The 72,089-nt window shown below is 37.7% G+C and overlaps 2 protein-coding genes and 1 non-coding gene across 3 annotated transcripts in view; all 3 read right to left on the minus strand.

The window, feature by feature from the left end:
- The window catches only part of MAGEL2 (MAGE family member L2), a 3,579-nt gene extending 3,511 nt beyond the window's left edge, over positions 1-68 (minus strand). The window contains exon 1 of the mRNA XM_060170346.1: positions 1-68. This exon is cut by the window's left edge and continues 3,511 nt beyond it. Coding sequence (XP_060026329.1) covers positions 1-68 — 68 coding nt within the window.
- Positions 69-24,270: 24,202 nt separating this feature from the next.
- On the minus strand, positions 24,271-24,343 carry TRNAK-UUU (transfer RNA lysine (anticodon UUU)). The gene has a single exon. It is a non-coding gene; the product is annotated as a tRNA-Lys (tRNA).
- Positions 24,344-38,179: 13,836 nt separating this feature from the next.
- NDN (necdin, MAGE family member) lies at positions 38,180-39,828 on the minus strand. Its single transcript, XM_060170361.1, has one exon. The coding sequence runs from the start codon at positions 39,730-39,732 to the stop codon at positions 38,755-38,757; it is 978 nt and encodes a 325-aa protein (XP_060026344.1). The 5' UTR covers positions 39,733-39,828; the 3' UTR covers positions 38,180-38,754.
- Between the last annotated feature and the right edge of the window lie 32,261 nt (positions 39,829-72,089).

Genomic DNA, 72,089 nt, shown 5'->3' on the forward strand with positions numbered 1-72,089 from the left:
TAGACCGGAGGCTTAGGGGCCTCCGCCGGGGGACTCGAATCACCCAAATTCTTACTTAGCTGCGACATGTCCTTTTGCTCTGACAGCTGGTGAGCCTTTTCCTCCGACAGCTGCTGGGCCTTTTCCTCCAGAGAGAAGAGAATGCCTACGTGGCTGCTGAGAGGATTCCTCCCTGCTGACTGGTGAATAGGAAGTGAGTGCCCTTAGCTCTGCAGCTTTCCGCAGTAAGGAGGAGGGGGGAAGGGGGCTCAATCCCGCCCCTTCTCCGCCCCCGACCACCACAAGTGGATAGTGCATAGGGGCGTCTACCAGAAATCCTGGCTGACACAAGATCCCTCCTCACTCCGTCCAGTCCCCAAATGCAGCCTCGTCAGACTCCCCATGGATGAGTTTTCACAGGGGAGTGACAGGAACAGATTTATGTTTTAGAAATCACTCTACTGCATTATAGAGTTGGGAACAGACCACTGGGAACATGGAAGGTATCCATGAAGGGGGAGATGGTGTGGTCTGAGCTCAGATACAGCAAAACTGGAGCCGGAGGAAGGGAAATATATATATATATATATATATATATATACACACACACACACATATATATATATACATATATATATTTCAAGAGTGATAGTAGGCAGCTATTATAATTTAATGTAAGTGTGAAAGAGACGTGTGTCCTGAGAAAGTGGGAAATTGCTGGTGTAGATGATTCTCTTAGGGACACAGTGGAAGCTGGTAGGAAGAGAGATTGATGGTTATTGGATGGGACACGGGCATTTACAGTGCTGTGGACCTGCCAAAGAGAGATACCCTGCAGACACTCCTGTATAATGGCTTGGGATTCAGAAGATAAGTGAGCTGGGAGTCCAGATACTCTTCATGGAAATAGAGCTGTTGCAGGGATTGTGGATGCAGAAGAAGAGTGTTTAGGGTGAAACTCCTATGAAAGGTCTTTCTTGGAGGATACAGGCATTTTCAGACCCAGGAAGAGAAAAAAGATGGCAAAGAATAGAGAAGGAAAGAGATCCTGGAAATTGAGATGTTCCAGACATCCATGAGAGGAAGCATTTTTAGTATGGGGGATAATTCCCATGAATAACTGGGATGAAAGGACCAGGTATGTTTCCTGTTACTTGTTTATCAGTTGCAGAGCAAGAAAGAAATGGTAACAGCGACAACCAAAAAAAATGCACTAGAAAGTAATAAAATGGGTGAATGAATAGATCCATGGTTCATATACAGGAAAAACAGATGAAGAGTAACACACAGAATTGGGGGGACATCTACTCAGCCAAATCAGTTTAAAAATTAGACAAACAATGTATTAACAGATAAAGCAGAAGACATCAAATGTATTGAGTAACACTATACTACTTCATGATGAAAGGAAATGACAGTCTCAGCTCTAGTTGGGTAGTTTTCTGGAAATGTACAACATACTAAATATCAAAGATGTTTAGTTTAGAAGAGGCTATTTGCAGCCTAGGGCAAGAGTCTGGAGTGACAAAAAAAAAACCATGAAAGATGCCACAAGGGGGCAGACGAGAATGATGAAGGCTACACCCCACTCCTCCTCAAATTTGATAATTTATGAATCCCAGTGAAGGCATATACACACTCCCAAGTTTACTATTGCCTTAAATAATGAAATAATAATTTGGGAGTGAGGTTTCAGTAGTTTTTCTGGCAATTGAAGGGATGAGAAATGAGTTGTTATCCCCCAGGAACATCTTCTTTTCAGAGACCAGCAGCTCTTCCCTGGTGGCTGATGGTGTGTCATGCCCATATAACCCCAGAAAGATGCTTATACAGAATGGATATTCCATGTCTCATGGTTTCAGATCCCTCCTGTAGGTTAATAATAGTCAATCCATATAAGAGTTCTCAGTTTGATGGGGTTTAGAGCTAACGACTTCATGGGCGCCAACTCTGGACCCATAACCCTCATGTTCCCCTATTACCAACCTTGTCACATAACAGTTGCTGGCTGTGGATGGCTTTGGGAAAAATCAGTTTATTTTTCAGCCTATGACATTTCTACCCTCAATAAAACACTTTTTCCTCCTCTAATTCCAATATATAAATTCATCAGAGATCAAGTTCTCCCACTAACCATTTTTTTTTTCAGGATTATGGCGGATTTAGCTTTTGGTCCACCATGCTGTGGATCATCCCACACAGTAAATGGTTACCAGCAGGGCTCAATTGTTCTCACGGAGGTTGGAGCTTAATGAATAGCACTGCCTCACAACGTCAACCCCCACCAAATCCATTATGTCAAAGGAGGCCCAGTTTATACCCACGGATGATACAGAAGCCAAAAGCAAATTATCAGGAATTATGAAGGGGTGGGCAATGTAGGTGTCATTATAAATGGAAGGTAGTCAAGGTAGCACCTTTGCAACTCTTTGGTTAATGTTATTGAACTATCTGAGAAAAATTGGGGTATGAGAATCCAGTGGTTCTGCTGGGTACAGTAATGGTGGGTGAATCGGGTTTATTCTTCCCTGGAAAATACATCTGCCTGTTTTGGACAATCAGTGCTCTCAGACCCAGGCCACTTGATGATCTAGCTACTGACAAATTTCCTATTCCCAATGTCAGTAACACCTGAGGAATCGAGTGACATATAGCCCCTTTGTGAAGGTCGACTGTTTTAATATTGATAAAAGCAAAACCCAATAATGTCCTGAGTCTAGTGGGTTTGAACTACAAGCTTTAAATAGGTCTCCAAAAACCCCTCTTCTCCTTGTGGAATGTTCTAGCTTCCTGAGGGTCCCACCACCCTTTTGTGCATATGCTCTCCCATCTCCATACCTCTGATCCAAGTGTTGTCAAATTCCCTTCCCTTCCTTCTCCATGAAACAGCTTAAAAATCCAAGGTGCATAAAAAATAAAAGACACACACACACACACACATATATATATATATGTATATACAAAACATCCATGGAATGTAGGTGTCTGTCTTCTAATTAGAAAGGAGTTTTCAGTATTTGCATAAGTATATAACAAAAGGATAACACAAGTAATGGAAAAGATTGGGGGAAGGAGAAATGAGGCGAGACAAACAGGAATAGGAAAATCACTGAGCCAGATGTATGAAGAATTTGTCCATTTCTTTATTGTCTGCAACATGGAAAGAATAGAGACTGGAGCCTTGTTTTGCTTACTCTTCTATCCCCAGATCATTCTGAGTGTTCAGTAAGGAGCTAGTGAATGAAAGTGTAAGATTAGCACTAGAAGCGCCCATCTTTCACTCCTCGATAGCTGTTAGACTTGGTGTAAATATTGATAAGTGAGTAAAATAGTTACGATTTTCACAAAGTCTAAAATTATTTACTTATGAAATGCCTTTTATTAAGGATTTAGTATGTGCCTGACATGGTGCTATGTACAGAGAAAAATCTGACATTGGATCTTATAGACACAGAGGGATACGAATATGCTATTTTTAGTGCAATAAAGTATTGTTGTTTGCATTGTTTAAAATTCATATTGGTCATAGTTGATGCAAATAACTGAGTACTTACTTCTGCTTGGAGTGTGGGGGTAGGGGTGTGATGCTGGCAACAGCAATGAAAAGAAAAACAAATCCAAAGGTGTGGGAGATTCATGAGTGAACAAATAGAGCACTAAAAGAAAAAAGAAAAACAAAAACAGGATATGTCAGAAGTACAAGGCATTTGAAAGAAGAATTGTGAGAGATTCATTAAAATTGTGTAACTACTATTTATTGAATGGTGATTATTTGACCAAATACCACCCTAAAAGCTGTCAAACACTGTACATTCCTCACAAAATCCACAAGTGTTTGGCCCCATTTTACACATCAAGAAATTGAGGCTCAGGATGGTAATTAACTTGTCACAAATCTGGAAATCTATAGCAGATTCTGGAATTGAAGCCAAATCTATTTGTTGCCAAAGGGAGCTTTCTTGGCCATTACACCAGCGTTGCCAAAACTTTTTAAAAAAATTTAAGACATAATTAACATACAGTTAAATGCATAGATATACAGCATTCTGTTAAATGAACTTTGTCACTAAGTAACCATCTGTCAAAACAAGATGAAGAGCACTTTCTTTACCAAATAAATGTCCATGTGCCCTTTTCCAGTCAATTCCTTCACCTCCAAAGGCAACTGCTATTTTTCAATATTATTTTCCATTATCAGTTATTATAAGATATTGAATATGGTTCCCTGTGCTAAACAATAAATCCTTGTTGCTTATCTATTTTATATAGAGTAGTTTGTATCTGTTAACCCCATACTCCTGATTTATCCCTTCCCCACCACCCTCTCCCCTTTGGTAGCTGTAAGTTTGATTTTTATGTCTGTGAGTCCGTTTCTGTTTTGTATATAGATTCATTTGTATTACTTTTTTAGATTCCACATATAAGTGATATCATATGATATTTATCTTTGATTTACTTCACTTCATATGATAATCTCTAGGTCCATCCATGTTGCTGCAAATTTGATTATTTTTTATGACTGAGTAATATTCCATTGTGTGTGTATCTGTATATATGTGTGTGTGTGTGTGTGTGTGTGTGTATATATATATATATATATATGCACACACACATATACACACAACCAAACTTCTTTATCCGTTCATCTGTCGATGGGCACAAGGGTTGTTTCCATGTCCTGGCTCTTGTAAATAGTGCTGCTGTGAACACTGGGGTGCATGTATCTTTTCGAATTAGAGTTTTCTCCAGATAGATGCCCAGGTGTGGGATTGCTGGATCAAATGGAAACTCTATTTTTAGTTTTTTAAGAAACCTCCATACTGTTTTCCATAGTGCCTGCACCAACCCAACGACAGTGTAGGAGGGTTCCCTTTTCTCCACACCCTCTCCAACATTTGTTATTTGTAGACTTTTTGATGATGGTTATTCTGACTGGTGTGAGGTGAGACCTCATTGTAATTTTGATTTGCATTTCTCTAATAGAGATGTTGAGCATCTTTTCATGTGCAAAGGGAGCTGCTTTCTGATTTCTTTCACCATATATCAGTTTTACCTGTTCTTGAATTTCATATAAATCTGATCAGTATAGTGTATACTCTTTTTGTGTCTGGATTCAACTTTTTTTTTTTAGATTTAAACATATTGCATGTATCAGAAGTTTGCTACTTACTGATGCCAACTAGAACTCCAACTTTATATACTGCACAGTTTGTTTATCTATTACCTGTTGACATCGAGACATTTACAATTTGGGGCTAGTATAAAAAAAGACTGCTTTGAAAATTCTTCTAAATTTCTTCTTTTTAAAGTACATGTTCATGTATCTTGTGTAAATGTCAGACTGGATGACTGGTTCATAAAGTAGATACGTGTGTATTTATAAGGAACTGCAACAGTTCTCCACCATTGGGTTAGAATGTTTTACATACACTCTTCCAGAACTTATGAGAATTCCAGATGCTTGACAGCCTTACAAGATTTTGTATTGTCAGTCATTTTTATTTTGGTCATCCTAGCAGATGTGAAATTGTGATTGTACCATTTTGTACTCCTCTTAGCAATGTATGAGAGTTCTATTTGCTCCAAATCCTTGCCAAAATTGATGTAATTGGCCATTTTGATTTTAAGCTTTCTAGTGGGTGAGAAATGGTTGTATCGTATTTTTGTTTGTCTGTATGCTTGTTTATTAATATAATTTTTTTTTTCTTTTTTTGTGATACGCGGGCCTCTCACTGCTGTGGCCTCTCCCGTTGTGGAGCACAGGCTCCGGACGCGCAGGCTCAGCGGCTATGGCTCACAGGCCCAGCTGCTCTGTGGCATGTGGGATCATCCCGGAACGGGGCACGAACCTGGGTCCCCTGCATCGGCAGGCGGACTCTCAACCACTGTGCCACCAGGGAAGCCCTATTAATAGATAAGTTTTGAGCAGCTGTAGGCTTCCAAAAAATTGAGGGCAAAATTGAGAATTCTCATATAATCTTTGCCCGTCCCACACTCATACACAACTTCTCACAATATCAACATCCTGCACCAGAGGGTCATGAGTTATAATCCATGAACCTACAGACACATCATTATCATACAAAGTCTGTAGTTTATATTAAGTTTCCCTCTAGGGGTTATACATTCTGTGGGTTTTGACAAATGTATAATGACATGTATCCACCTTCATGACATACAGAATAATTTCAATACCCTAAAAATCCTCTGTGCTCTGCTATTCACCCTACCTCCGTCCTAACCCCCGGCAAACCCCCAGGCAAACCCTACATCCCCCCAAACCCCCTTTTTAAGATCTCCATAGTTTTGCCTTTTCCAGAATGTCATATACTTGGAATCACACAATATGTAAACTTTTCAGATTGGCTTTTTTTCCCCTACTAATATGCAATTAAGATTTCTCCAAGCTATCATGACTTGATAGCTTACTTCATTTTTAGCACTGAATAATATTCCATTGTCTGGATGTACCACAGTTTATCCATTCACCTATGAAAGGACACCTCTGTTGCTTCCAAATTTTGGCAAATATGAATAGAGCTTCCATAAACATCCGTGGATAGGTGATTCATTTCTTTTTATCTTGGCATAACATTCTACTGTGTGGAGGTGCCATAGTTTATTAGCACTCACCTATTGTAGGACATGTTGGTAGCATCCAAGTTTGGACACATATGAATAAAGCTGTTATAAACATTTGCATGAAGATTTCTTTGCCGACATACATTTTCAACTCATTTGCATGAATACCAGGGAGCAAAATTGCTGGATTGTATGATAAGAGTATATTTAGTTTTGTAAGAAGCTACCAAAACTGACTTCCAAAGTGGCTGTATTTTGAGACCATTTGTGTATCATCTTTGTGCATTTCATTCTCTTTCCCATTTATTAATTGGGTTGCCTTTTTTGGGGGGGGGTACGCGGGCCTCTCACTGTTGTGGCCTCTCCCGTTGCGGAGCACAGGCTCCAGATGCACAGGCTCAGCAGTCATGGCCCACGAGCCCAGCCGCTCCGCGGCATGTGGGATCTGCCCGGACTGGGGCACGAACCCGTGTCCCCTGCATCAGCAGGCAGGCTCTCAACCACTGTGCCACCAGCGAAGCCCTGTCTTTTTTTTTAATTTAAGAATTTTGTTTATTTTTTTATACAGCAGGGTCTTAGCAGTTATCCATTTTACACATATTAGTGTATATATGTCAATCCCAATCTCCCAATTCATCACAGTACCACTCCCCCACCACTTCCCCCCTTGGCGTCAATACGTTTGTTCTCTACATCTCTGTCTCAATTTCTGCCCTGCAAACCGGTTCATTTGTACTTTTCTAGGTTCCACATATATGTGTTAATATACGATATTTGTTTTTCTCTTTCTGACTTACTTCATTCTGTATGACAGTCTCTAGATCCATCCACATCTATACAAATGACCCAATTTCGTTCCTTTTTATAGCTGAGTAATATTCCATTGTATATATGTACTACTTCTTTATTCATTTGTCTGTCGATGGGCATTTAGGTTGCTTCCATGACCTGGCTATGGTAAATAGTGTTGCAGTGAAGATCGGCAGGCATGTGTCTTTTTGAATTATGGATTTCTCTGGGTATATGCCCAGTAGTGGGATTGCTGGGTCATATGGTAGTTCTATTTTTAGTTTTTTAGGGAAACTCCATATTGTTCTCCATAGTGGCTGTATCAATTTACATTCCCACCAACAGTGCAAGAGAGTTCCCTTTTCTCCACACCCTCTCCAGCATTTGTTGTTTTTAGATTTTTCTGATGATGCCCATTCTAACAGTTGTGAGGTGATACCTCATTCTAGTTTTGATTTGCATTTCTCTAATAATTAGTGATGTTGAGCAGCTTTTCATGTGCTTCTTGGCCATCTGTATATCTTCTTTGGAGAAATGTCTATTAGGTCTTCTGCACATTTTTGGATTCGGTTGTTTGTTTATTTAATATTGAGTAGCAGGAGTTGTTTTTTATTTTGGAGATTAATCCTTTGTCCGTTGATTCATTTGCAAATATTTTCTTCCATTCTGAGGGTTGTCTTTATGTCTTGTTTGTAGTTTCCTTTGCTGTGCAAAAGCTTTTAAGTTTCATTATGTCCAATTTGTTTATTTTTGTTTTTATTTCCATTACTCTAGGAGGTGGATCAAAAAAGATCTTGCTGTGATTTATGTCAAAGAGTGTTCTTTCAATGTTTTCTTCTAAGAGTTTTATAGTGTCCGGTGTTACATTTAGGTCATTAATCCATTTTGAGTTTATTTTTGTGTATGGTGTTAGGAAGTGTTCTAATTTCATTCTTTTACATGTAGCTGTCCAGTTTTCTGAACACCAGTTATTGAAGAGACTCTCTTCTCCATTTTATATCCTTGTCTCCTTTGTCAAAGATTAGTTGACCCTAGGTGCGTGGGTTTATCTTTGGGCTTTCAATCCTGTTCCATTGATCTATAATTCTGTTTTTGTGCTTGTAACTGATTTTTACTCTCATAGTGTTGTGGTCAGAAAAGATGCTTGATATTACTTCAATTTTCTTAAACTTACTGAGGCTTGATTTGTGACCCAAGATGTGATCTATCCTGGAGAATGTTCCATGTGCATGTTCCATGATCCATTTGAGAAGAAAGTGTAATCTGCTGTTTTTGGATGAAATGTCCTATAAATATCAATTAAATCTATCTGGTCTATTGTGTCATTTAAAGCTAATCTCCAAAATTTATAAGCAGCTCATGCAGCTTAATAACCAAAAAACAAACAACCCAATCCAAAAATGGGCAGAAGACCTAAATAGATATTTCTCCAAAGAAGATATACAGACTGCCAACAAACACATGAAAGAATGCTCAACATCACTAATCATTAGAGAAATGAAAATCAAAACTACAATGAGACATCATCTCACACCCGTCAGAATGGGCATCATCAAAAAATCTGGAAACAATAAATGCTGGAGAGGGTGTGGAGAAAAGGGTACCCTCTTGCACTGTTGGTGGGAATGTAAATTGATACAGCCACTGTGTAGAACAGTATGGAGATTCCTTAAAAAACTACAAATAGAACTACCATATGACCCAGCAATCCCACTACTGGGCATATACCCTGAGAAAACCATAATTCAAAAAGAGTCATGTACCAAAATGTTCATTGCAGCTCTATTTACAATAGCCCGGAGATGGAAACAACCTAAGTGTCCATCATTGGATGAATGGATAAAGAAATTGTGGTACATATATACAATGGAATATTACTCAGCCATAAAAGAAACAAAATTGAGCAATTTGTAATGAGGTGGATAGACCTAGAGTCTGTCATACAGATTGAAGTAAGTCAGAAAGAGAGAGACAAATACCGTATGCTAACGCATATATACGGAATTTAAGAAAAAAAATGTCATGAAGAATCTAGGCGTAAGACAGGAATAAAGACACAGACCTACTAGAAATTGGACTTGAAGATATGGGGAGGGGGAAGGGTAAGCTGTGACAAAGTGAGAGAGAGGCATGGACATATATACACTACCAAACGTAAGGTAGATAGCTAGTGGGAAGCAGCCGCATAGCACAGGGAGATCAGCTCTGTGCTTTGTGATTGCCTGGAGGGGTGGGATAGGGAGGGTGGGAGGGAGGGAGACACAAGAGGGAAGAGATATGGGAACATATGTATATATATAACTGATTCATTTTGTTGTAAAGCAGAAACTAACACACCATTGTAAAGCAATTATACTCCAATAAAGATGTTAAAATATAAAGCTTGTTTTTCCTTATTACTTTTCTATTTGGATGATCTGTCCATTGGTGTAAGTGAGGAGTTAAAGTCCCTCGCTATTATTGTGTTACTGTCAATTTCTTCTTTTATAGCTGTTAGCAGTTGCCTTATGTATTGAGGTGCTCCTATGTTGGGTGCATATATATTTATAATTGTTATATCTTCTTCTTGGTTTGATCCCTTGATCATTATGTCGTGTCCTTCAGTGTCTCTTGTAACATTCTTTATTTTAAAGTCTATTTTATCTGCTATGAGTATTGCTACTCCAGCTCTCTTTTGATTTCCATTTGCATGGAATACCTTTCCATCCCCTCACTTTCAGTCTGTACATGTCCCTAGGTCTGAAGTCGGTCTCTTGTAGACAGCATATATATGGGTCTTGTTTTTGTATTCATTCAGCAAGCCTGTGTCTTTTGGTTGGAGCTTTTAATCCATTCATGTTTAAGGTAATTATCATTATGTATGTTCCTATTACCATTTTCTTAATTGTTTGGGTTTGTTTTTGTAGGTTCTTTTCTTGTCTTGTGTTTCCCATTTAGAGAAGTTCCTTTAGCATTTATTTTAAAGCTGGTTTGATGGTGCTAAGTTCTCTTAGCTTTTCCTTGTCTGTAAAACTTTTGATTCCTCTGTCGAATCTGAATGAGCTCCTTGCTGGGTAGAGTAATCTTGGTTGTAGGTTCTTCCATTTCATCACTTTAAGTATATCATGCCACTCCCTTCTGGCTTGGAGAGTTTCTGCTGAGGAGTCAGCTGTTAACCTTATGGAATTTCCCTTGTATGTTATTTATCACTTTTCTCTTGTTGCTTTCAATAATTTTTCTTTGTCTTTAATTTTTGTCAATTTGATTACTATGTTTCTCAGCATTTTTCTCCTTGGGTTTATCCTGCCTGGGACTCTCTGCATTTCCTGGACTTGGGTGGCTGTCCTTTCCCGTGTTAGGGAAGTTTTTGACTATAATCTCTTGACATATTTTCTCAGATCCTTTCTCTCTCTTCTTCTTCTGGTAACCATATAATGCAAATCTTGTTGAGTTTAATGTTGTCCCAGAAGTCTCTTAGACTGTCTTCATTTCTTTTCATTCTTTTTTCTTTATTCTGTTTTGCAGCTGTGAATTCCACTATTCTGTCTTCCAGGTCATTTATCCGTTTTTTCTGTCTCAGTTATTCTGCTGTTGATTGCTTCTACTGTATTTTTCATTTCAGTTATTTTATTGTTCATCTCTGTTTGTTTGTTCTTTAATTCTTCTAGGTCTTTGTTAAACATTTCTTGCATCTTGTTGATCTTTGCCTCCATTCTTTTCCCGAGGTCCTGGATCATCTTCACTATCATTATTCTGAATTCTTTTCCTGGAAGTTTTCATATCTCCACTTCATTTAGTTGTTTTTCTGAGGTTTTATCTTGTTCCTTCATCTGGTACATAGCCCTTTGCCTTTTCATCTTGTCTATCTTTCTGTGAGTGTGTTTTTTGTTCCATAGGCTGCAGAACTGCAGCTTCTGCTGTCTGCCCTCTTGTGGATGAGGCTATCTAAGAGGCTTGTGCAAGTTTCCTGATGGGAAGAACTGGTGATGAGTAGAGCTGGTTGTTGCTTTGTTGAGCAGAGCTCAGTAAAACTTTAGTCCGCTTTTCTGATGATGGCTGGGGCTGGGTTCCCTCCTTGTTGGTTGATTGGCCTGAGGCGACCAAACACTGAAGACTACCTGGCTCTTTGTTGGGGCTAATGGCAGACTCTGGGAGGGCTCACGCCAAGGAATACTTCCCAGAACTTCTGCTGCCAGTGTCCTTGTCCTCATGGTGAGCCACAGCCACCTCCCACCTCTGCAGGAGACCCTTCAATACTAGCAGGTAGGTCAGGTTCAGTCTCCTATGGGGTCACTGCTCATTCCCCTGGGTCCCGATGCACACACTATTTTGTGTGTGCCCTCCAAGAGTGGAGTTTCTGTTTCCCCCAGTCCTGTCAAAGTCCTACAATCACGTCCCACTAGCCTTCAAAGTTTGATTCTCTAGGAATTCCCCCTCCGGTTGCCAGACCCCCAGGTTGGGTAGCCTGACATGGGGCTCAGAACCTTCACTCCAGTTGGGGTTTCTGTGGTATAAGTTGTTCGCCATCTTGTGTCACCCCCCCAGCAGTTATGGAATTTGATTTTATTGTGATTGCACCCCTCCTACTCTCTCCTTGTGGCTTCTCCTTTTTATTTGGATGTGGGGTATTTATTTTAGTGAGTTCCAGTGTCTTCCTGTTGATGATTGTTCAGCAGTTAGTTGCAATTCCGTGCTCTCGCAAGAGGGAGTGAGCACACGTCCTTCTACTCTGCCATCTTCAACCAATCTCCAACTGGGTTGTCTTTTTCTTGTTGATTTTAATAGAAATCACATTGTTCAGATTTTCTGTTTTCTCATTTGCCAGTTTGGGTAATGTTTGTTTTTAAGGATTTTTCCATTTCATCTAAGTTGTCAACTTACAGTTATCAATCTACCTTTATTAACAGTTAACAATCTGCTATTTGTTAAATGGTTTTAAGTTAACGATTTCTTTTTATTAAATGGAGATTAACAAAATATTCCTTTAATATCCTTTTCATGTCTGTATAATATGTAGTATTGTCTCTCTTTTATTCCTGACATGAGTAATTTGTTCTTTCTCTTTTGTTTTCTTTCTTCTTTAATTAGTATTTCTAGGGGTTACCCATTTTTATACTCTTTTCAAACAATAAACAATTGACTTGTGTAATCGTCACCATTGTTGGTCTGTTTTCTATTTCATTTATTTCAGGTCTTATTTCTATTCTATTCATTCTTCTACTTTAATTTTGATTTATTCTTTTTCTATATTTGTTAACATGCAAGTTTAGGTAATTTATTTTAAATATATCCTCTTTTGTAGTATAGGTAATTAAATCTACAAATTTATCTTTCAGCCTTACTGTAGAAACAATGTTTTTATTATAATTTTTATCATTCATTTCAAAATATTTTATACTTTTCTTTGAATTTTTTGTTCGATTTATGGGTTATTTGGAAATATGATGTTTAATTTCCAAACATTTGGATATCTTATACATATTTTCATAGGATTAATTATTAATTTAATTCCACTGTTATCTGTGATCAAAGAATATAGCCAATATTATTTCAGTTATTTTAAATGTATTAAGACTTGCATGTAGTTTCCAACATAGGGTATATATATATATATATATATATATATTTTTTTTTTTTTTTTTTTTTTTTTTTTTTGCGGTACACGGGCCTCTCTCACCATTGTGGCCTCTCCCATTGCAGATCACAGGCTCCGGACACACAGGCTCAGCAGCCATGGCTCATGGGCCTAGCTGCTCTATGGCATGTGGGATCTTCCCGGTTCGGTGCATGAACTCGTGTCCCCTGCATTGGCAGGTGAACTCTCAACCACTGCACCACCTGGGAAGCCTGAACATAGGGTATATTTTGAAAAATATTCGATGTACCCTTGAGAAGAAAGTGTGTTCTGCCATTCTTTGATATATGTAATTGTCACTTAGGTCAATTAGATTATGTTCACATCTTCTGTATTCTTACTTTGTTTTTAATCTGTTCTATCAATTAATCAGGAAAGTGTTAGAAAGTTAGTATGTCTAAATTTGGTTGTGGATTTGTCTATTTCTCCCCTTAGTTAAGGAATTTAATCTAATATATTATAAGAACTTTTATTGGAACACACATTATGTGTATGGTTATGTATTTTTGATAAACTGGCACTTTTATCCTTGTGAAATGTCCCCCTTAGCTCTATAAATACCCCTTCTCTTGAAGTCTACTCTGTCTGATATTAACAGAGTCACATTAGCTTTTATGCTTAGTAAATTGGAAATCCTATTTATATGCATCTTTTAAACTTTTAACCCAGTTCATCATATTTAAGGTGTGTTTTGATAAATAAGATATACTAAGTATATTAGGGTTCTCCAGAGAAACAGTCTTAACCACTGGACCACCAGGGAAGTCCATATATTTTATTTAATTTATAGATTAATTATAAAGAATTGTCTCATGTGATTATGGAGGCTGGCAAGTCCCAAGATCTGCAGGGTCAGTCGTCAGGCAGGAGACCCAGAAGAGCAAATGGTTTAATTCCAGTATGAGTTTGAAGGGCTGAGAACCAGCAGAGCTAATGGTGTAATTCCAATCTGAAAGCCAGCAGGCTTGAAACCTAGTCAGAGCTGTTGTTTCAGTTCAAGTCCAAAGGGAGGCAAAAAACCAATGTCCCAGTTCAAAGGCCATTAGGCAGAAATAATTCACTTTTACTTGGGGGGAGGATCAGTCTTTTTGCTCTATTCAGTCATTCAACTGATTAGGTGAGGCCCATCCACATTATGGATGATAATATGCCTTAGTCTACTGATTTAAATGCTAATCTTATCTAAAACAGCTTCACAGAAACACCCAGAATAATGTTTGACCAAGTCTGGCCACCATGTGCCCCAGTCAAGTTCACACATAAAATTAACAATCACAGTTAAGTGGTGATTTATTAATCATTTCTGCTAATTTCTTCCTTTTTCATGAAATAGTTAACATTTAATGTAATTAATGATAGACTAGGATATAAGGTGACTGTACTGATATTTGTTTTCTATGTATGCCACCTATTTTTTTGTTTTCCAGTTAGGATTAATCAAATATTTTAGTATTAAATTTTATCTTCTGTATTTTTTTTTTCACTGTACATGGGCCTCTCACTGTTGTGGCATCTCCCGTTGCAGAGCACAGGCTCCAGACATGCAGGCTCAGCGGCTATGGCTCACGGGCCTAGCCACTCTGTGGCATGTGGGATCTTCCTGGACCAGGGCACAAACCCATGTCCCCTGCATCGGCAGGTGGACTCTCAACAACTGTGCCACCAGGGGAGCCCTTCTGTATGGTTTTTAATTTATACCTCCTTAATTTTATTATGGCTGCTCTACAGATTACAATATGCATCTTTAATTTAGCAACATTTACGTGGAATATCCTACCTACTTCATGAATAATATAAGAGCTTTTCAACAATGTAATTCCATTTAGACTCCTCACACTGTCTGTGCTATTGTTGCCATTTATTTTACCTCTCTATATACTACAAACCCTACAACATGTGACTATTTATTTTTCTTTTAATGGCCGGTTGTCTTTTTAAAATAATATATCATATATACAGAAAACAGGTTGGTGGTTGCCAGAGGTTGGGGTGAGGGATGGACAAAATGGATGAAGGTGGTCAAAAAATACATATATTATATATTTTATATATATTACAGTTCTTACTATGCATAAAACCATATTATCTGAATCCTGTGCACATTGGAAAAGTGTACTCACTTTACACAGGTGTCTGGTAACTGAAGTTCTGTGCAAACTGGGAACATTGTTCTGATACACACAAGTTTCAGTCAAGGCAGTACTGTGCAAATTGAGGACTGCCTATACTATATATCTGTGTGTACAATTTTAAATATATGAATATTTGTGTGTATTATATTATTATATTTTATATTAAATGCTATATATTAAACTATTGTAAACATTATTGTACATATAATGTATATTACAATAGTTTTCAAAGTCCTTTTATGTTGTACATATGTGTGTATATGCATATATATATATACACGCATATATATACACACATATATATATATATATATATATATATATACATTCTAGTTCCCTTTATTCCTTCCTGCATATCAAGATTTTTTTCTAGTATTAATTCCCTTCAGCCTGAGAAAGTTTCCTTATTACTTATAGTAAATATTTGCAAGAAACAGATTTTCTCAGCTGTTGTCTATCTGAAAATGACTTTATTTTACCTTCATTGCCTTTATTTATCTTTGTCCACCTCTTACCCAACCTCTGGCAACACCAGTCTGTTTTCTGTGTCTATGAGCTTGGTTTCTTTTAGATTCCACATATAAGAGAGATCATACAATATTTGTCTTTCTCTGTCCAACTTACCTCATTTAGCATAATGCCCTCAAGGTCCATCTGTGTTGCCACAAATGGCAGGATTTTCTTTTTTTTTTGCCCCTGGCTGAATAATATTCCATTATTCACACACACACACACACACACACACACGTGCGCACACCTCGTTTTCTCTATACATTCATCTGTCCATGAATACTTAGTTTGTTTCATGTCTTGTCTACTGTAAACAATGCTGCAATGAACATGGAGGCACATATATATTTTCCAGAAAGTGATTGCGTCTTCTTTGAACATTTACCCAGAAACGGAATTTCTGGATCATATAGTAATTCTATTTTTAATTTTTTTAGGAAACTTCATACTGTTTTCCATATTGGCTGAATAAATTTACATTCTTACTAATAGTTCATAAAGGGTTCTTTTTTCCTCCACATTATTGCCAACACTTCTTATCTCTTGTATTTTTTTTTTTTCAGTACGCGGGCCTCTCACTGTTGTGGTCTCTCCCGTTGTGGAGCACAGGCTCCAGACGCGCAGGCTCAGCGGCCATGGCTCACTGGTCCAGCCGCTCTGCGGCATGTGGGATCTTCCCGGACTGGGGCACAAACCCGTGTCCCCTGCATCGGCAGGCGGACTCTCAACCACTGCACCACCTGGGAAGCCTGAACATAGGGTATATTTTGAAAAATATTCGATGTACCCTTGAGAAGAAAGTATGTTCTGCCATTCTTTGATATATGTAATTGTCACTTAGGTCAATTAGATTATGTTCACATCTTCTGTATTCTTACTTTGTTTTTAATCTGTTCTATCAATTAATCAAGAAAGTGTTAGAAAGTTAGTATGTCTAAATTTGGTTGTGGGAAGCCCCTCTCTTGTACTTTTAATGGGGGTTCCCACCAGGGAAGCCCCTCTCTTGTACTTTTAATGATGGCCATTCTAACAGGTGTGAGGTGATATCTCATTGTGGTTTTGACTTGCATTTCCTTGATGATTAGTGATGTTGATCACCTTTTCATGTACCTGCTGGCCATTTGTATGTCTTCTTTGGAAAAATGTCCATTTAGTTCCTCTGACCATTTTTTTTAACATCTTTATTGGAGTATAATTGCTTTACAATGGTGTGTTAGTTTCTGCTTTACAACAAAGTGAATCAGTTTTACATATATATATGTTCTCTTATCTCTTCCCTCTTGCATATCCGTCCCTCCCACCCTCCCTATTCCACCCACTAGGTGGTCAGACACCACCTAGCTGATCTCCCTGTGCTATGTGGCTGCTTCCCACTAGCTATCTATTTTACATTTGGTAGTATATATATGTCCATGCCACTCTCTCACTTTGTCACAGCTTACCCTTCCCCCTCCCCATATCCTCAAGTCCATGCTCTAGTAGGTCTGTGTCTTTATTCCCATCTTACCCCTAGGTACTTCATGACCATTTTTTTTTCTTAGATTCCATATATATGTGTTAGCATATGGTATTTGTTTTTCTCTTTCTGACTTACTTCACTCTGTATGACAGACTCTAGGTCTGTGGCACATATATACAATGGAATATTACTCAGCCATAGAAAGAAATGAAATTTAGTTATTTGTAGTGACCATTTTTAATTGGATTTTTTGTTTTGCTATTGAATTGTATGCATTCTGTATATATTCTGGATGCTAACCCTTTATTAGATATACAATTTGCAAATATCTTCTCCCATTCCACAGGTATCCTTTTTATTATGTTGATGGTTTCCTTAGCTGTGCAGAAGCTTTTTAGTTTCATGTAGTTCCACTTGTTTATTTTTGCTTTTGCGTCCTTTGCTTTTGGTGTCAAATCTACCCACCCCCCCGCCACCAAAAAAATTGCCAAGATCAATGTCAAGGTGCTTTATTTCTCTGTTTGCTTCTAGTATTTTTATGGTTTCAGGTCTTACATTCAATTCTTTAATATTTTTTTAGTTGATTTTTGTGTATGGTGTAAAACTGTTTAATTGTTTTGCATGAGCTGTCCAGTTTTCCTGACACCATTTATTGAAAAGATTATCTTTTCTTCATTATATATTCTTCTCTGTCAAATTCATTCTTGAAAAATTTTTTTGCTGGATAGAGAATTATAGACAGACAATTCTCTTTTTCCTTTCAGCACTTTAAAGATGTTATTCCTCTGTCTTTTGGCAATAAGGCATTCTTATCATTGTTTTCCTGCAAGTAATATTCTTGCCAACTAAGCACTTTTAAGATTTTCTCTCTATCTTTAGTTTTCCGCAGTTTCATGATAATAGGCATAAGTGTGGATTTCTTTTGTTTATCCTGATTCGGGTTTCACTGAGCTTACTGTATATGTAGGTTAATACATTTCAGCATTTTTAGAAAATTCTCAGCCATTATGTCTTTTTTTTTTTGCTTCCTTCTACTCCTCATTTTATTTATTTATTTATTTTTTACATCTTTATTAGAGTATAATTGCTTTACAATGTTGTGTTAGTTTCTGCTGTATGACAAAGTTAATCATCTATATGTATACATATATCTGCATATCTCCTCCCTCTTGAGCCTCCCTTCCACCTTCCCTATCCCACCCCTCTGGGTGGTCACAAAGCACTGAGCTGATCTCCCTCTGCTATGCAGCTTCTTCTCACTAGCTATCTATTTTACATTTGGTATTGTATATATGTCAATGCCATTATGTTTTTAAATAATGCTCTGTCTTATTCTCTCTCCTGTCATTCTGGGATTCCAATTACACATAGGTTAAATTTATTTTTACATTAGTCTGTGGTTCTTGAATGATCTTTCTCTTTCTCTACTTCAGTTTGGATACTTGTCATTAGTCTACCTTCATGTCCACTGACCCTTTCTTCTTCTGCTGTATTCAGTCTGATATTAAGCCCATTGAATGAATTACTTGTTTTGATATTGTATTTTTCTCATAACATTTCCACTTTTTCAAATAGTTTATCTTCTTGCTGAAATCTCTCATTTGTTAATCTCTTGTTTGTTCATGTATGTTATCTACCTTTTTTATTATATACTTTAACATGTTTTTTCATAGTTATTTAAAGTCTTTCTTTACCAAGTCAAACATGTAGATTATCTGAGTCTCTTCTCTTGTGTTTGTTTCCTTTCTTGTCCATGGGTCACAGTTCTCTGTTTCTTCTCATGTTTCTTAATTTTTTATCGTATGTGAAACAACATTGTGTAAGAAAATTAAAGACTGAAGTAAATATGCTTTCTCCCAGAGAAAGCATAATCATTCCTCTGTCTGACCAGTAGTATGTGAGATTTAAATATGCAGTTGAATTGAATATGGGTGCTTTTCGCAACTATACTTAGATTCAGTTCCCCGATAATGGCTTCATATATTTTGAGGGTTAGATTAAGATATTCCTTTTAGCAGAGATTCAAATCTAAGACCAGTGAGACTTCAAATATCTATGTATTACACCTAGTTGCTTGTTGTAAGAATATAGGAAATAAATCTCTCTTTCACTTTCTAACCACCCCCCTGCCGTCTCCCTCTCCCACTGGCTGCACCCAAGTCTCCCTCTTCTTCTGACTCTCTTACAACTTTTTGGTTCACTAAGGAGTTTTCTTTACACTCTAGCTCTGATCCTGCATCTTCAAGCCTCAGGAGGTCCTTCTAATCCTTAATTCCCTGCCTCAGTCTTTATTAGGCCACTGTAGTATACTCAATGAAGATTTTGTGTGCACCTTGGGAGTAAGAGCTGTCAGTTCTCTTTCTCTGCCCATAGCCTCCTGCAGGCTACTGCCTTGCGCTCATGAAAGATCCGTGCACCTTGGAAGGCCTTAGTTCTCCTGTTCCACTTCAGCATCCTCCTCCTGGTCATTATCTTGCACTCAGGGAAGGGTTCACGAGTCTGTCTCATCTCCCCTGCCCTGCTCTCAGCCATTCGTGTGATACTCACACACAGCCAGCCAGAGCATTGAAGGAGATTTGGCAGGTGGATGTAGAGTGCTTTTAGACTCCTCAGAATTTGAATCTGTCACATCAGACATATGTAGTCAATACTAATTTGTTAATAGTTTGGTTTCTCTTCTCAGCCATCCTTGGGGAGTTGTTCCTACTTCTGCATTACCTACAGAGATGAAAGCACCAAATGACCCCTTGCCATTTCTGGAATTTAATTCATTCGGGTGTCTCTGTGTCTTCAGTGTCCTGATGTGTTTTATAATTTATCCATGTTGCTCTCATGACTAGGGTGGAACTTTCTGTTTCCAACCCAGAAGTGGAAGTGCTTTTCAAAACTTTTAGCCAAAGCATATCTATAAAGCATTTAAGATTCATCATTGTGTGATGGAACTGAAGATGCTATTATTACGGCACTGCTTGAACCTGAAATTTATTTGAAATTTCATGATTTATATTAAAAATTTCACCCAAAGTGTACATTCATCTTCATATTATGACAGGATCAAAGAATAAAGGTGCCAATGACTTGACAAAAAGTCATTAAAATTCCATGTTTGTTTCAGTCTAAAATGGCACTTTGAATAACTTTACCATGCTTTGCAATCAGCCCTGGAATTAATATTTGTGGCCTAAGTTGTGACACACTTAGCACAGCACAGAATGGGAAGTTTTTGATAAATAACACTGCCAACACAAGGATGTACTAAGGATATTCGGGACATGTGTCTGTGAAGCAGAGAGGGAGAGCTTGAAAATACACCACGGTAAGCTGAAGGAGAATTGCTATCTCATAGGAGATGGGATGCGGTGGTAGGAAAGTCATATTTATAATTACTAAAAGAGAGGCTGGATCTAGGCATCCATCTTGAACAGGACAAGGGCCAAGTATTGAAGGAGCTCTTGAACTACAGCCTAGATTTCTTCACCACTAGGAGGACAGAGTGGGCTTGAGCAGAGTGAAGCTAGGTGGTAGGGTCTCCTTATTTGGAAAGGGAGCGGGAGTTGCCTATGGACAGGCAAGTACATCTCCTGACAGCAGGAGATTCAGTATCAGGTGAGCATGTAGAGAAAGGAGATATTGGATTCACTGGAGCTTGAGTATGTCATACAGAAGAGATAGAGAATTAAACTGAGTTCCAAGGAAGAGAATTTCACAAGAGCTACCTGCCATTCAATCCCTTCGTTCTTCGTTCCCACATCTAACCTTGATTCTCTGCTTTTCCTACTTCGCATGCATCCATAAAATACATGATTTCCATGGCCTTTTCTTTCACAGTCTACTGTCCATTTCATTACCAAGTATAATCTTTGATTTAGGCTTAGCTCTGTGTTGAAAAATCCTTTGTGGATTCTGGTCCCCATGTCCTTTGATCCTGTCAAGAGCTTCTCCTGAAAATTGAAGTTCTACTCATGGAGTTTCTAGAGAAGCATCCATCTAATGAGAAGGGAGAAATGGAATCAGTCACAAGGTGGCAGAAGAGTTCAGCCCCACCCTTTATGAAGCATCTTGAGAGGCCTCTATTTCTTCTTGAACTGGTGGGAGGGTTGAAGTTCTATCTGATCTTCTGGGACTTCTGAGAATGGGACCTCAGGAATGACCCCAGCTCCACTGAACCCCTCAAGGCCAGGCTCAGAGGAAGACCCAGTGGAGGTGTCTATGAGGACACATCTTTCACACATGTCTGAGGGAACTTCCCATTGAAAGTTGGGAAAGGAGTGAACAGAGCATTTCACTTCCACATCGTCTTCTGTTTGGATTAGTAAATACTACCTACTTTCTGCTTATGTGGATGGAAAAATATTTTAAAACCAATTATTTAATGGTAAACTCATGGTATTAAAAACTGCTGTTTTTGAGAAGAATTTATAATAAATAATCTTCTTATTAAAAACAAAACAAACAAGCAATAAAAGGAAATGAAAATGTAAAGTGGTGGCTACGTAAAGAGATTTTCTGAATAAGCTGTGCAATCTGGGCAGTGGGACAGGATCCTGGCCAGATCTCTCCCACATTCCATCTCCCTTGCCCAATTCCATCCACATGGGCCTCCCTGGAGACCTTGGATCCAGTCCCAGCACCCAGGCCTTTGCAAGTGCCATGCCCTCTGCCCAGAATGTTCTACTGCTTCTCCAAGAAGTTCCTGTGGCTCACTCCCTCATTTCCCTGAAAACTCCCTGCTGTCTTAATCCTTTATTCTACTTTAGGACTTATCACCTGAAATTTTCTTATACTTTTTTCATTTGTATTTTCTGTCCCCCCATTAGACTAGGTGGTCCATGTAGGCAGGGATGTTGTTAGTTTCTTTTCTGTAGCCCATGTTCCCAGAACAAGGATTGACACATCTTACATGTTCAGCTAATATTTTAATTATTGATGAATCAAAAAATGAATAAGTTAAAGGAGGAATATCAAAAAGAGAATACATCAAAATGTTGACAGTAGGTATTTTCATCTATTGAGATTATGTTCTTTTTATCTTTCAGAATTTCAGAATATATTACACATTTTTCTATATTCTGTACAGATTCTAAGACCAGACCACCTTGCGTGAAAGTCCCACTGTGGTCTTTAACTAGCTCTGTGGTCAAGGGTATATGAATTAATATCTATGTGTCTCAGTTTCCTCATCTGTAAAATGGTGGTAAAGAAATACATACTCTCAGCTTGTTCTAAGAATTGTATATTAAGTGCTTTGTAAATACTAGTCATTATGTTAACATCATCATTACTATGTTACCATACCATGTGAACTTTGATAATTGTACAGTCTTTTTAGAAATGTCATACTTTATCCTTTTATCCTTCTAATCTGATTTTTGTAAAAATGTTGGATTTTCATTTTCTCACATTATGAGGCACACTGGGTAGTCAAAAGGATGGATACCACACTTAAGCAGTTCTAAAAACTGTTCTGTCTCTGTACTACTATTAACATTCATTTATTTTAACTCTTCATTTTTAAATAATTTTAGGCTCATATAGAAGTTGCAAAAATAGTATGGAAAATTATAGTATCCCTTTCATCCATCTTCTCCCAATGATATCAACTTATACAACCAAGGTAGAATGATCAAAACTAGGAAATTAACATTGGTACAATACTATTAAATAAACTACAAACCTTATTTGAGTTTCATCAGTTTGGGAATACATTCATTTTTTGAGAGTGTGTATGTATAGTTCTGTGAAATTTTATTACAGATATGGATTTGTGTAGCCATCAACATAATCAGGATACAGAACTCTTTTATCACCACAAATAAATTCTCTCATGTTAGCCCTTTATAGTCACACCTTTCCACTAACCCTGATGACCACTTATCTGTTATTCATCACTATAATTTTGTCATTTTTAAAATGTTATAAAATTGGAGTCATACAGTATGTAACCTTTTGAGATTAGCTTTTTGCACTTAGTATAACACCCTTAGGGTCCATCCAAGTTGGTGTGTGTAACAATATTCAGTTCCTTTTTATTGTTGAGTAGTGTTTATTTGTATACATATACCACGATTTATGTATTCACTGTTGAAAGGCATGTGGATTGTTTCCAGTTGTGCACTATTGCAAAATCAAGCTGGTATAAGCATTAGTGTACCAGCTTTTTAAGCATCTATGCAGTCATTTCTGTAGAGTAATTAACCAGGAGTGGGAAAATTAGGTCTTATGGTGAGTGTGTGTTTAATTTCATAAGATACTGCCAAAACATTTTGCAGAATGGCTGTATAAATTTACATTTCCACCAGCCATGTGAGAAGTCGGTGTTTTCAACAGCCTCCCTTGGATACTGACAGTATATTTTCCTTCAGTCATTCTAATTTGTGTGCAGTGGTATCTCATTGTGGCTTTAATTTACATTTCCCTAATGGTTAATGGTATTGACCATCTCCTTATATGCTAATTTGCCATCCAGATATCCATTTTGTTTAAGTGTCTGTTTCTATCTCTGACGATTTTCTAATCAGATTGTTTTCATAATGTTGAGTTTAGAGAGTTCTCTATATTTCCTGGATACGAATCCTTTTTTGGTTATGTGGTTCACAAATAATTTTTCCCAGTCTGTGGCTTTTTGTTTTCATTCTTTTAACAGTGTCTTTCAAAGAACAGTAGTTTTTGATCTTTATGAGCTCTAGTTTATCAGTCCTTTCTTTTGTGGATCATGCTTTCAGTGTCCTCCTCTATAACAAGGGTCATGAAGATTTCCTGCCTATGTTTTCTTCTAAAAGTTTTAGAGATTTACATTTTACATTTAGATCTTTAATTCGTTTTTTGAGTTAATCTTTGTATAAGGTGTGAGGTTTATGTTAAGGTTCATGGGGTTTTTTTGTTTGTTTTTTCATGTGGTGCCTAAGTGCTCCAACGTTATTTGTTGAAAAGGCAACGAATCCTTCTTCCACTGAATTGCTTTTGCACCTTGTGAGAAATCAGTTGGCTGTACTGGTGGTGAGTCTATTTCTGAGTTCTCTATTCTGCTCCAGTGATCCATGTGTCTATCTCTCTGCCAAATACCACACTGATGGCAGAGTTGTACACTAAGTCTTGAAATTGGCTAGAGCAATTTCTTCAATTTTATTCACCTTTCACAAAATTGCTTTAGTTATTCTAGTCCCTTTACTTATCAATATAAATTTTATTATTTTTTTTTCTTTTGGCACCTGGACAGGGACTTGAACCCTGGGCACTCAGATTAAAACTCTGTTGCTCTACCAATTGAGCTACCCAGGCACTCTCAATATGAATTTTAGAATCAGTTTGTCTATATCTTAGGTGACAAGTCTTTTAGAGAGTCAACCTGGGAATTGTCATACTAGACAAAATAAATTATAATAACATAATATGTAATAAATAATTATACACAAGCAGTTTTTTACTTTAATATAATATATAAAATCAGGGTTTATATGTATATTAAAATTGTATATTATTTTTTATTATTTTGGAATTGTAATTATTTGCTTCATTTACTTTTATATTACCTAACTGACATTTTTTAAACAAAATAAAAAATAGGACTACTTAATAGTGGAAGTTAGTAGTAACTAATTGTTGAACTGATAAGTAATACTTGTGAGAAAATATAACAAGATTTTATGTTTCTGCCCTCTGATACAGCAATTTATTTTAACTCTTGATTTCATATTTGAATATTGTAGGCTATAATTTAGTTTTTCTTAAGATGCATACATGTAAGAAATTTAGAGGAATATAAATTCAAAAGGGTATAGGATATTAATACATTTAACTTTAAAATAACAATGACATAATTCTTTCTGTCCCATGATACATGGGCTATTTTTTCTCCTTCTGTTTCCTTTTCCAATAACATTTCTCTACAAAGCCTGTAGCGTTTGTGATAAGTCGTGTTTTTCATGCAATGATAAGAGGAGCACAAACATATGGTTTCCTTTGACTTGCAGCTCTGCCCTCAGCCAATCCACCTACACTGATTCCTTGCGTAAGTCCAATGTGATGACATGAAACTAAATGTTTTCTCAGCAAACACTTCTTAGCCTAGGGTACTTAGAATTTTACTTATCAGCAACAGTAGATTTTTAGATTTATAGGAATTAGTTTCCAGCTTTCCAAAATGTCCATTTTCAAAACAAATGTTTGAAACACAATGTACTTTGAATCTACAGCCTTATTTTGATAGACTAGCTGTGTGTCACCCATTTTTTAAATCTTATTTTTATTGGAGTATAATTGCTTTACAATGTTGTGTTAGTTTCTGCTGTACAACGAAGTGAATCAGCTATATGTATACATATATCTCCTCCCTCTTGGAACTCCCTCCAACACAACCCCTCATCCCACCTATCTGGGTCATCACAGAGCACCGAGCTGAGCTCCCTGTGCTATATGGCAGGTTCCCACTAGCTATCTCTTTTACACATGGTAGTGTGTCTGTCAATCCTAATCTCCCATTTCCTCCCACTCTCCCCTTCCCCCTTACCATGTCTACTCTTCTGTTCTCTACATCTGCGTCTCTATTCCTGCCCTGCAAATAGGTTCATCTGTACCATTTTTCTAGATTCCACACGTATGTGTTAATATATGATATTTGTTTTTCCCTTTCTAACTTACTTCAGTCTTTATGACAGTCTTTATGACAGACTCTACATCCACCCACATCACTACAAATGACCAATTTTGTTCCTTTTCATGGCTAATATTCCACTGTATGTATGTACCACATCTTCTTTATCCATTCATCTGCTGATGGACACTTAGGTTGCTTCCATGTCCTGGCTATTGTGAACAGTGCTGCAGTGAACATTGGGGTACATGTGTCTTTTTGAATTATGGTTTTCTCAGGGTATATGCCCAGTAGTGGGATTGCTGGATCATATGGTAATTCGATTTTTAGATTTTTAAGGAACCTCCATACTGTTCTCCATAGTGGCGGTATCAATTTACATTCCCACCAACAGTGCAAGAGGGTTCCCTTTTCTGCATACCCTCTCCAGCATTTATTGTTTATAGATTTTTTGATGATAGCAATTCTGACCAGTGTGATACCTCATTGTAGTTTTATGGGTTTTTTAAAAGTATTTTATTGAACTATAGTTGATTTACAATGCTGTGTTAATCTCTGCTGTAGAGCAAATCAACTCAGCCATGCATACACATACATTCTTTTTCATACTCTTCTCTATTATGGTTTATCACAGTTTATCATGCTATACAGTAGGAGCCCATTGTTTATCCATCTTATACAAAATAGTTTGCATCTTCCAATCCCGAACTCCCAATCCATCCCTCCTACTCCTTTTCCCCACTGACAACCACAAGTGTGTTCTCTACGTCTGTGAGTCTGTTTCTGCCTCACAGATAAGTTCATTTGTGTCATATTTTATATTCCACATATAAGCAATATGCTATGGTGTTTGTCTTTCTCTTTCTGACTTACTTCACTTAGTCTGATAATCTCTAGTTTCATCCATGTTGCTACAAATGACATTATTTCATTCTTTTTTTATGGTGTGTAGTATCCCATTGTATATATATATACCACATCTTCTTTATCTGTTTATCTGTTTATGGACTTTTACATTGTTTCCATGTCTTGGCTATTGTGAATAGTGCTGCTCTGAACTTAGGGTTGCATGTATCGTTTTGAATTGTAGTTTTGTCCGGATATATGTTCAGGAGTGAGATTGCTGAATCATATGGTAACTCTATTTTTAGTTTTTTGAGGAAACTGCATATTGTTTTCTATAGTGGATACACCAAATTACATTCCTGGTGGACCCTTTAAAAAGGGAAATGCGGATACTCATCAGCACTGCCTTGACCTCTAAAACTACCCTTTAAGGGGGGCGGCAGGGATGGTCAACCCCAGACCACAGATGAGGAAACTGAAGCTCAGCAAAGATCAGGAATCCTTAAGAGGCCGCCAGCCGGAGGGAAACTGGGCCTTCCTGGCCAAGCCAGTGCTCTGCTGTGATATATCTGGATGATCTCACACCAGAGTACCTTTTGTCTTCAACATTTTTTACAATTATTTTTTATTGGAGTATAGTTGCTTTACAATGTTAGTTTCTACTGTACAGTAAAGTGAATCAGCTTTATATATATATATATATATATATATATATATATATATATATATATATATATATATATATATATATGTCCCCTCTTTCTTTTTGGATTTCCTTCCCATTTAGTTCACCACAGAGCACTGAGTAGAGTTCCCTGAGCTATACAGTAGGTTCTCATTAGTTATTTGTTTAATACATAGTATCAATAGTGTATATATGTCAATCCCAGTCTCCCAATTCAATCCACCCTCTCTTTCCCCCCCTTGGTGTCCGTATGTTTGTTCTCTACATCTGTGTCTCTATTTCTGCTTTGCAAATAGGATCATCTATAACATTTTCTAGATTCCACATATATGCATTAATATACAATGTTTTTTTTTCTCTTTCTGACTTACTTCACTCTGTATGACAGTCTCTAGGTCAATCCATGTCTCTACAAATGACCCAATTTCATTCCTTTTTGTGGCGGAGTAATATTCCACTCTCTCTATATGCCACATCTTCTTTATCCACTCCTCTGTTGAGGGACATTTAGGTTGCTTCCATGTCCTGGCTATTGTAAATAGTGCTGCAATGAACATGGGGTACATGTATCTTTTGGAATTATGGTTTTCTCTGGATATATGCCCAGTAGTGGGATTGCTGTGTCATATGGTAGTTCTATTTTTAGTTTTTTAAGGAACCTCCAACTGTTCTCCATAGTGGCTGTATCAATTTACATTCCCACCAACAGTGCAAGAGGGTTCCCTTTTCTCCACACCTTCTCCAGCATTTGTTGTTTGTACATTTTCTGATGATGCCCATTCTAACTGGTGTGAGCTGATACCTCATTGTAGCTTTGATTTGCATTTCTCTAATCATTACTGATGTTGAGCATCTTTTCATGTGATTTTCGGCCATCTGTATGTCTGCTTTGCAGAAAGGTTTATTTAGGTCTTCCCCCATTTTTGATTCGGTTGTTATTTTTTTTTTAAAAAATATTGAGCTGCATGAGTTGTTTGTATATTTTGGGGATTAATCCTTTGTCAGTTGCTTCATTTGCAAATATTTTCTCCCATTCTGAGGGTTGTCTTTTCATCTTGTTTATGGTTTCCTTTGCTGTGCAAAAGCTTTTTAAGTCTAATTAGGCCCCATTTATTTTTGTTTTTATTTTCATTACTCTAGGATGTGGGTCATAAAAGATCTTGTTGTGATTTATGTAAAAGAGTGTTCTGTCTATGCTTTCCTCTAAGAGTTTTATAGTGTCTGGACTTCCATTTAGGTCTTTAATCCATTTTGAGTTTATTTTTGTGTATGGTGTTAGGGAGTGTTCTAATTTCATTCTTTTACATATAGCTGTAGAGTTTTCCCAGCACCAGTTATTGAAGAGACTGTCTGTTCTCCATTGTATATTCTTGTCTTCTTTGTCATACATTAGGTGACCATAGGTGCATGGGTTTATCTCTTGGCTTTCTATCTTTTTTCATTGATGTATATTTCTGTTTTTGTTCTAGTACCATACTGTCTTGATTACTGTAGCTTTGTAGTATAGTCAGAAGTTGGGGAGCCTGACTCCTCCAGCTCCATTTTTCTTTCTCAAGATTTCTTTCATTATTTGGGGTATTTTGTGTTTCCATACAAATTGTAAATTTTTTTTTATCTAATTCTGTGAAAAATGCCATTGGTAGTTTGACCAGGATTGCATTGAATCTGTAGATTTCTTTGGGTAGTATAGTCATTTCCACAATATTGATTCTTCCAATCCAAGAACATGGTATATCTCTCCATCTGTTTGTGTCATCTTTGATTTTTTTCATCAGTGTCTTATAGTTTTCTGAGTACAGGTCTTTTTACCTCCTCAGGTAGATTTATTCCTAGACATTTTATTCTTTTTTGTTGCAATGGTGAATAGAATTGTTTCCTTAATTTCTCTTTCTGATCTTTCATTGTTAGTGTATAGGAATGCAAATGATTTCTGTGCAATAATTTTGTATCCTGTAATTTTACTGGATTCACTGATTAGCTCTATTCGTTTTCTGGTGGCATCTTTAGGATTCTCTATGCATAGCATCATGTCATCTGCAAACAGTGACAGTTATACTTCTTCTTTTCCAATTTGTATTCCTTTTATTTGTTTCTCTTCTCTTATTGCCATGGCTAGGACTTCCAAAACTATGTTGAATAATAGTGGCAAGGGTGGATATCCTTGTCTTCTTCCTGATCTTAGAGGAAATGCTTTCCATTTTTGAACATTGAGAATGATGTTTGCTGTGGCTTTGTCATACATGACCTTTATTATGTTGAGATGGGTTCCCTCAATGCCAACTTTCTGGAGAGATTTTATCATAAATGGGTGTTGAATTTTGTCAAAAGCTTTTTCCGAATCTATTGAGAATATCATATGGTTTTTATTCTTCAATTTATTAATATGGTGTATCACATTGATTGATTTGCATATATTGAAGAATCCTTGCATCCCTGGGGTAAATCCCACTTGATCATGGTATATGACCCTTTTAATGTATTGTTGGATTTTGTTGGCTAGTATTTCATTGAGGATTTTTTCATCTATGTTCATCAGTGATATTGGTCTGTAATTTCCTTTTTTTGTGATATCTTTGTCTGCTTTTGGTATCAGGGTGATGGTGGCTTTGTAGAAAGAGTTTGCGAGTGTTCCATCCTCTGCAATTTTTTGGAAGAATTTGAAAAGAATAGGTGTTAGCTTTTCTCTAAATGTTCGATAGAATTCACCTGGGAAACCATCTGGTCTTGGACTTTGTTTGTTGGAAGATTTTCAATAACAGCTTCAATTTCATTACCTGTGATTGGTGTGCTTATATTTTCTATTTCTCCCTTGTTCAGTTTTGCAAATTTGTACCTTTTAAAGAATTTGTCCATTTCTTCCAGCTTATCCATTTTATTGGCATATAGTTGCTTGTAATCATCTCTTATGATCCTTTGTATTTCTGTGGTGTCAGTTGTAATTTCTCCTTTTATATTTTAATTTTATTGATTTGATTTCTCCCTGTTTTTCTTGATGAGTCAACTAAAGGTTTATCAGTTTTGTTTATCTTCTCAAAGATCCAACTTTTAGTTTTATTGATCTTTGCTATTGTTTTCTTAGTTTTTATTTTATTTATTTCTGCTCTGATCTTTATGATTTCTTTTCTTCTACTAACTTTGGGTTTTCTTGTTCTTCTTTCTCTAGTTGCTTTAAGTGTAAGTTTAGGTTTTTTTACTTGAGACTTTTCTTGTTTCTTGAAGTGAGATTGAATTGCTATAAACTTTCCTCTTAGAACTGCTTTTCTGCATCCCATAGGTTTTGGGTCATCATGTTTTCATTGTCATTTGTTTCTATGTATTTTCTGATTTCCTCAGTGATCTCTTGGTTATTTAGTAGTGAATTGTTTACCCTCTATGTGTTTGTGATTTTCACAATTTTTTTTCCTGTAATTGATTTCTAATCTCATAGCATTGTGATTGGAAAAGATGTTTGATATGACTTCAACTTTCTTAAATTTACCAAGGCTTGATCTGTGACCCAAGATATGAACTATCCTGGAGAATGTTCCATGTGCACTTGAGAAGAAAGTGTATTCTGCCACTTTCAGGTGGAATGTCCTATAAAAATCAATTAAGTCTACCTGTTCTATCGTGTAATTTAAAGCCTGTATTTCCTTATTTTCTGTCTGGGTGACCTGTCTATTGGTGTTAGTAGGGTGTTAAAGTACCCAGTATTATTGTGTTACTGTTGATTTCCCTTTTTATAGCTGTTAGCATTTGCCTATATATTGAGGTGCTCCTATGTTGGTTTCATCAATATTTATAATTGTTATATCTTCTTCCTGGATTGATCCCTTGATCATTATGTAGTGTCCTCCCTTGTCTCTTGTAACAGTCTTTATTTTAAAGTCTATTTTATCTGATATGAGGAGTATTGCTACTTCAGCTTTCTTTTGATTTCCATTTGCATGGAATATCTTTTTCCATTCCCTCATGTTCAGTCAGTATGTGTCCCTAAGTCTGACGTGGGTCTCTTGTAGGCAGCATATGTATGGGTCTTGAAAATGTTACAACCAAAAGACACAGACTGGCTGAATGGTCGCCCATATTTTTGCTTCTATAAATTCATCATATAGGTTTATAACATCTGAAATGTCCATGATTTATAAACACTCTGAAGTGCACTGGATGTCATCAGGAGTTAATACTTTTTCTCAGGGAAATTGGCTTCAAAGCACAGAGGTAATTTTAACATGTGAAATAAAATTTTTATTCCAAATAAGTTACAATTTTTAAAAATTGTAAAAAATTGAGAAAGTCTTGTTTAACTTGGCTGTCCTTTTCTGATAATTCTTTTTTAGTTCTGAAACAGTCTTTTCCCCATGTTGCCCCCCAAAATTGTTTTTTTGTTTTGTTTTCTTTTTTTGCAACCATACATAGCATCAGGCAACACAGGTGCAGTCAGTTTGTCTTTTACTAGAATTTTTTATGATTGTAGAATAAAAACCATATACATTTTGGTTTTATTGTTCTCTTACCTTCATTCTCATCCTCAATGTATTTCCAAATTAGACAGGGCATTTTTCCTCCCACACACATTGAAAATATAATTTAAATGTAAGCCAACATTTTGATAGTCCTTTTATGAGTGTAAACAATGACAGCCATCTTGTAGTCATGTGTCCATGGAGGCTGTCTCCTTCCGTTTCTATAAAGCTACCACTATCATTAGTGTTTCTCCATGTTTTCAGAAAACTGAAAAGTGACCAAAAACTTTATGAAAGCCTCAAAACCACAGGTAAGCATATGAAGCCCCATTTTAACAATGCTACATAAAAGATGTGTGGGACATTTAGCAAGTAAGATCTTTTCATTTCATTTTTTTGGCAAGGAGTTCATAGACTGAATGAAATTTGCCAAATTTACATTTGTACCATCTGCCAAATATGCTGATATATGAGCAAAGTCTAGTTTGGATTTGGATGAGATATCAATAATCTTCTGTTTTATGTTTTCTGTGGTTCAGTTAAAATTTTCATAGAAACCAAAAAGATAATTTCAAGCTCCATTTTTCAAGTCAAAATGCTTAAGGGCTGGGGATGCATTTTCTGTTGTTGCTTTGATTTGACAAATAACTTAAAATGCTGTAGAAAGATTGATGGTGGTTAGACCTGATGTAATCAGCTCTCCGTGGTAAGTGGCTGTTACATTCCTAATCAGAATATCCCCTTTTGTTTGCCCAAAGGACATTTTAGTTGCAGCTCACAAACTTTAGTTTCAGAGGACAACAGACATGATGGAAAGGAAATGAAATGATGAAGTATGTTTGTGTGGTATGCCTACACCAATTCAGTGGCTGCTATTTTCAGCTGAGCATTGGAGTCTTTTTAGGAGACAAAAAAAAAAGAGAAGCTTTTGTCTTTTTAAGGGTATTTGTTTGTTTGCCCCAACTTGTGAGATTCAGTCTCCATACAAAGGGAAGGCAATGTGAAGACTCAGGGAAAAGACAGCCATCAACAAGCCTGGAACAGATTCTTCTTTCCCAGTCCTCAGAAGGAACCAACTCTGCTGAAATCTTGGTCTCAGATTTCTAGCTTCCAGAACTGTAAGAAAAGAGATTTCTGATATTTAAGCCACTCATTCTATAGTACTTTGTTACAGCAGCCCCAGAAAATTAATGTAGATCATATCACCTTCTCTACTATATCCAAGCCCAAATTATTTTCTGTATATTGTGCAATCTGCTGTTTTGTTCATTTACTTTTCTAACCCCTTGGTATGTGCCCTTCATATGTCATTAAAATAACACAGTCATTTAACCTTCTTTTCAGTGAAGGCTGGGACATACTAGCTAGGGTATTGCAATTGTTCTCATTTTTGCTATCTGAATTCCTGGAAAACATGGTCACAATATTTGTATAGGTAAAAACTGTACTAGCACTAAATGGATATGAAGCAGAACCATTAATCCACAGGCAAAGTAAAATATGAACTAACACTCACGATTCCAGCATGCCTAAGAAGCATATTTAGATCACAACATTTCAAGTGTTGCAATAATAGATGGTCCATTACTGTGGACTGTAAATCATAGTTGCCAATATAACTGATCAGTGAATAAAACAAAAGAAAAAAATTAGTGACAGGAATGATGAAAAGCAGATAATATATGCTGTATCTATTTGACACTAAAATGCATCCAGCCTCTATTTTGTGGCTGCCAAATGACTCTACAGTTTTTCTCCAATTTTTTTTCACTCATATCCCAAACCTGGGATATATCACATTCCACATAGGGACTTCTTAGGAAGTGGAACTATCAGTGCTCAAACCAGGGCAATCCTAGGCAAACTGCTGGGATTTTGATAGGGATTGTGTTTAACCTACAGATGAATTGGATCTAATTACTATGTAATGTCTTCTGGTCTTATAAACATGATGCTTCTCCCCATTTATTGATATTTAGGTCTTTGATTTTTTTTATCATTGTTTTATACTTTTCAACATACATAGCCTATATGTGTTTTGTTAGGTTTACACCTACCTTTGATATAAATGCACTGGATTTTACATTTCAGTTTCTAATTGTTAATTACTAATATTCAGAAATATAATTGGTTGTGTGTGTTGACCTTTTATCTTGTGGCTTTACTAAACTCACTTATTAGTTCTGGAAGGTTTTTGGGTTTTTTTTTTGTATTTTTTTTCCTAGGTAGTCAATCATGTAACCTGCAAATAGAGGCAGCTTTATTTCTTCATTGTCATTATGTAAACATGTGTTTTCTTTCCTCATCCTATTGAACTGGTCAGGAAGTTAACTCCCAATGTGAAAAGGAGTGGTAAAAGAGCCTACTCTTCCCAATCTTCAAGGGAAGCATTCAGTCTTCCACCATTAAACGTTATGTAATGTTAACTGTAGCCTGTTTTTTTTTTTTGTTTGTTTGTTTATGGTCCTTATCAGGTTGATGATTTCTCTTCTATACCTAGTTTGCTAAGAATTTTTTATCATGAACGGGAGTTGAATATTGTCAAATACTTTTTCTGCATGAATTGATACGAAAATGTGATTTTTATTATAAAGACTATGAATATGGTGTATTAAGATGATTGATTTTTTAATAATGAAGCAACTTTGCATTCCTAGAATAAATAAACTTGGTAGTAGAATATTATTCTTCTTTCATATTGATACATTAAATTTGCTAATATCTGCCGGAATCAGACATGACAGCCACTCCTGGAAAAACTCAGTCTTCTCCATTCTCTAGGACACTTCCAGGACTAACTTTCTCTCTTTTCACTTCCTTTCTGTCTTAAATTTTTACTTCCCTTGCCACTCCTTTGAGAAAATAGAGCACCACAAACTTCCTGTCACATACACAAACGTGCATACATCTAATCAGTCATTTTACCCTTCTGTCTTGTCCGTATAGAGAATGCATAACTGACTTTGTTTAAGGCTCGATCTCAACACTGGTTTCTTTCCAATGGTAGTGGAATATATTCGAGTTGTTGACCCTGACATGCTCAATTCTTTTTCTTTTTAAATCAATTTTAAAAAATTGAAGTATAGTTGATTTACAATGTGTTAATTTCTGCTATACAGCAAAGTGATTCAGTTATATATATGTGTGTGTGTGTATGTGTATATATATACACACATTCTTTTAAAAATATTCTTTTTCATTATGGTTTATCATAGGATGTTGAATATAGTTCTCTGTGCTATACAGTAGGACCTTGTTGTTCATCCATTCTATATATAAAAGCTTACATCTGCTAACCCCCACCTTTCACTCCATCCCTTCCCCAAACCCTCCCCCTTAGCAACTACAAGTCTGTTTCTATATGTCCATGATTCTGTTTCTGTTTCATAGATAGGTTCCTTTGTGTCATATTTTACATTCCACATATAAGTGATATCATATGAAATTTGTCTTTCTCCTTCTGCTTACTTCACTTAGTATTATAACCTCTAGTTGCATCCATGTTGCTGCAAATGGCTTTATTTATTTTATATATATATAATTATATATATATATATATATATATATATATATATATATATCTTACATCTTCTTTATCCATTTAGGCTGTTTCCATGTCTTGGGTATTGTAAATAGTGCTGCTGTGAACATGGGGGTGCATGTATCTTTTTGAATTATAGTTTTGTCTGGATATATGCCCAGGAGTGGTATTGCTGGATCATATGGTAATTCTATTTTTAGTTTTCTGAGGAACTTCCATACTGTTTTCCACAGTGGCTGCACCAACTTACATTCCCACCAACAGTGTACGAGAGTTCCCTTTTCTCCACACCCCCTCCACTGACATGCTCAATTCTTAAGTCACTGAAGTTTGTCTTCTGTTAAAATTTATTCCATTGAAATTACTCTTAATTAGAGGAAAATGATCTATTTATTAGTAACTTCAGTGCACATTATTTTAGTACTTCACAGCTCAACTAAATTTAACACTACTCTCATCTTCTCTTTCCCTTGGCATCTATAAAACCATAGGCAGCACAAGCTGAGTATGTGATATCTCAGCCTGTCAGAGATGTTCCAGTTAAGACAGAGAAGAAATACCTAAGCTTTTCCTTCCCATGACCTTTTACTCCTTCTACGAACATAGAAGGAATATCAGGAGCTATTGCACATCATGTGATGACAAGAAGGAAAAGAGGCAAATCACAGAGATGTTGAGCTTGACATCTACAAACCACTGAACAATTATCAATAGCCACCTACTTATCTCTGTATTTCTTTTTTTCCCCAGATTTACTGAGATATAATTGACCAGCATTGTGTAAGTTTAAGGTGTATGATGTGTTGATTTGATACATTTATAGATTGCAAAATGATCACCAACAAAATGTTAGCTAACTACTCCAGCATATCACATAATTATCCAGCACCTTGTAGATGGACCTTTTGGAAAATATTTGACCACCCCCCCCCAACCTTTCAATTGAGCCCAGCATGAAAATCCAAGAGCGATATTGGATGTTCCTTCCATGTGCCCCAAGATGCTGTCCCTGCAGGACCAGGTGCCATGAATTAGCCCTGTTCCACATCTGGTATGCCTTTTCCTCTGGGTCTGGCTGCCTCCAAGCCTGCATGGGAGGTGAGCAGCCCTGCCCGCATGGCTTGCTGGGGTCAGCTTCTCTTTTCTCATGACCCTGTCCTTCTCTCAAGATTTGGTCCTCTATAGCACAGGTGATGTGCCTGTGTCAGTGAGCTTGGGGAAGCTCTGGAGTGGTTCTCCCAGTCTCTCCTGGCAGAGAGGAAAGTAAATAAAAACACTGAGAGGTGAGGGGACTGCCTGCCCGGTGACTTCTGGGTTTGATGAAAAAAGTGTTCAGGAGTTACAGTTGCTGCAAACAGAATTAGGGCATTAGAGAAAGTGTCCAGTACCCCGCCTTGGCAGGGGAGACAGCTGTGGCCCTGCTCCAGAACTGAGACATCCCAGACATAATTTTACATTTAAAGGGACAGATTTGTTTTGATTCTGCAGGAAGTTCTGGGGTGAGAGGGAGGTAATTTTTTAACAGTTCTAAAATGTCTGAGTTCACTTTGGCTCAGGGTAAGAAGTGGCATCGAAGCCAGGGCACAGCTGCCTGAGTTATTGCAGAAATGCCCCCTACCTGCCACAGACTTCACAGGACGTCTACTAAAAGGGATGGATTTCGTCTAAGGACATGTGAGGCTTCTTCAGCACTTAGCACCTGCACCTGCCTGTTAAGTACTGTCATTTAAGTGATGAGAATCCTAGTTCCCAATTCAGGTTGTAATTCCCTCACCCAAATATAACTCCCAGGTTACTTCTTTTCGGGGTGATGTGACCTATGTGTTTGCCTCATTTTCCAGCTTCCCCAGAAATGGATCTGGCTTTAACCAAATGGTCTTTCCCAATGTCCTGAAGTTTGAAGGATTTTCAGTCTTATTAAAAGCCCATTTCTCTCTCTCCCCCTTGCAGGACTGAGAGTTTTATAATGAGATTTATCCCCAGGCACTGCCCCTCACCCCCTTCCTCACCCCATCTCACTCTCCGAGGGATTGCTTAGTGGCCCATTGCAATTCCAGAGTTGCTGGGTTGGAGACACCCCAATAGGCAACCTTCCCACCCCAACCCCACCTCCCTCTCCCAGGTGTCCCATGTGTGTTCCTCCAGCACCACTGATTAGAGACTGCTCCATCATCCCAGTCCTTCAGGAAGACCATGTTTCAAATCTTGGTTTCACTGCTAAGCAGGAACATGACTTGGTTAGGTCCATTAGTCTCTCCGAAATGAAGTTTCTTGATTTGTACAGTCATAATATGACTGCTTCCTCTAGAAGATTAATGTGAGGATTCATTAGAAAAATAAAACCCCTAGCCTTGTGTGAATGGATTGCGGGGTAGGGAGCTAAAAGTACAGACTCTAACAAGAAATTTTTTAAAAGGCATAAACTAAAAGGCAGGAGGTAGGGGAGCAGCTGGAGGCAGGCGGGTAAAAGTATAGGCTATGGACTCATTCAATCTGAGTCCAAACCCTAGCCTCTCCTCACAGGAAGACTTTACGATCTAGGGAAAGTTAATTACCTGCTTTGTCCCTGTATTTCCTCCACAGTGCAGATGTAATAAGTGCCTGCCTCACAAGGCTGTTGTGAGGATTAAATAAAAAGAGAAAATACACATAAAGGACTTAGTACAATGCCTCACTCTTTTAGTGCCCACAAAAACAGCTATTATTTTTCATAAAATATAGAAATGCAAGAAAGGAAATTACTCTAAATATTAACATTTATTATTTCTATGTGATGTGATTAGGACTCTTTTTTGGTTTTTAAACTTTTCTCTAGTTGTCAAAGTTCTGAATTGAACTTGTGAGGTCCATTTTGAAAATAAAACTATACACTTCACACATTTATGAGTCATGATGCATAGTGATGTCCCCGCCCTATTAGATGAAATAGTGGTATCTGTACATTTTGTAATTCCCATTCCCAACCCATAATATTTTGTTAAAAAGATAAAGTACACTTTTCCATGAATGATTGTATCACAAGAATCTTTAATGTTTACTTTAAAGTTTACTCATGGTGGGGTTGTATCTGTGTTTAGTAAAGTGTGCCCATGTTGCGCCCGTTTCAGTCCACATCACCACACTCCACAAGGATGTTTCCTGTGCCCAGGGAGATCACAAAGACAGGGGTCTTGACTTTTCTCTTGGTTAGGCCAGCTTTTCTGGGGAGTTCTTCCAAACTCTCCAGGACCAGTCTACCCAATACACATCATCCGTTCCATGTAAAAGAATAAGATGGAAAATGTCTCAATGTATTTCATAAGTTTAGCACGTCTCTGGTACAAAAAATTCAAGAAAGGTAGCACAAAAGCAAAAGCACCAACTGAGCTTACTTATAAACAAACATGCATGAATCCTACACTCTACCTAATATTACTGAAATTAATACATCATTGCATTAAGAGGTATAAAAGCACTGTACTGAAAACTTAAAAGTTACACGTGAAATACTGCACTGTAAATCCTGAATACTCTAATGTCCCACCCCCACCCCTCCACCGCCCTGGTGAGGGGCAGAAACCATCCATCTGCCTTCAGACCTTGCTAGTCCTCGGAGACACTGTTGCGGGGGCAGTGGGCAGTGGGGTTGGCCTCCCGCAGGGCTCTGGCCTCTTCCAGTGCTTCCCTGTAGCGGGAAGGCCAGGCCTGGGGGTCTTTCTTAAAGACCCTGGCCAGGAACTCCATGATCTGCATCTTGGTGATTTCACGGCTGGCACGGGAGCCCCAGAAGAACTCGTACTCAGGGGGCTCGACGTGGGGGACGCGCTGGTACTTCAGGTAGTTCTGCTGGACGAACTCCTCGGTGATGAGCTTTCTCACGTCTCCGAAGGTGGAGTGCTTCTTCCAAGGCCTCAGCCCTAGGATGCGCAGCACGTTCCAGACGGCACTCTCTCGGGCGCCGCGACCCTTCACGTAGATGAGGCTCAGGATCATCAGCAGGAGGCCTGTCATTGGCATGCTGTTGCTCAAAGCGACCCTGTCCAGCTCCTCGGGCTCCAGAGCTTTGACCAGCGAGAACTCCATGGTGTGTAGGCTGGTCAGCCTCAGGTGCAGCCCGAACACCCGGGCGAGGATGAGGCTGGTGCGCCGGAGGATGCTTCTGCACCACTTCTTGTAACTGCCGATGACATCTTTCACCATGTCTGGGAACCAGATGATCATCCTCTTCTGGTCCTTGACCAGAACGTACCACATGAGCTCGTGCGCCTTCTGCACCAGCTGGGCCGGGGCCGGCGGCGCCGGGCCGGGCTGCGCTGCGCTCGGGGCCTGGTGGGCGCGGCCTTCCTCCGCGGCCTGCTGCAGGGCCTTCGGGTCTCCCTCTTCGCTTGGGGCCTGGGGCGCCGGCGAGGCCAAAGGGGCGTCGGGCGGGCCTACGGGAGGGCTCTCCGGCCCTGGGAAGATCGCGGCCTGAGACGCGGGCAAAGAGGGTCCTCCGGGAACCCCGGGGCTGCTGTGCACCTCGGAGTTGGAGGCCTCGGCTGCAAAGTTGGGGTCGCACACATCCTTACTTTGTTCGGACATGTCTGCTCCGTCTGGCAAGGGCACGGCCGCCGAGTCCAGGAGCTCTTCGAGTCAGCGATCCCTCCTCGGACTCCTAGAGAGGAAGTGCGCGTTGCTACGCGCGGCGCCTTCCGCAGCGGCTGGGCAGGGCGGGGCAGCGGCGGGACGGGCCAGTGCGCCTGCGCGTCCGCGGGCCTGGCAGGCAGGCGGGCGGGCGGGGCGCCTGGCGGGAGGGAGCTGGGGGTGGCGGGTAGTGAGGACCCGAGGAGGGTAGAGGCTCCGCTAGAATATGGCATCAAGGATCACCACCGCCACCCCAGGCGTCCTGTTGGGGCTAAGGTCTTGGAGAGGAGGGGGCGGAGATGGATGAGCACTGGACAAGGAGCAAGTTTAAGGGGAAAGATGGTAACTTAAGCTTAGGAGATGTCCAATTGGGTATATCCAGAATCAAGTTAAGAGATGAGTCCCAGAGCAAGACCTAGGCTGGTGTGTCAATTTGGCTTTCGGACAAGTGTGAGAATGTAAACAGAGAACAGTCAGGATTGCTCAAGAAAATGTGTAAACTCTGAAAAAGATGTGGGAGATTGGAATTCTGAGGAATAGTAATAAAAATTGATTGATTCCCTACCAAATCAAGGGTTATAAATGAAAAATGCAGAAGGTAGTCAATCTGTGTGCAGTGGAAACTTTCTTGAAGGTAATATACTAATGACGTTCTTAGTGTTTTAATGGTCATTGATTTTGGTTTTCCACTTCCCTTGGGTGATTTTGATGTAATTTTTAATTTGTTTCATTAGGATCCCATCACACAGATTGCCGTATTTATTAGCACAGACTTGTATGATGGCTTTCATCCTGTTTGTCCAGGATCTTCCTTCCCCTTATGACTGCTGCAACCTCCACATTTGTTCCTGTGGAAACTTCACCTTCTCACAGGACCCCAACCCCACCTTTCACAGAGACTGACTGGTCCCATGTTGGCAACCACACCCAAATCCCTCCCAAGACTTTTTTTTTTTTAATTAACATAGGTCCCCTACATCGTATATGTCAGACTTTCTCAGATGACCAACGACATGAGATGTAACATATTGGTGTTTTTTTTCAATTTTAGAAAACAAATCTGCAGTGGGCAAAGACAAAGCTGACACTCCCAGAGAAGCATCCTTGAATAAAGGAATAGGTGCAGGAACCTCTGGATCCAAGGTTCCTGAGGATGACCAGCAACCCTGGTCTGAGCCAATGTGGTCTTTCAACCCTTCCTGGGTTTCCTCCAGCCGACAGCTTCTTAAGTATGCCCTCCTGAGTCTGGTTATTGTCAGTTGAAACGCAAAGCATATTTACAATATTGTCTTGACATTTCTAGAATCCTCTCTTTATTTGCTTATATCCCCTTTCTCATTTTTCACTTTATTTTTTCTCAGGTAGATTGACTTCAAACGGTCTTCCATGCTGTTTTTCTATCTTTGGATTTTCATGCTTGTATCACCTTTAGCAGGACCATTCCCACACCAGTCCAATAGCACCCCTTAACCTCTTACTTCACGAGGATAATTCCTACAGATCATTCAGATATGTCTCAGTGGGATTTTTTTCCTGTTCATCATTTTCTTCTTTAATTTATAGATTTCTATTTTTTAAAAATATCTTACAGGGTGGTGTCAGTTATATTAGTTTTTTTTAAGTATGTAAGAATGACTCAAATAGATTGATTGCCCCCATTCTTCTTAAACTCATCCTCAGGAGCACAGGCTCGGTATGAACCCGTGTCCCCTGCATCGACAGGCGGACTCTCAACAACTGCGCCACCAGGGAAGCCCTGGATATTTATTCTTTTTCTAACTGTTTGGGTTAATGATTGTGTTCGTTTAAGATTTTTTCAATAATGAAAATGTTTGAGCCTATAATTTAAATCTCAGCTCAACTTTAGCCATGGACCATAATTTTGCCATTGTGAGACTATGAAAATTAAATCCTCCTATTTCACCTTCCTAGATTTAATGAATTAATGATCACAAGCTTGAGCACAACAATTAACACTTATATAGAAAAAGTAGGAAAGCAATTTTACAAACAACAATTTAAAAATTATAGGAGCTCCTGATGCTGTGAGATAACAGAGCTCTGGCCAGAGAATTGCTTGTGTTTCAGCTGCTGCCTGAGCTGGACTTGTCCTCATTTTGGTGAAGTTTCCCATGGCCAACAGTAAACTCCTACCTCTGCCACAGCTCACTCCACACCTTTCTTCTATTGGGAGGGTTGTTTAATACTATCCCAGAGCCTGTGGACTGGAACCACTATGATGGATTATACTCAGAGGGTTTAAAACTTTAGAATTGATGCCAAGTTTGAAACCAAGTACAGAGTAAACCCCTAGTGCTGCTCACCATTGGAGCCCAACTGTACACCTGCTAATGTGATATCATTTTCTTCCAGGAAAAGATTGGCTGAAGAGGGTGCATTTCTCAACAAAAAGAAAATCCATGGAGAGGGGGTGGAAAAAAGTAAAGCTTGGGATATCCCTTAAATAGAGAAAGTGCACCTGCAGATGTGTCATGGGAGAGGACAGTAGCTTGGTGGCTTGATAGTAACACCTAATAATGTGTCACTCCGTAACCCAGAGATGCAGACCTTCAGAGAGATAAGATAAAAAGGCAGATGACAACTGTGGATGGAAGAGGAAGTCAGTACTCATGAGGCATCCAAAACCTCTTCAATTCAAGGGTCAAGATTTGGGTCTGGAGCTCCAGTGATGCCTTGCCTTGCCAAATACTGTCTAATTTAGGCTCACTGGTTATCTTCAGAGTTGGCGCTATTCGATGTGGGCAATAAGTCCTCTTAGGGCCAGCAGCTTAGACGCAAAGGCCTGAAGGTTGCAAAATATCTCTCCCCATAGAACTCATGAAGGGCCACTCTTTAAATCAAGATTCTTTAAATAGAAGTTCCATGGATGCAAGAACTATATGGAGAACTTTTAACATAAAATATTCTAGTGTGGACAGTTTTGCTGGTGGGTTGCTTCAAACTCTGTAATGTGGAAAAGATTACACAACTGTGGAATAGGCTGTTCTTGGCAGACTCAGGAATAGGAGGAGAGGCCTGTCCTGGCACTGGTTTCCATAGCGAACAGAGGGAGGGGGGGTCACCCCAGAGCCTCCCATGGACAGCGTACATGCTCATAGTGCAGAGGCCCAGAGGCCCCGAATGAAATGTGAATCCTTCTGGCTCTTTCCTGTCCACATAGGCAGCAACCCCACCTTGGAGCCCCCAGAGGGGCCCCAAATGCCTTGCAGGCCAAGGAATTGAGACAGAGAACTTACATTAATGCATTCAGCAAATATTGAGCAATGTCTATCATGTGCCTGAAAGATTTGCATTTTAGAAAAGTAGCTCAGTCAGGGGAGAAACCAATCACATTGGGACTGTTTGACAGGCTGCCCCCTTTTAATTAGAAAAGAATAAGAAGTGAGGACAGGCAGTGCTGCTGTCCGCAGTTGGGAGGGTGAGGGAGAGGACACAACCCTGGCCCTTCACCCCTTCAGTCTCCCTAGGGGACACTGTGCATGCCTGTCCAACTGAGGCCTAAAGACACCTCTGCAACCGGAGACCTTCTAGTCCTGTCCAGACCCACAGTGCAGCCTGCCAGCACTCAAGGACTAACAGGGTCAGGAGTGTCTTTTAGAAAAGTCAAGTGGAATCAGAGTTAAGTCTGGAGTTGGGGGCAGGTAGAGAAGCAGAGGCAGAGAGACCAATTAGGAGAGTTTTCACAGGAATCCACTTAAAAATGGATGATTGCTTGCATTTCATCTTCATTATGCAACTATTTATGAAACACTACATCTCAGTTATTTTGCCTGAGGAAATAAATGAGAAGGAGAGAAGTGGTCTCTGCAATCCACAGTGAGGAGAAATGGTGGAGAAAAAGGGCCATAAGCAAATAAACAAGTTAGTAATTAAATAATCATCATGCATTATGTTGCCATGCATATCTCTTGAGGTACAATGTTGTTGCAGAGAATAGAACAGAGGCAATGGATGCTCAGTAGGGATGTAAATAGTAAGGAAAGGTGAAGGGAGATGGTGAATACCAGGGACCACTGGGATCCTGTCTCAGGGTGGCTGGGATTGAGCAATATTGTGGATCCAGGATATGGAGGCACCACTTCCTGAGACTATTCAGAGAGATGTACCTGGGAAGAGGGAGGGGTCGTGCCCAGCAGGTATCTGGGTATGTATGTCTCAGGAAAGACGCCTGGACTGACAGTAGAAGTTTGGGAGATAAACATGGTAAATAGCACCACCTTGAGAGACTGTCTAGAGCAAGGTTCTTCAAAAAGAACAGTCCTGGCATGAGAGTGGGACAATTTTTCATTGTGTGAGACCATAATGCACACCACACAAGTACCAACATCTGAACACCTCTGTCCCTATCAACACACATATGAATGCCTTCCGGACATGGGAAAAGCAAAAAAGAAGTGTAGGAAAAGAAAAAGAAGATACCTTCCCCCTACACAGCCAAAAACCCTTTTATGGGCAGTCTGGTCTCTAGTTGAGAACCACTGAAAATTACAAGCAGGAGTGAGGAAAGACAGAGCTGACCAAGAAGCCCAGGTCATGTAAGCCTGTTTCCAGACTATCATATGACTTTGCTCACTGGACCTGTTCTAGGACCTGTTAAAATAGATTGCTTCATCTTCAACATCTTCGTGAAGATAAATCCTGTTCAGTCAGACCCGGGGTACAAGTTTGTGGTGCGTAATTCTTTTTACATGTTGCTGCATTAATATGCTGATATTTTGTTAAGGATGCTTATGTAAGTATTCATCATAGATATTGGTCTATAATTTTCACTTTTTGCATGGCCTTTATCTGGTTTTGGTATAAGAGCCTCTTAAAATAACTTGGAGAATGTTCCCCACTCTTCAATTTTATGGAAGAAAATGTATAGAATTGTTTTTATTCCTTTTTAAAATATTTGGTAGAATTTTTTCAATGGAACCACCAGTACCTAGAAATTTCTTTTTCAAATGGTTTGTAACTACCAATTCAACTTGATTGTAGACCTATCAGCTTATCTTTTTCATTCTGGGTGAATTTTGGTGCTTTGTGGTTTTTAAGGAGTTGGTGTATTTCATCTAAGTTGCTAATTTTGTGTGTGTACTGGTGTTTGTAGTATTTCCTATTATCCTTTTAATGATCAAGTTATCTACTAAGCCCACTCTTGGCTTCCTCACTTATACTGGCAACACAGGTCCACACCCCACCCAGGCCATAGGTATTCTTCCAGAGAGTCCCAAGTTCTCCATATGCACAACTCCTGGGACAGCTGAGAACCCTCTGTCTACACCTTCTCAAATATTTTAAGTGTCTCCTAAAAGTTGAGGTTTTTCGTGGTCCTGCTTTATGTCCCCTTATCTCCTCACCCTATGTTCTCCTTGATCAGTGCCATCTCCCAGACCTTGAAGTTGATGTCTATACACTGATGAGCCCCAGATTTATTTCTTCAGCTTAGATGTCTCTTCTGTGGTCTATAACTGGATATTGAACTGCTTAAGAGACATCTGAACATTATGACTTTGAACTTTAAATTCAACATTCTATGTACTGTACTTCATCAGTGGCTGCTCTCAATCTTTCTGTTGCCTGTATGTTCCTTGCCTCACAGTACATATCATGACTGTCCATCCAGTTTCCCAGAAAGAAATGAGAATGCCACTGATTATCCTCACATCCAATGAATCACACAATACTCACCTCCTAAGTTCCACTGCTACCATTCTCTCAGCATGCTGATACAATTTCCCACTGATCTTTCTCACCTAGATTACCACAGTCAACTTCTGCTGCATCTTCTCACTGTTTATTTATTTACTTACAGTTTATCACCTACACTGAAACCAGTACATCTTCTGAAATTAAAATCTTCCCCAGTAACAGTCTCCTAGGACTGCTGTGACAAATTGCCATAAACTGGGTTGGATAAAACAACACAACTCTATTCCCTGTTAGTTCTGGCAGCAGAAATCTGAAATCAAGATATTGGCATGGCCACAATCCCACTGGAGTTCTAGGCGAGAATCCTTCCTCACTCCTCCAAGCATCTGGTGGCTCCTGGCATTCTTTGGTTTGTGGTAGAATAACTCCAGTTTCTCCCTCCACCTTAACGTGGGTGTTCACAGAGTTGTCTCCCACATATATTGCTCCATCTTTGATCTCCTTCTCCTGTCTTCTAGTCATTAGATTTAGGGCCCAACTGAAGTCCAGGGTCATCTCGTCTTGAGATCCTAATCTTTGTCTGCAAGGACACTCTGTTTTATTTTTGGGTTTTTTTGCCATTTGAAGTAGCATTCACGTGTCTCAGAGATTAGGACATGGATATCTTTGTGGGGGGTGGGGGTGAGTGGCGGCTATTTTCCAACCTACCACAGGGGCTAATAATCTGTTACGAAAATTGAGATTCCAGGTATTTCATTAGTATAAGAAGTGGAGACACAGCCTGGGTGCTTGAAAACAATCAATGGAAGAAAGAATCTTAGCAAAATCCTTTTCCTCCGAAAGGTGAGCCCTTTGGAGGGATGAATAAAAAGGTGATTTCAAAATTACATAGAGTAACTTGGGGTTTACGAGGAACCACATGGATTCTTTCATGTTCAGAGACAATGAACTGAGATGTTAGATATAGTCCAAGTCTAGTATTTCTCATAACTCCTTGGTGTCTGGTACAGTACAGTCATAGTGACCTACAGAAGGCTGGCCTCAGGAGGAGGGGAGTTCACTGTCTCAATATCATTAGGTCCTATTGGCTGTATTTGGGAGCCCCATGGGAAATAGCCTCAAATCCCACTTAACCACTGATAAATTAGGATCTTACATTCAGGTACTAACTTTTGGAATAAGAAAGGCTCTTCATTTCATGAAAATGGGACCCCATCATCCTCATTACATCTGAGTCCTTAGTTATTAGAATGGCTGCTTCTACCTGCTCACATTGATGGCCAGGGATTAATTTTTATAATTACATAATGATATAAAATTAGATAAAATAAATCTTATAATGCTGGCCTTATATGTCTCCCTTTCCATTAATGTATCAATGAAAGAGATAAATGATCCCCATTTTGCTTTACATTTATTGTATTGCTTGTACTCTTTCAACCCCAACTGCAGGTACTGCAATTCAGTTCTGGAAATTACCACTCAGGGTTAGTGCAGACCCCACAGGTTAAAGGGTAAGGTCTTAAACAATACTGTCCTTACTTTGACACAAACTGCAATTCAGGGGTTCCCAGGCTACCCACACTTTTGACCAACTATCTATAACTTTGGAAGTTCCCATGACCCTTTCAGTTTCCGCAATTCACTAGAATGACTTACAGAACTCACTAAGAATACTACATATAGGATTATGGTTTTATTATGAAGGATATACATAGGGCAAGGTCTGGGAGGTTTCCCAGCATAGATTTTCCATGTCCTCACCCTGTGGGGTCAGGGTGTGTCACCCTCTCAGGACATTAACGTGTTCACTACCGAGCTTCAGTTCCAGAGTTTTTACTGGTTTCTTTTTGTGTAGGCATGAGTGTGTAAATCACTGGCCATGTAATCAAACTCAGTCTCCAGCCACCCTCTCCACCCTTGTGGTCTGGAAGATGAAAGCCCCAACCTTCTAGTCATGATTGATATTTCTGGTAACCAGCCCCCACTTGGAAGTAATTCACTGGCCCCCCATGACGCACCTCATTAGCATAGCGAGGACACTCTTGTCACTCATGAAATTACAAAGGTTTTCGAAGTTCTGAGCCAGGAACCTCGAACAAAGACCAGACAAATTCTTAATTATACCACAGCCTGTGATGACAACTTGAATGCATTCTCACCCCATGCCTACTGCAGCCCTCATTGGACTGAACTCTCTACTCTCCTGGGAAAGGTGAGAGAAGGCTTTTTTTTTTTTCCCCATAGAAGACAGGGGTGTAGAACTGTAAGTTTTCCTCCAGGTCAGTGGGATTCTGCCCATACATTATGGGGCAGGGGACAAATAGACATAGATACTGTTTAATATGTGCCTTTGAAAATCTTAGCTCTGCTGTTTCTCAATTATTCACCATTAATTCCACAGGTGAAGCCTTATATTTTTAACAGCTTTATTGAGGTATAATTGATATATGATAAACTGCATATATTTAAAGGGTATACCTTGACAAATAAATAAATATTCATGAAATCGTTACCCCAGTCAAGGTAATATTTATGACCCTCAAATGTTTTCTCATGTCCCTTTGTAATTGTACCCCAACCCACTTTTACTTTCAGGTAACAAATGATCTGCTTTCTGTCACAATAGTCTGCATTTTTTAGCATCTTTTATAAATGAATCACACAGTATATAATTTTTTCTGTTTGGCTTCTTTAACTCAACATTGTTATTTTAAGATTCATCCATATTATAGCATATACCAAGAGTTTATGCATTTTTTTCCTGAGTAGTATTCTATTGTATGAATATACCACAAATGTGTTTGTTTAACCATTTAATCACTCTGTTTAACTCTATTGATAACATTTTGACCATTTCCAGCTTAGAGCTGTTGCAAATAAAATTGCTCTGAACATTTATGTAAAATACTTTGTATGGACATATGCCTTCATTTCTCTCCCTGGAAATGACATGGCTAGATCATATGGAGGTTAATGTTTAACTTTTCAAGAAATTGCCAAAATATTTTTCCAAAGTTGTAAACTTTCACATTCCCACTAACAGTACATGAGGGTACCAGTTCCTCCACATTCTCACAAACCCGTGGTACAGTCATTTTAAATTTTGGCCATTCTAATAGGTGTGCAGTGGTATCACATTGTAGTTTTAATTGCATTTACCTAATGACTAATATTGACCATCTTGTCATGTGCTTATCATCAACCACATGTCATCTTTGGTGAAGTGTGCTTTGCAAATATTTTATCCCAGTTACAGTTAGCCTTTTTTATTATCTTAACAGAATTTTTTGAGAGCAGATGTCTTTTTATTTTGATAAAGTCACATTTTATCAGAGACTGATAAATATCAGGGATATCAGTTCTTTAAGGGATTGTGCTTGTTAATGCCATAGCTAAGGAATATTTTCCTAGACCAAGGTATCAAACAATTTCTCCAAAATTTTCTTATAGAAGTGTTATGGTTTTAGGTTTAATTTGGGGGTACACTTACAATTTAAATGGCATATTTTATAGTTATCAATTTTGACTCAAATTTCGTATATGGAATAAGTTATGGATTGAAGTTCATTCTATCAAGGAGACTATTCTTACAACACTAAAGTGCCTTTGCAACTTTGTCAAAATTCAGTTTTCCATACATGTGCAATTCTATTTCTGTGATTTCTATTCTGTTCCATTGATCTATCTATCTGAAACAAATAGCACACTGTCTTGATTAATATTGCTTTATCATAATTCTAAAAATCAGACACTATTAGGATTTCATCTTTATTCTTTTTCAAGGTTATTTTAGCTATTCTAGGTTTTTGAATTTCAATAGGATTTTTAGAATTAATTTGTCAATTTCTACCAAAATATCTGCTAGGATTTTGATTGGGATCATATAGACTATATAAATGATTTTGAAAGCAATTACATTCTTTAATCTTCTGACCTATGGACCTGGTAAATCTCTCCATTTACTAAGATATTCCTTAATTTCTTCCATCAATATTTCATAATTTTCAGTGTACAGGTATTTTATGATTTTGGTCAGATTTATCCTTATTTATTTCATGATTTTGATGCCATTATAAATATTTTTAATTTAAAAAGTCTAATTATTTTGCTAATGCATATATATGTATATATATAATTGATTTTTTCATATTGATTTTGTATCCTAGCACCTTACTAATACAACATATTAAGTATAATATGTAATAGGGTTTTTGTGTGTGAGTGTGTGTGTAGATTCCCTCAGCTATTCTACATTGATGATGCTGTAATTTGAGAATGAAAATTATTTATCTCTTCATGTCTAGTCCACATGTCTTTTATTTCTTTTTCTTGATTTGTTGCACTGAGTAGAACATCTATTAGTAACATGGGACATTCTTGTCTTATTCTTAATCTTACAAGGATATGATGCATTGTTTCATCAAGTATATTTTTCTACTCGATTGAGATAATATGTTTTATCCTTATATTTTGTACTATTGTGAGTTACATTAATCAATTTTCAAATATTAGACAAATCTTAAGATCTTTCTGTTTAAAGGTCCTCTCAGTTTCTAAGGGTTTTCTTAGAAGGATTTTTAGTCAAATTCCATTTATTTAATATATAAGGGAAATATTCAGATTATATATTTTTATTGGATGAGGTTTGGCAGTTTGTGCCATTCAAGGAATTTGTCCATCTCTAATATGTAGAATAAATGACTGTAAAGTTGTTCATTATATTCCATTAGTGTCCCTTCAATACATTTCAAAACTGTAGTGTTGTCGCCTTCTTTATTCTTGATATTGGTGATTTGCATCTCTTGTCTTTTGATCCTGAGCAGTTTGGCTAGAGAATTGTCAATTTTCTTGATTTTTTTCAAATAATCATGTTTTTTTGTTTGTTTCTTTGATATTCTCTACTATCTCCCTATTTTCTGCTTCTTAATACTTATTATTTCCTTTCTTCTGCTGACTCATGGTATGATTTGCTCTTTTTTTTAAAAAATTCTTGTAAGGTGGAAGCTGAGGTCACTGATTTGAGATCTTTCTTATTTATAACATACACATTTAATCTTATAAATTTCCTCCTAAGAATTTCTTCAACAACACCTCACACATTTTGATGTGATTTTCCCTTTGACTATTTTTCCCCTTGGGTCAATGAGTTATTTGCAAGTATGTTATTTTGTTTTTAAATATTTGGGATATTGCAGAAATCATTCCATTATTGATTCTTAATTGAATTTCTTTGTGGAAAGAGAATAACATACTTTGTGTTTTTTCAACCTTTTTGGATATGTCGAGACTTTTTTTTTTGTGGCCCAGAATATGGTCTATCTTTGCAAATGTTACATGTACATTTGAAAAGAATGGGTATTCTTTAGCATTCTCTAGCATTTGGTAGCATGTTATGTAACTGTCAATTAGGTTAATTTGGTTTACACTCTCACTCAGCTCTCCTATATTCCTGTTAATTTTCTGTCTACTTGTTATAACAATTTTTGAGAGGGAAATATTGAAATTGCCAGCTATAATTATATTTACTGCCTGTTTTAGATCTATCTGTTTTTAATTTAATTATTTTTAAGCTCTGTATTTAGGTGTACAAATGTTTAGTGCTCGTACATCTTCTTGATGAGTATTTATGAAATGATCTCCTGGAAACATTCTTTGCTCTGAAATATACTTTGTCCAATATTGCTGTAGCCACTACAGATTTTGTTTACTTCATGTTAGCATGGTATACATTTTTCCACCCTTCTACTTGTAACTTATGGTTATCTTTATATTAAAAGTGATTTTTGTAGGCTAAAATATAGGTCAATCTTGCTATTATATCCAATTAATAATGGTTACATTTTTGGTTTTGCATATTTATTTTGAAATAATTTTTGATTTACAGAAGAGAGGCAAAGATAGTACAGAAAGTTTGTGTATGTGTTTCATACCATTTCTGTTAAAGTTAATATCTTAAATAAGCATGACATATTTATCAAAACTAAGAAATTAAAATTGATGCAATATTATTAATAAAACTACAGACTTTATTTGTACTTTACCTTTATTTCAGCTAATGTTCTTTTTTTTCCAGAATCTAATCTAGAATATCTAGATTAGTCATCATATATTAATTTCATCCAATCAGCAACAGTTTCTGTCTATGTTCTTAATGACCTTAACACTTTTGAATGAAACTACTGAGGCATTTTGAAGGATATCCATCCATTTATATTTGTCTGACATTTTCTTATGATGATACTTGAGTTGTGGATTTGGGGGAAAAAATAACACAGACATGAGATGGCTTTTTCATGACGTTAATAACAGAGTATGGATGATATCAACATTATTTATTGTTGATATTAGCCTAGATCACTTAGAGTGGTATCTGTCAGGTTTCTACACTGTCAATTTAGTATTCTTCCCTTTCTATTTGTAAGAAGAAAATTGCTAATTCCAGACTGCCCTCAAGGAGAGAGGAGTTATGTTCCACCACTTACTGGAGGGAATAACATCAAAGAAAAATGTGAACATATATTAAAATAACCATATTTTAATAAACCAGTGTTTTATTTAGAGCAATTAAACAAGAAAAATGAATAAAAGATATCCAAAATGGCCATACTACCCAAAGCCATCTATAGATTAAATGAAATCTCTATCAAAATTCCAATGGCGTTTTTCACAGGAATAGAAAAAAAAATCCAAAAGTTCGTATGAAGCCACAAAGACTCTGAATAGCTAAAGCAATCTTGAGAAAGAAAAAAAGCTGGAGGCATCACCCATTGATTTCAAATTCTACAACAAATCTATAATAATCAAGACAGTATGGTACTGGCTTAAAAACAGATGCACTGATCCATGGAACAGAATCAAGAACTCAGAAATAAACCTATACATATGCATTCAACTAATATTTGACAAGGATGCCGAGAATACTCAATGGGATGAAGACAGTCTTTTCAATAAATGGTGGTGGGAAAACTGGATATTCACATGAAAAATAATGAAATTGCACCCCTATCTTACACCACTCTCAAAAATTAACTCAAAATGATTAAATACTTAAATGTAAGACCTGAAACCATGAAACTCCTTGATGAAAACATAGAGAAAAACTCCTTGGGGCTTCCCTGGTGGCACAGTGGTTGAGAGTCCGCCTGCTGATGCAGGGGACACGGGTTCATGCCCCGGTCCTGGAAGATCCCACATGCCGCGGAGTGGCTAGGCCCGTGAGCCATGGCCGCTGAGCCTGCGCGTCCGGAGCCTGTGCTCCGTAACGAGAGAGGCCACAACAGTGAGAGGCCTGTGTACCACACACACACAAAAACAAAACAAAACAAAAACAAACAAACAAAAAAAACTCCTTGATATCAGTCTTGGTGATTATTTTTTCAATATGAAACCAAAACACAAGCATCAAACGTAAAATTCAGTAAGTGGGACTGGATTAAACTAAAAAGCTTCTGCACAGTAAAAGAAACAATCAATAAAATGAAGGCATACCTAGAAAATGGGAGAAAATATTTGCAAACCATCTGTCTGATAAGGTGCTAATATCCAAAGTATACAAGGAACTTAAATAGACATTTCTCCAAAGAGACATACAAATGGCCAACAGATACAAGAAAAGGTGGTCAACATCACTAAATATCAGGGAAATGCACATCAAAACCACAAGGAGATATCACCACACACCTGTTAGAATGGGTATTAGCAAAAAGACGAGACATAACATGTGCTAGTGAGGATGTGGGAAAAAGGCAACTCTTGTACACTGTTGATAGGAATGCAATTTTGTGAAGCCACTGTGGAAAACAGTATGAAGGTTACTCAAAAATTTTAAATGGGGCTACTAAATAACCCAGCAATCTCAGTTCTGGGTATATAATTGAAGGAAAGGAAGTCACTACCTCCAAAAATATCTGCACCCCCATTTTCATTGCAGCATTATTTACAATAGCCAATATATGGAAATAACCTAAGTTTCTATAAAATGAATGAAAGTGAATGGAAGAATTAAGAAAATGTGATATATTTATATGAGAGAGAAAGAGAGCACTGAACTCATAGAAACTGAGAGTAGAATGGTGGTAACCAGAGGCTAGTGTGGAGGAGAAATGAGGGGATGTTTCTCAAAAGGTACAAACTTCTAGTTATAAGGTAAATAATTCTTGGGCATCTGATATATAACATAGTGCCTATAATGAATAATTCTGTATTATATACCTGAACATTGCTAAGAAAGTAGATCCTAAATGTTCTCACCACACACAAAAAATATTTTAATCATATCATGCAATGTATATGTTAACTAATCATATTGTTACACACTCAACAGCAAAAAAAAAAAATGGTCTAATTAAAAAATGGGCAAAGGACCTAAATAGACAGTTCTCCAAAGCCATACAAATGGCCAACAGGTACATGAAAAGGTGCTCAGCATCACTAAATATCAGAGAAATGCAAACCAAAACCACAATGAAATATCTTATTGTGGTAATAATTTTACTATACATATATATTTATATATATAATAAAAATATAAAATATAGTATATGAAACATACAAATAGGTTATATATATCATATATAAAATATAATAAATATAAATTTAAAAATTAAAATATATATACATATATGTATGTATATGAAATATATACATATGTGTGTGTATATATATAATGGCCACTTAAACTTACAGATTGTTATATGTCAATAATATCTCAATAAACCTGGAAAATATAAAATATTTTTTATTGAGAAATACTTGACATACACCATTGTTTATATGTCACTGTATGTATTAAAGCAGACAGCATGATAGTTTGATTTACATATAAAGTGAAATGGTTACCACAATATGTTCAGCTAACATCCATCTTCTCATATAGATACAATAAAATGAAAGAAAAAAAGAAATAAGGAAAAAATTTCCTTATGGTGAGAACTCTTAGGATATACTCTCTTAACATCTTTCCTATATGTCTTACATCAGAGTAAACTATAGTGTCATCATGTTGTACCTTACATCCCTAGTACTTATTTACCTTATAACTTGAAGTTTGTACCTTTTGATCACCTTTCTCCAATTTCCCTCCCCCCACCCTCCACACTTCCTGTAACCACAAATCTGATCTTTTTTCCTATGAGTTTGGTTTTTTTGTTTGTTTTAGATTCATATGTAAGTGAGCTCATACAATATTCTTTCTATGTCTGACATTTCACTTAGCATAATATCCTAAATGCACATCCATGTTTTCACAAATAACAGGTTTTTCTTCTTTTTTATGGATAAATAACATTCAATTATGTGTGTGTGTGTGTGTCTGTGTGTCTGTGTGTGTCTGTGTGAGATCACAACTTCTTCATCCATTCATTCATCGATGATCATTTATGTTCTTTCCATGTCTTGGCTATTGTAAGTAATGCTGCTATGAACTATGAACATGGGGTTCTTTTCAAGTTATTGTTTTCATTTCCTTTGAATATAATCTCAGAAGTGAAATTTCTAGATCATATGATAGCTCTATTTTTAAATTTTTGAGGATCCTCCATTCTGTTTTCCACCACAGTGTAATGAATTGAATACAATTTATTCAATGTATTCTCACCAATAGTGCATAAGGTTTCCCTTTTCTCCACATTCATGCCAACATTTGTTATCTCTTGTCTTTTTTTCATTATTATTATGGCCATTCTAACAGGTGTGAGGTGATATCTAATTTGCATTTCCCTACTGACTAGTGATTTTGAGCATCTTTTCAGATACCTGTTGGCTTTTTGTGTATCTTCTTTGGAGAAATGTCTATTCAGGTCCTATGCCCATTTTTCAATTGGGTTATCATTTTCCATTATTGAGTTGTTTATAGATTGCTATGAGTTCTTTATGTTTCAGATATTAACCTCTTATCAGATATAAGGTTTGCAAATATTTTCCCCATTCTTAGATTGACTTTTCACTTTGGTGATGATTTCTTTTGCTGTGCAGAAGCTTTTTAGTTTGAAGTAGTTCCACTTGTTTATTTTTTTATTTTGTCACCTGTGCTTTAGGTGCCATATCCAAAAAAAATATTACTAAGGCCCATGTCAAGGAGCTTTGTCCCTATGTTTTCTTCTAGGAGTGTCTTGGTTTCTGGTATTATATTTAAGTCTTTTATTTATTTTGAGTTAACTTTTGTGAGTGGTGTAAGATATGGATCCAATTTCATTCTTTCACATGTGAATATTCAGTTATCCCAGTACCGTTTTTTGAAGAGACTGTCTTTCCCAATGAGTATTCTTGGCTCCCTTGCCAAATATTAGGTGATCATATATACTTGGGGTTTATTTCTGGGTTTTTGATTCAGATTCATTGTTCTATTGTCTTTTTTATGTCAGTACTACATTGATTTGATGATTAGTGTTTTATAGTACAGCCTGAAATTTTAAGTGTGGTAAATATTTTGAGAGAAATTACTTGAGGCCATGTGAATAGTCTGCTATCCTGTTTCTCTTTAAAGTTTTACCCAGTGATTTTTGTATTTATCATAATCTTGCCTACAGCATTACTTACTGTGATGTTCTGTTGGTGATTTTATGTTGTACTCAATTTTTTATACTCATTAATTAAAATGCTTCTTTGAGTAAGTTTTGCCATTTCACTTTCATTAATTTGTTTATTGAATTAAGCTTTCATTTATTTATTAAAGAAATATTTTTTGGCTGTATCGGGTCTTAGTTGTGGCATGTGGGAACTTTCGTTGTGGTGTGGGCTCTTTGTTGTGGTGCACAGGCTTCTCTCTAGCTGTGGCATGAGGGTATTTCTCGCCAGTTGTGGTGCGTGGGCTCCAGGGTACATGGGTTCTGTTGTTTGTGGTACACGGGCTCTCTAGTTGAGGCACATGGGCTCAGTAGTTGTGGTGTGTGGACTTTGTTACCCCTTGGCCTGTGGGATCTTAGTTCCCCAACCAGGAATCAGACCTGTGTCCCCTGCTTTGGAAGGCATATTCTTTACCACTGGACCACCAGGGAAGTCCCTGAATTAAGTTTTTAATGTCAAGATGAACTTATGAATACTTATTTTGTGTTTTGCTTTATAAACTGTACTAGTGTAATTAACTTTGTTGTTCAAATTATTCCAGCATTAGCTCTTGCCAGCTCTTTTAGGTTGGCTCCAATGTTATGGGCATGTGTGGGTTTTTCTGTGTGTTTATCTGTGTATGTGTGTATATTTTAAACATTTACATTTCTTTTTCTTAACTTCTGATGTTTTAAATTTTCTTCTGTTTTTATTTCTTTTCTGTCTGTGGAAATTCCCTTACCACTTCTTTTAAAACAACTGGAGAAAGTTTTCTTTCATCAGGGAAATGTACTTATTTCACCTTTATTCCTGAAAGATATTTCACTGCCATTCCCCTTCCTTATGGCCTCTGAGGTTTAAAAACACAAAAATGTGTTTTTAAGACCTTTTTTCTATTTAGTTTTCAAAAATTTGATTGTGATGTAACTGGGCATGGCTTTCCTGAAACTTTTGGTATTTTGCTCAGATCCTTGAATCTGTACATTTATGCCTTTTGTCAAATTTAGAAGGGGGACAGACATAATGCATACTTTTCAGCCCTACACCTATTCTCCTCTTCTTCTGATACTCCAATGGCAGATTTAAAGACATGGTTATTTTCCCATCAGTCCCTGAGCCTCTGTTCTTTTTGTTTCTATCAAATTTCTGTCATCTAGATTGAATACTTTCTATTGACATATAATCAAGTTCACTGATTTTTCCTTGACATTGCTATTCTGTTCATGAGATCATCTAGTATTTTTAAAAAATCAATAGTTATATTAACAATTCTAAAATATCCAAAACATAAGAACATCAAATCCCATCAAATCCTTATACATATAAGGAGAACTATAAACAGCTTAGTGAGACTGTTTCCAAGTGTGAAACTGTTGTTCAACATTTGAAAATTAATGAATTAATGTCATGCACTGTGTCAACAGACAAAGGAAAATTCATAGGCTCATCCAATATATTGTTCTTATTATTACTGTAAATAATTATCTTTAAGTTAATAAATATACAGGATTTAAAAAATATTTATTTTTCTCTGCGTTGGGTCTTTGTTGCTGCATGTGGGCTTTCTCTAGTTGTGACGACTAGGGGCTGCTCTTCGTTGCAGTGCACAGGCTTCCCATTGCGGTGGTGGCTTCTCTTGTTGCAAAGCACAGGCTCTAGCTGTGCAGGCTTCAGTAGTTGTGGCTCACGGGCTTAGTTGCTCCGTGGCATGAGGGATCTTCCCAGACCAGGACTCAAACCCGTGTCCCCTGCATTGGCAGGTGGATTCTTAACCACTGTGCCACCAGGGAAGACCCTAAAGAAGATTTTATTTTACCTACATTTATTCCTTCTTTAACACTCTCCCTTTTACACAGATCAGAGTTTATATTGATAAACAATTTTTTTTCTCCCTGAAGAATTATTTTAATAAATTATACAAAGCAGGTTTGCTGGTGACTAATTTCCTCAGTTTTTCTTTGAGAAATTCTTTATTTCTCCTTCATTTTTTCTTTTCTTAACATCTTTATTGGAGTATAATTGCTTTACACTGGTGTGTTAGTTTCTGCTTTATAACAAAGTGAATCAGTTATACATATACATATGTTCCCATATCTCTTCCCTCTTGCATCTCCCTCCCTCCAACCCTCCCTATCCCACCCCTCTAGGTGGTCACAAAGAACGAAGCTGATCTCCATGTTCTATGCGACTGCTTCCCACTAGCTATCTATTTTACAATTGGTAGTGTACATAAGTCCATGCCACTCTCTCACTTTGTCACAGCTTACCCTTCCCCCTCCCCATATCCCCAAGTCCATTCTCTAGTAGGTCTGTGTCTTTATTCCTGTCTTGCCTCTAGGTTCTTCATGACCATTTTTTTTCCTTAGATTCTATATATATGTGTTAGCATACAGTATTTATTTTTCTCTTTCTGACTTACTTCACTCTGTATGAGAGACTCTAGGTCCATCCACCTCACTACAAATAACTAAATTTTGCTTCTTTTTATGGCTGAGTAATATTCCATTGTATATATGGACCACATCATTTTTATCCATTCATCTTTCAATGAAAACCTAAATTTCTTAAATGTCCTCGCTATTGTAAATAGAGCTTCAATGAACATTGTGCTACATGACACTTTTTGAATTATGGTTTTCTCAGGGTATATGCCCAGTAGTGGGATTCCTGGGTCGTAGGGTAGTTCTATTTTTAGTTTTTTAAGGAACCTCCATACTATTCTCCATGGTGTCTGCATCAATTTACATTCCCACCAACAGTGCAAAAGGGTTCCCTTTTCTCCACACCCTCTCCAGCATTTGTTTGTAGAGTTTTTGATGATGGCCATTCTGACTGGTGTGAGATGATATCTGATTGTAGTTTGATTTGGATTTCTCTAACGATTAATGATGTTGAGCATTCTTTCATGTGTTTGTTGTCAATCTGTATATCTTCTTTGGAGAAATGTCTATTTAGGTCTTCTGCCCATTTCTGGACTGGGTTGTTGTTTTCGATATTGATCTGCATGAGCTGCTTGTAAATTTTGGAGATTAATCCTTTTTCAGTTGATTCATTTGCAAATATTTTCTCCCATTCTGAGGGTTGTCTTTTTGTCTTCTTTATGGTGTCCTTTGCTATGAAAAAGCTTTTAAGTTTCATTAGGTCCCATTTGTTTATTTTTGTTTTTATTTCCATTTGTCTAGGAGGTGGGTCAAAAAGGATGTTGCTGTGATTTATGTGATAGAGTGTTCTGCCTATGTTTTCTTCTAAGAGTTTTTTTTTTTTTTACATTTTTTTAACATCTTTATTGGGGTACAATTGCTTTACAATGGTGTGTTAGTTTCTGCTTTATAACAAAGTGAATCAGTTATACATATACATATGTTCCCATATCTCTTCCCTCTTGCATCTCCCTCCCTCCCACCCTCCCTATCCCACCCCTCCAGGCTGTCACAAAGCACCGAGCCAATATCCCTGTGCCATGCGGCTGCTTCCCCATAGCTATCTACCTTACTACATTTGTTAGTGTGTATATGTCCATGACTCTCTCTCGCCCTGTCACAGCTCACCCTTCCCCCTCCCCATAACCTCAAGTCCGTTCTCTAGGAGGTCTGCGTCTTTATTCCTGCCTTACCCCTAGATTCTTCATGACATTTTTTTTTCTTAAATTCCATATATATGTGTTAGCATACGGTATTTGTCTTTTTCTTTCTGACTTACTTCACTCTGTATGACTGACTCTAGGTCTATCCACCTCATTACAAATAGCTCAATTTCGTTTCTTTTTATGGCTGAGTAATATTCCATTGTATATATGTGCCACATCTTCTTTATCCATTCATCCAATGATGGGCACTTAGGTTGTTTCCATCTCCGGGCTATTGTAAATAGAGCTGCAATGAACATTTTGGTACATGACTCTATTTGAATTATGGTTTTCTCAGGGTATATGCCCAGTAGTGGGATTGCTGGGTCATATGGTAGTTCTACTTGTAGTTTTTTAAAGAACCTCCATACTGTTCTCCATAGTGGCTGAACCAATTCACATTCCCACCAGCAGTGCAAGAGTGTTCCCTTTTCTCCACACCCTCTCCAGCATTTATTGTTTCTAGATTTTTTGATGATGGCCATTCTGACTGGTGTGAGAATGTATCTCATTGTAGTTTTGATTTGCATTTCTCTAATGATTAATGATGTTGAGCATTCTTTCATGTGTTTGTTGGCAGTCTGTATATCTTCTTTGGAGAAATGTCTATTTAGATCTTCTGCCCATTTTTGGATTGGGTTGTTTGTTTTCTTGTTACTGAGCTGCATGAGCTGCTTGTAAATTTTGGAGATTAATCCTTTGTCGGTTGCTTCATTTGCAAATATTTTCTGCCATTCTGAGGGTTGTCTTTTGGTCTTGTTTATGGTTTCCTTTATGTGCAAAAGCTTTGAAGTTTCATTAGGTCCCATTTGTTTATTTTTGTTTTTATTTCCATTACTCTAGGAGGTGGGTCAGAAAGGATCTTGCTGTAATTTGTGTCATAGAGTGTTCTGCCTATGTTTTCCTCTCTGAGTTTGATAGTTTCTGGCCTTACATTTAGGTCTTTAATCCATTTTGAGCTTATTTTTGTGTATGGTGTTAGGGAGTGATCTAATCTCATACTTTTACATGTACCTGTCCAGTTTTCCCAGCACCACTTATTGAAGAGGCTGTCCTTTCTCCACTGTACATTACTGCCACCTTTATCAAAGATAAGGTGTCCATATGTGCAGGGGTTTATCTCTGGGCTTTCTATCCTGTTCCATTGATCTATCTTTCTGTTTTAGTACCAGTACCATACTGTCTTGATAACTGTAGCTTTGTAGTACAGTCTGAAGTCAGGGAGCCTGATTCCTCCAGTTCCTTCTTTCGTTCTCAAGATTGCTTTGGCTATTCGGGGTCTTTTGTGTTTGCATACAAATTGCAAAATTTTTTGTTCTAGTTCTGTGAAAAATGCCAGTGGTAGTTTGATAGGGATTTCATTGAATCTATAGATTGCTTTGGGTAGTAGAGTCATTTTCACAATGTTGATTCTTCCAATCCAAGAACATGGTATATCTCTCCATCTATTTGTATCATCTTTAATTTCTTTCATCAGTGTCTTATAATTTTCTGCATACAGGTCTTTTGTCTCCTTAGATAGGTTTATTCCTAGATATTTTATTCTTTTTGTTGCAATGATAAATGGGAGTGTTTTCTTGATTTCACTTTCAGATTTTTCATCATTAGTATATAGGAATGCCAGAGATTTCTGTGCATTAATTTTGTATCCTGCCACTTTACCAAATTCATTGATTAGCTCTAATAGTTTTCTGGTAGCATCTTTAGGGTTCTCTATGTATAGGATCATGTCATCTGCAAACAGTGACAGCTTTACTTCTTCTTTTCCAATTTGGATTCCTTTTATTTCCTTTTCTTCTCTGATTGCTGTGGCTAAAACTTCCAAAACTATGTTGAATAAGAGTGGTGAGAGTGGGCAACCTTGTCTTGTTCCTGATCTTAGTGGAAATGCTTTCAGTTTTTCACCATTGAGGACAATGTTTGCTGTGGGCTTGTCATATATGGCCTTTATTATGTTGAGGAAAGTTCCCTCTATGCCTACTTTCTGCAGGGTTTTTATCATAAACGGGTGTTGAATTTTGTCAAAAGCTTTCTCTGCATCTATTGAGATGATCATATGGTTTTTCTCCTTCAGTTTGTTAATATGGTTTATCACATTGATAGATTTGCGTATATTGAAGAATCCTTGCATTCCTGGAATAAATCCCACTTGATCATGGTGTATGATCCTTTTAATGTGCTGTTGGATTCTGTTTGCTAGTATTTTGTTGAGGATTTTTGCATCTATGTTCATCAGTGATATTGGCCTGTAGTTTTCTTTCTTTGTGACATCCTTGTCTGGTTTTGGTATCAAGGTGATGGTGGCCTCGTAGAAGGAGTTTGGGAGTGTTCCTCCCTCTGCTATATTTTGGAAGAGTTTGAGAAGGATAGGTGTTAGTTCTTCTCTAAATGTTTGATAGAATTCACCTGTGAAGCCATCTGGTCCTGCGCTTTTCTTTGTTGGAAGATTTTTAATCACAGTTTCAATTTCAGTGCTTGTGATTGGTCTGCTCATATTTTCTATTTCTTGCTGATTCAGTCTTGGCAGGTTGTGCATTTCTAAGAATTTGTCCATTTCTTCCAGATTGTCCATTTTATTGGCATAGAGTTGCTTGTAGTAATCTCTCATGATCTCTTTTATTTCTGCAGTGTCAGTTGTTACCTCTCCTTTTTCATTTCTAATTCTATTGATTTGAGTCTTCTCCCTTTTTTTCTTGATGAGTCTGGCTAGTGGTTTATCTATTTTGTTTATCTTCTCAAAGAACCAGCTTTTAGTTTTATTGATCTTTGCTATTGTTTCCTTCATTTCTTTTTCATTTATTTCTGATCTGATTTTTATGATTTCTTTCCTTCTGCTAGCTTTGGGGTTTTTTTGTTCTTCTTTCTTTAATTGCTTGAGGTGCAAGGTTAGGTTGTTTATTCGAGATGTTTCCTGCTTCTTAAGGTGGGCTTGTATTGCTATAAACTTCCCCCTTAGAACTGCTTTTCCTGCATCCCACAGGTTTTGGGTCGTTGTGTCTCCATTGTCATTTGTTTCTAGGTATTTTTTGATTTCCTCTTTGATTTCTTCAGTGATCACTTCATTATTAAGTAGTGTATTGTTTAGCCTTCATGTGTTTGTACTTTTTACAGATCTTTTCCTGTAATTGATATCTAGTCTCATGGCGTTGTGGTCAGAAAAGATACTTGATACAATTTCAATTTTCTTAAATTTACCAAGGCTTGATGTGTGACCTAAGATATGATCTATCCTGGAGAATGTTCCATGAGCACTTGAGAAAAATGTGTATTCTGTTGTTTTTGGATGGAGTGTCCTATAAATATCAATTAAGTCCATCTTGTTTAATGTATCATTTAAAGCTTGTGTTTCCTTATTTATTTTCATTTTGGATGATCTGTCCATGGGTGAAAGTGGGGTGTTTAAGTCCCTTACTATGAATGTGTTACTGTCGATTTCCCCTTTTATGGCTGTTAGTATTTGCCTTATGTATTGAGGTGCTCCTATGTTGGGTGCATAAATATTTACAATTGTTATATCTTCTTCTTGGATCGATCCCTTGATCATTATGTAGTGTCCTTCTTTGTCTCTTTTAATAGTCCTTATTTTAAAGTCTATTTTGTCTGATATGAGAATTGCTACTCCAACTTTCCTTTGATGTCCATTTGCATGGAATATTTTTTTCCATCCCTTCACTTTCAGTCTGTATGTGTCCCTAGGTGTAAAGTGGGTCTCTTGTAGACAGCATATATACGGGTCTTGTTTTTGTATCCATTCAGCCAGTCTATGTCTTTTGTTGGAGTATTTAATTCATTTACATTTAAGGTAATTATCAATATGTATGTTCCTATTACCATTTTGTTAATTGTTTTGGGTTTGTTATTGTAGGTCTTTTCCTTTGCTTCTTGTTTCCTGTTTAGAAAAGTTCCTTTAGCATTCGTTGTAAAGCTGGTTTGGTGGTGCTGAATTCTCTTAGTTTTTCTTGTCTCTAAAGGTTTTAATTTCTCCATCAAATATGAATAAGATCCTTGCTGGTAGAGTAATCTTGGTTGTAGGTTTTTCCCTTTCATCACTTTAAATATGTCCTGCCACTCACTTCTGGCTCACAGAGTTTGTGCTGAAAGATCAGCTGTTAACTGTATGGGGATTCCCTTGTGTGTTACTTGTTGTTTTCCCTTGCTGCTTTTAATGTTTTTTCTTTGTATTGAATTTTTGATAGTTTGATTAATATTTGTCTTGGCATGTTTCTCCTTGGATTTATCCTGTATGGGATTCTCTGTGCTTCCTGGACTTGATTAACTATTTCCTTTCCCATAATAGGGAAGTTTTCAATTATAATCTCTTCAAATATTTTCTCAGTCCCTTTCATTTTCTCTTCTTCTTCTGGGACCCTGTAATTTGAATGTTGGTGAATTTAATTTTGTCTCAGAGGTCTCTGAAACTGTCCTCTGCAGTAGTTATTTCCACTATTTTATCTTCCAGTTCACTTATCCGTTCTTCTGACTTAGTTATTCTGCTATTGATCCCTTCTAGAGAATTTTTAATTTCATTTATTTTGTTGTTCATCACTGTTTATTGGCTCTTTGGTTCTTCTAGGTCCTTGTTAAATGTTTCTTGTATTTTCTCTATTCTGTTTCCAAGATTTTGATCACGTTTACTATCATTATTCTGAATTCTTTTTCAGGAAGACTACCTAGTTCCTCTTCATTTGTTAGGTCTGTTGGGTGTTTGCCTTGCTCCTTCATCTGCTGTGTGTTTTTCTGTCTTCTCATTTTGGTTAACTTACTGTGTTTGGGGTCTCCTTTTTGCAGGCTGCATGTTCATAGTTCCCAGTTTTTGGTGTCTGTCCCCAGTGTCTAAGGTTCTTTCAGTGGGTTGTGTAGGCTTCCTGGTGGAGGGTACTAGTGCCTGTGTTCTGGTGGATGAGGCTGGATCTCATCTTTCCGGTGGGCAGGTACACATCTGGTGTTGTGTTTTGGGATGTCTGTGGCCTTATTATGATTTTAGGCAGCCTCTGTACTAATGGATGGGGTTGTTTTCCTGTCTTGCTAGTTGTTTGGCATGGGGTGTCCTGCACTGTTGCTTGCTGGTTGTTGAGTGAATCTGGGTCTTGTCATTGAGATGGAGATATCTGAGAGATTTTCATCGTTTGATATTACGTGGAGCTGGGAGGTCTCTTGTGGACCAGTGTCCTGAACTTGGCTCTCCCATGTCAAAGACACAGCCCTGATGCCTGGCTGGAGCACCAAGAGCCTTTCATCCACATGGCTCAGAATAAAAGGGAGAAAAAATAGAAAGAAAGAACAAAAGAAAGAAGATAAAATAAAATTTATTAAAATAAAAAATTATTATTATGTAAAAATTTATAAAAAATTTAAAAAATAAAAATAAAAAATGGACAGACAGACCCATAGCACAAATGGTAAAAGCGTAGCTATATAGACAAAATCACACACAGAAGCATACACATACGCACTCACAAAAAGAGAAAAAGGGGGAAAGAAAATATATATATACATATATATATATTTACTCCCAAAGTCCACCTCCTCAATTTGGGATGATCCAGTTTTCTATTCAGGTGTTCCACAGATGCAAGGTACATTAAGTTGATTGTGGAGATTTAATCCTCTGCTCCTGAGGCTGCTGGGAGAAATTTCCGTTTCTCTTCTTTGTTCACCAACTTTCGTGGTTCAGTTTTGGATTTGGACCCGCCTCTGCATTTAGGTCACCTGAGGGCATCTTTTCTTTGCTCAGACAGGATGGGGTTAAAGGAGCAGCTGATACGGAGGCTCTGGCTCACTCAGGCTGGCGGGAGGAAGGGGTATGGATGTGGGGTGAGCCTGCAGCGGCAGAGGCCGACATGACGTTGCAACAGCCTGAGGCGTGCCCTGTGTTCTCTCAGGGAAGTTGTCCCGGTAGCACGGGACCCTGGCAGTGGTGGCCTGCACAGGCTCCGAGGAGGGGAGGTGTGGATAGCGACCTGTGCTTGCACCCAGGCTTCTTGGTGGCTGCAACAGCAACCTTAGTGTCCCATGCCCGTTCTGGGGTCCGGGCTGATAACCATGGCTCGCGCCCGTCTCTGGAGCTCCTTTAAGTAGTGCTGTTAATCTCCTCTCCTCGCGCACCCAGGAAACAAAGAGGCAAGAAAAAGTCTCTTGCCTCTTCGGCAGCTCCAGACTTTTCCCCGGACTCCCTCCCAGCTAGCCGGTGCACTATCCCCCTTCAGGCTGTGTTCATGCAGCCAACCCCAGTCCTCTCCCTGGGATCCGACCTCCCAAACCAGAGTCTCAGCTCCCAGCCCACACCTGTCCCGGCGGGTGAGCAGACAATCCTTTCAGGCTGGTGAGTGCTGGTCGGCGCTAATCCTCTGTGCGGGAATCTCTCCGCTTTGCCCTCTGCATCCCTGTGGCTGTGCTCTCCTCTGTGGCTCCGAAGCTTCCCCCCTCTACTACCCGAAGTCTCCGCCCACGAAGGGGCTTCTAGTGTGTGGAAACCTTTCCTGCTTCACAGCTCCCTCCCACTGGTGCAAGTCCCGTCCCTATTCTTTTGTTGCTGTTTTTTCTTTTTTCTTTTGTCCTACCCAGGTACGTGGGGAGTTTCTTGCCTTTTGGGAGGTTTGAAGTCTTCGGCCAGCATGTTCCGTAGGAGCTGTTCCACATGTAGATGTATTTCTGATGTATTTGTGAAAAGGAAGGTGATCTCCACGTCTTATGCTTCCGCCATCTTGAAGCTCCTCTCTCCTTCACTTTTGAAGGATAATTTTGCTCGATATAAATTTTATAGGATATAGAATTATTCAAGAAGAAGTAGTTGAGTATCTGTTTTCAATTTGGGTCAGTATATACCAAGGATTGGAATTGCTGGGTCATATTCTATGAGCCTTTCTATGCTTACCTTTTTTAAAACTTTTTTTCTGTCACGTTTTATGGAGGTATAATTGACAAAATGTATATATTTAAAGTGTAAAACATGATGGTTTGATATATATGATCATGTTAATTAACAATTACATGTATGAGGAACTGCCAACCAAGTCTGTTGTGTTCCCACCATCAGTTTATAAAGGTTCCACTTTCTCCACATACTTGTCAACACTTTCTTTGTTCTTCCTTTCCTTTTATCTACTTTTTATTTAAAAAAACATATTTGGGCATAGTTGATTTACAATGTTGTGTTAATTTCAGGTGTACAGCAGAATGAATCAGTTATACACATACATATATCCATTGTTTTGCAGATTCTTTTCCCATATAGGTTATTACAGAATATTGAGTAGGATTCCCTGTGCTATATGGTAGGTCCTTATTAGTTATCTATTTTATATATAGTATTTTGTATATGTTAATCTCAGTCTCCTAGTTTATCACTTCACCCCACATTTCCCCTTTTGTAACCATAAATTTAATTTCAAGATCTGTAAGTCTGTTTCTGTTTTGTAAATAAGTTCATTTGTATCAATTTTTATTACATTCTACAAATATGTTATCATATGACATTTGTCTTTCTCTATTTGCTTTTATTGTTACCACCCTAGTGGATGTGAAGAGGTATCTCATTTTAATTTACATTTTCTAATGACTGAAGATGTTGAGGATAGTTTTATGTGCTTATGGGCCATTTGTATAGCTTCTTGGAGAAAAGTCTGTTCAAATCCTTTAGCCACTTTTTAGAAAACATTTTAATCATTTAAAAAATTGAAGAATAGTTAATTTACAATGTGTAAACATTGGGCTTTCTATCCTGTTCCATTGATCTATATGTCTGATTTTGTACCAGTACCATACTGGTTTTTTTTTTTTAATTTTATTTTATTTATGTTTTTAAACAGCAGGTTCTTATTAGTCATCCATTTTATACACATTGGTGTATACATGTCAATCCCTATCTCCCAATTCATCGCACCACCAGCACCCCCCACCACCGCTTTCCCCCCTTGGTGTCCATACGTTTGTTCTCTGCATCTGTGTCTGAATTTCTGCCATAAAAACTGGTTCATCTGTACCGTTTTTCTAAGTATAACATATATGCATTAATATGTGATATTTGTTTTTCTCTTTCTAACGTACTTCACTCTGTATGACAGACTCTAGATTCATCCATGTCTCTACAAATGACCCAGTTTCGTTCCTTTTTATGGCTGAGTAATATTCCATTCCAATATTCCACATCTTCTTTATCCATTTGTCTGTTGATGGGCATTTAGGTTGCTTCAATGACTTGGCTATTGTAAATAGTGCTGCAATGAACATCGGGGTGCATGTGTCTTTTTGAATTATGGCTTCCTCTGGGTATATGCCCAGTAGTGGGAATGCTGGGATATATGGTAATTCTATTTTTAGTTTTTTCTTTTTTTTTTTTTTTTTTTGCGGTACGCGGGCCTCTTACTGCTGTGGCCTCTCCTGTCATGAAGCACAGGCTCCATACGCGCAGGTCCAGCGGCCATGGTCCATTGGCCCACCCGCTTCACAGCATGCGGAATCCTCCCAGACTGGGGCATGAACCCGCGTTCTGCGCATCGGCAGGTGGACTCCCAATCACTGTGCCACCAGGGAAGCACTATTTTCAGTTTTTTAAGGAACTTTCATACTGTTCTCCACAGTGGCTGTATCAATTTACATTCCCACAAACAGTTCAAGAGAGTTCCCTTTTCTCCACACCCTCTCCAGCATTTGTTGTTTTTAGATTTTCTGATGATGCCCATTCTAAAAGTTCTGAGGTGATACCTCATTGTAGTTTTGATTTGCATTTCTCTAATAATTAGTGATGTTCAGCAGCTTTTCATGTGCTTCGCAGCAATCTGTATGTCCTCTTTGGGGAAATGTCTATGTAGATCTTCTGCTCATTTTTGGATTCAGTTGTTTGTTTTTTTAATATTGCACTGCATGAACTGTTTAAATATTTCGGAGATTAATCCTTTGGGTGTTGATTCATTTGCAAATATTTATTTCCCATTCTGAGGGCTGTCTTTATGTCTTGTTTGTAGTTTCTTTTGCTTTGCAAAAGCTTCTAAGTTTCATTAGGTCCCATTTGTTTATTTTTTGTTTTTATTTCCATTTCTCTAGGAGGTGGGTCAAAAAGGATCTTGCTGTGATTTATATCATAGAGTGTTCTGCCTATGTTTTCCTCTAAGAGTTTGATAGTCTCTGGGCTTACATTTAGGTCTTTAATCCATTTTGAGTTTATGTTTGTGTATGGAGTTAGGGAGTGTTCTAATTTCATACTTTTACATGTACCTGTCCAGTTTTCCCAGCACCACTTATTGAAGAGGCTGTCTTTTCTCCACTGTATATTCTTGCCTCCTTTATCAAAGAAAAGGTGACCATATGTGCATGTGTTTATCTCTGGGCTTTCTATCCTGTTCCATTGATGTATATTTCTGTTTTTGTGCCAGTACCATATTGTCCTGATTACTGTAGCTTTCTAGTATAGTCCAATGTCAAGGTGTCTGATTCCCCGAGATCCATTTTTTCCCCTCAAGACTGCTTTGGCTATTCCGTGTCTTTTGTGTCTCCATACAAATTTAAAGATTTTTTGTTCTTGCTCTATAAAAATATGACATTGGTAATTTGGTAGGATTTGCATTGAATCTGTAGATTGCTTTGGGTAATATAGTCATTTTTACAATATTGATTCTTCCAATCCAAGAACATTGTATGTATCTCCATCTGTTGGCATCGTCTTAAATTTCTTTCAACAGTGCCTTAAGGTTTTCTGCATACAGGTCTTTTGTCTCCCTAGGTAGTTTTATTCCTAGATATTTTGTTCTTTTTGTTGCAATGGTAAATGAGAGTGTTTCCTTAATTTCTCTTTCAGATTTCATGATTAGTGTATAGGAATGCAAGAGATTTCTGTGCATTAACTTTGTATTCTGCAACTTTACCAAATTCATTGAACAGCTCTAATAGTTTTCTGGTGGTATTTTTAGGATTATCTGTGTATAGTATCATGTTATCTGCAAACAGTGATAGTTTTACTTCTTCTTTTCCAATTTGTAATCCTTTATCTTTTTTCTTCTCTGATTGCTGTGTCTAGGACTTCCAAAACTATGTTAAATATTAGTGGTGACAGTGGACATACTTGTCTTAATCCAGATCTTAAAGGAAATGCTTTCAGTTTTTCACCATAGAGAATGGTGTTTGCTGTGGGTTTGTCATATATGGCTTTTATTATGCTGACGTAGGTTCCCTCTATGCCCACTTCCTGGAGAGTTTTTATCATAAACTGTGCTGTATTTTGTCAAATGCTTTTTCTGCATCTATTGAGATGATCATATGGTTTTTATTTCTCAGTTTGTTAATATGGTGTATCACCTTGGTGGACTTGCGTATATTGAAGAATTCTTGAATCCCTGGGATAAAACCCGCTTGATCATGGTGTATGATCATTTTAATGGGTTGTTGGACTCTGTTTGCTAGTATTTTGCTGAGAATATTTGCATCTATATTCATCACTGATATTGGTCTGTAATTTTCTTTTTATGTAGTATCTTTGTCTGGTTTTGGTATCAGGGTAATAGTGGCATCATAGAATGAGTTTGGGATTGTTCCTTCCCCTGCAATATTTTGGAAGAGTTTGAGAAGGATGGGTGTTAGCTCTTCTCTAAATGTTTGATAGAATTCACCTGTGAAACCATTTGGTCCTTGACTGTTTTTTGTTGGAAGATTTTAAATCACAGTTTCTATTTCATTACTTATGATTGGTCTGTTCGTTTTAACTATATTTTCCTGGATCAGTCTTGGAAGGTTATACCTTTTTAAAAATTTGCCCATTTCTTCCAGATTGTCCACCTTATTGGCATAGAGTTGCTTGTAGTAGTCTCTTAGGATGCTTTGTATTTCTGTGGTATCTGTTGTAACTTTTTTTTTCCTTTGAGTATTCTTTTTTTTTTTTACATCTTTATTGGAGTATAATTGCTTTACAATGGTGTGCTAGTTTCTGCTTTATAACAAAGTGAATCAGTTATACATATACATATGTTCCCATATCTCTTCCCTCTTGCATCGCCCTCCCTCCAACCCTCCGTATCCCACCCCTCTAGGTGGTCACAAAGCACCGAGCTGATCTCCCTGTGCTATGCAGCTGCTTCCCACTAGCTATCTATTTTAACTTTGGTAGTGTATATATGTCCATGCTACTCTCTCACTTTGTCACAACTTACACTTCCTCCTCCCCATATCCTCAAGTCCATTCTCTAGTAGGTCTGTGTCTTTATTCCTGTCTTACCACTAGGTTCTTCATGACATTTTTTTCTTAAATTCCATGTATATGTGTTAGCATACAGTATTTGTCTTTCTCTTTCTGACTTACTTCACTCTGTATGACATATTCTAGGTCCATCTACTTAATTACAAAGAGCTCAATTTCGTTTCATTTTTATGTCTGATTAATATTCCATTGTATATATGTGCCACATCTTCTTTATCCATTCATCCAATGATGGATGCTTAGGTTGTTTCCATGTCTTGGCTATTGTAAATAGAGGTGCAATGAACATTTTGGTACATGACTTTTTCAATTATGGTTTTCTCAGGGTATATGCCCAGTAGTGGGACTGCTGGGTCATATGGTAGTTCTATTTGTAGTTTTTTAAGGAACCTCCATACTGTTCACCGTAGTGGCTGTACCAATTCACATTCCTACCAGCAGTGCAAGAGTCTTCCTTTTTCTCCACACCCTCTCCATCATTTATTGTTTCTACATTTTTTGATGATGGCCATTCTGACTGGTGTGAGAATGTATCTCATTGTAGTTTTGATTTGCATTTCTCTAATGATTAATGATGTTGAGCATTCTTTCATGTGTTTGTTGGCAGTCTATATACCTTATTTGGAGAAATGCCTATTTAGGTCTTCTGCCCATTTTTGGATTTGGTTGTTTGTTTTTCTGTTATTGAGCTGCATGAGCTGCTTATAAATTTTGGAGATTAATCCTTTGTCAGTTGCTTCATTTACAAATATTTTCTCCCATTCTGAGGGTTGTCTTTTGGTCTTGTTTATGGTTTCCTTTGCTGTACAAAAGCTTTTAAGTTTCATTAGGTCCCATTTGTTTATTTTTGTTTTTATTTCGATTTCTCTAGGAGGTGGGTCAAAAAGGATCTTGCTGTGATTTGTGCTATAGAGTGTTCTGCCTATGTTTTCCTCTAAGAGTTTGATAGTTTCTGGCCCTACATTTAGGTCTTTAATCCATTTTGAGCTTATTTTTGTGTATGGTGTTAGGGAGTGATCTAATCTCATACTTTTACATGTACCTGTCCAGTTTTCCCAGCACCACTTACTGAAGAGGCTGTCCTTTCTCCACTGTACATTCCTGCCTCCTTTATCAAAGATAAGGTGACCATAGGTGCGTGGTTTATCTCTGGGCTTTCTATCCTGTTGCATTGATCTATCTTTCTTTTTTTGTGCCAGTACCATATTGTCTTGATTACTGTAGCTTTGTAGTATAGTCTGAAGTTAGGGAGCCTGATTCCTCCAGCTCTGTTTTCCATTCTCAAGAGTGCTTTGGCTATTCAGG

The sequence above is a fragment of the Lagenorhynchus albirostris genome, chromosome 1, assembly GCF_949774975.1.
Source record: "Lagenorhynchus albirostris chromosome 1, mLagAlb1.1, whole genome shotgun sequence".
In the NCBI taxonomy this organism is placed as follows: domain Eukaryota; kingdom Metazoa; phylum Chordata; class Mammalia; order Artiodactyla; family Delphinidae; genus Lagenorhynchus; species Lagenorhynchus albirostris.

What these genes read in the sequence shown, in the direction of transcription:
- NDN (XM_060170361.1), bottom strand. Translation starts at nt 39,732, where the DNA reads ATGTCCGAACAAAGTAAGGATGTGTGCGACCCCAACTTTGCAGCCGAG.